Here is a 72089-nt window from a genome sequence, read left to right as displayed (position 1 = left end):
CATAAGCTCCTCTACGTTGATCAAGAATATAGCAGCATCAATAACAATAAAACATCAAGAGCATTCACACATTAACACAGTTTGTATCACGGGGAAAGCATCTCGCTAAAAACCCCACACTATCTGTATATTAATGATTGAGTCATGTAACATTACACAGCATAATACTTCTCACAAGTATCTCCACCTCTGTTACACACAATACAGCTCAGATCTGATCTCCAAATCTCTTCCACTGCTTGCCTGCCTCCACTGCTCAAGAACTGATGAGAATTGCTTCCCAAACTCGATTTTCACCTGCAAAATAGTCACTCACTCTTTGTGGACGTGATCAAAGGCTAAAATGTGGGCCAAATACGTGAGCAAACTCATTGGCATACTCAATCCTTTGATTGTGCAAGATCTGGTGCACAACTATAGTCACAACTGATAGCAATCTGATTCTCTACCACCTATCCCTGTTGAACTGAACATGCACTGACATGCAACTGAGTTAACTGATGTATTCTTTAGTTGTATTATGAGTTAATAATTAGTTTAACAACTCATCATTAGTCTATCTGCAGTTAGACTAACTACAACCAGTTTAACTAAGTTAAACTGAACACAACTCCATCAACTGTACCTCCAGTCCACTAAACTCAACTCACTTGAGTTCTAACTGAAGTCATGCATGCAACAACTCAACTGACTCATAAGAAAAACGAATTTCCTTCTGACAGCTGCATGTGCCACTTCCGTAGCTCAAACTGAAGTGCTCCAAGAGAATAAGATTAAGTTTATAGTCCAAATATTATTGTGAGATAATAATATTTGAATTTTCTATTTTTGACAGCCAGTCTAAAAATAGACTTGATCACTCACACTGTGATCACTCACACTTTCATCAAAAATAGAAGTCCATCTATTTTTCCCAACTTGATCAATCATCCATAAACATAGACATGATCCATATGTCTAAAAATAGACATAGTCTAAAAATAGACTTGCGCCAAAAATAGCCTGCGGGCCCACTTAGTGAAGGCGACTCTTTTCACTAAGCTCCATCATCTTGTTGCAATCTCAACACTCCCTCTCGACAAGATATGGATTATCAGCAACCCCTATCCTGCCTCGGTGGTACTCGAATTTGCTCCTGGTGAGAGCCTTCATCAGAATATCAGCATCCTGATCCTCCGTTGGAATGTACGAAAGTAACATGATCCTTCGCTGCACACAATCTCTGATATGATGGTACCTGATGTCAATATGTTTAGATCTATCATGAAATACAGGATTAGCTGAGAGTTTAATGCAACTCTGGTTATCACAGTAAATCACACTAGGATCCAAATGAGAACCGAGCAAACCAACCCGGATCTTCCTCATCCATATAGCCTCGCATGCAGCCAAACTTGCTGCCATATACTCGGCCTCTGCTGAACTGAGTGCCACGGATCTCTGCTTCCTGCTGTACCAAGAAACTGCTGTCGATCCGATACTGAAGACCCCTCCTGATGTGCTCTTTCTGTCTGTTGGGCTCCCTGCCCAATCTGCATCCGTGAAGCCACATAGCTTCACCTCATCCTCATGTCTGTACCACAAACCATATCCCGATGTGCCTCTCAAGTAGCGCAATACATGCTTGCCCGCCTTCCAGAAGAGCTTGGTAGGCTTAACCATAGCTTGTGAAAGCTGGTTAACTGCATAGCATATATCAGGTCATGTATTGACCAAATACATCAGCGACCCCACCAACTGTCGATAAACAGTGGCATCCACTTCTTCTCCCGAAGTGGCATCCTCCTTCCTCCAACCTCCAGGAAGAGGAGTATCAACAGGCTTGCAGCCATGCATGTTGAACTTCTCCATTATCTCCCGAGCATACTTGCCCTGAGAAACAAACAGTCCACCACTGCGCTGCCATATTTCCAATCCTAGGAAATAGTGAAGGAGGCCCAAGTCCTTCATCTCAAACTCTGTAGCAAGATCCTTCTTGCATGACAGTATCAACAGCTCATCACCCATTAGAATCAAATCATCAACATACAGTACAATGATAAGCAACTTACCCTCCACCACAATCTGGTATAGGTTCTGTCGTGGTGGAAAATGTTGTTTGTGCGGACACAACTGACCTCCCTAGGAGTCTAAACTCTCTAGAGAAAAACAAGACAAAATGGAGCGATCTTTCTCTAAATACACCTTTTAAAATATAAACTGCAAATGTTTAGGCTTACCTTATTCCAAAACACTGTTGTTGTAGTCCGTCCTTGCCGATCCGGATGAGCTCCTCCTTCACATCAATTCCTGCAACCACAAACAATCAAACAATTACCAAGCACTTGCATCTCATATAATAAAACATATATTCAACATGCAGACCAAGGAACACATGAAATAACTCATTAACACAAGCTATTGAGAAAAATGAACCAGTTTGTATTAATAACGAAACAAAGAAACTCTTACAACCTGGCCTTGGTGTTGTGCAAGTTCCTCCCAGGGTCCATCAAGGGTTTTCCTCTACTTTGACAAAGCTCACCCACTTCCAAGTAGAATCAAGCAAAGACAATCTCTCCTCACAAGGTTCTAAATGGGAGTCCTAATTCCTGCAGCATTTACCCAAAGAAAATGTATAGCTTCCACCTCTCCTCCTTCTGGCCCAAGGTCTTTATTTATAGTGCTGTAAAGAGGTTATTCAGGTCCACTATCAATGGGATAATCCCCCTCTTTGGGTGGGATAGCTCCCTTATTGATGGGATAAGTTCCTCCTTAATAGGGATACATGAACCAACTGGAGGCGCATCAATTTCATCAAACCGACCTCTAGAAAGTTCTAGAAGTAACCACAAGTAACTTTTTTAAGATGAAACTTGCGCATTTTGCCTTTTACAGAAGGACGCACCTGTCCCTTAACATACAGAGCGTCCAAAGACGTAGCTTTTGTGAACATTGTGAGCGTCCCCGCAGGTAAGGCTTGAGAGAACCTGCGACCCCAGAGATAAACATATTTTTTACAAGACTTTCTCTCTTCTTTGAGTTTGAGATGGATAACAGAGGCATAAGACTTGCCTAAGAGGGTAGCATGACTGTTGATTGAGCCATACTAACTGTAAATAGTCATGGTGACATTTTTTAGTGTAACAGATTGCCCCCTAAAGTGCGAAGCCTGGAATAGATTAGGGTTTTATAATTCTAGGAAGGGTGAAGCGCTTTATCATTTCAAGGATTGTCTTGTGGATGACCTGGTTGGAACCTGCAATTTTCAACACAAAATACATGTATAAGATTATATCATCACTGAGGTAGGCATTCCCATACTCAGATTCAAAACTTTAACTAATGGACTAACTACTCTGATACAGGAATGATCTTGCAATACATCATTTTTATAGAATTTTGTAGACACAGTATGGACGCAGCCATCTGTTTATGATTAGTCTACATAGATAATGAATACAAAACTCCTTGCAGCCTGGATGGTAGAAACTAGATCCAGGGTCTTCACTTCTACTTCCCGAATTGGTACGATTCTGGTCATGTGATTAAATGATTTGATGTCGAACATGATAGAAACCACTTGATTACCAGTCGATGATGTAAACTGTTAACAAGCGTGAGAGAGACCACCAGTAATGTCAATGGTTCTCAAAGTACCAAGCACAACCCGTGAAATGTGAATAGATGTTTTGATGTCGAACACTTCATGGAATCCTTTGATCGAAAGTCAATGATGTAAACTGACGTCAAAGGCGAGAAACCTGCCATTGATGCATGCAGACTTCAAGGTACTGTCGATTCCTAAGTCATCTTTCTAGATAATGTGTCGATGTCGATAGAAAGCGACCTGTTGCAGGCAAGCCCACAACACGAAATCATTGTTCAAGTTGAAGAAATGTTGCTGTAAGGACTGACTCAGGGATGGTCAAATGGATGACAAGTATTTTGCATATGAAAGTTTTGCTTGCAGACCTCTTGAACACATAACGACACGACAGATGGCTTGGTGACGAATAACTCAAAGTTAATCCCCGGAACCCGGTTAAAGACTTTCAAAGTGGTTTGATCAACTGTGAGGTAAAAGATTTCCCAACCCAGGTGAATGAAAAGTGTCGTGTTCAAGAGTGGTAATAAAGTTTCTTTTGAGACAAAAGGTAACAAACAGGTTCATTCTTCTCTCTTTTCCCCCACCATTTCTGGCAAGTACCTCTTTATTTTTAACAAGCTTGAGGAGGATAACATATGCTTGATTATAAGCTCATCCTTCGGATGAGTCCAACCTAGTTTTGATTCGAACCCTAGGAAGGAGTGGTTCGTTCCTGTTTGTAATTGAACAGGTCCTTTACTGTGAAATGTTTAACGAGCCCAGTATAGGAGAAACTCGGTGTTTTTCAATTTTAGAGAGTCTGAAAAACTTAAGAAGACTCCAAGTTGAACTTTTTCGTACATTTGTGTCCCTCAAGCCCGAAAAAGTATAAAATAATACCTGTGGGAACTGCTTGATCTTGCGACCAAGGAGTACTTTCATAATAGTGTCGTTGACCTGAAAAGTGAAAAGCGATCAAGGACACGTCGTTTTATTTCCTTATCGAGTTTGAAATGACAAAAACCCGGCAATCTTTTCCTGATTTTGCGGTCAGAAAAGAGCTAAAAGGGGACCGTCTTTTAATTCCGTTTTAACGAGTGTAAAAGAAACGCTCGGCGATCTTTTCATGTTTTAGGAGTCAGAAAAGGGCTTAAAAGAGAACTCCAAGGTTTCACTTTTTCGTAAGTTTTAACGAGTTCGAAAAAGGGATAAAAATGTACTCATGTGGCCGTCTTTCAATTTAATTTACGAGCAGGAAAAGACGGAAAGAACTCGGCATTTTCATTTGTTTTACGAGAATGAAAAATAGTAAAATAATCTCGGGATTTTCATGAGTTTAACGAGTCTTGAAAATAACCGAAATTGACTCGAGATAGGTTTCATTTTTACAAAAGCTTGAAACAGATAAAAACTATGCTTCAAAGTAGTTTCATTTTTACGCAAGCTTGAAACAGAGAGAAAACTGTGCGTGATGCCCCCTAAGCATAACTGCTAGAGTGCATGCCCCCCCAGCTTCATTTCATTCAACCAGTTGGATGAAATGAAGGCTGAGTTACGAGATCATTGAAAGACTTGACCCAAAACTGTAAGAAAACTATGCAAAAACTGAAATAACTAACCTAAAAATACAACTTAACATCTATGAGATCTAGTCAATCTCTCGACTCAAGTAGAGGAGGATTTGTTTCATTGTTTAACGAGCTTGACACAGGAAAAGAACTATGCTCGGACTTGTTTCATTGTTTAACGAGCTTGACACAGGAAAAGAACTATGCTCGGACTCGGTTTCATGTTTACGCAAGCTTGAAATGAAAAACTATGCTTGTTATAAGTTCACATGCCCCCAGCAAAATGATGCAAAACGAGGTACATGCCCCCCAAGCTTCATTTCATTCAATGAGGTGGATGGAATGAAGCTTTACTTTCAAGATATTGGAAAGACTTGTGGGAGTTGTTTCATTTTTTAGTGAGGTTGACACAGGAAAAGAACTATCCTCAAAACCCTTGTTTCATTTTTTAAACGAGCTTGACACAAGATAAGGAACTATGCTCATAAATACTCTACAATCTACCTAACAAAACTCTACTCTAAAAACCTTGATTCATTTTTTAACGAGCTTGACGCAAGACAAGGAACTATGCTCATGACTCCTTGTTTCTTTTTTTTAACGAGCTTGACACAAGACAAGGAACTGTGCTCTAAAATCCTTGATTCATTTTTTAATGAGCTTGACACAAGACAAGGAACTATGCTCATGACTACTCTCTACCATCTACCTACTTAACCTACCCTTGTCTCATTTTTTAACGAGCTTGACACAAGACAAGGAACTATGCTCAAAAAGCTCACATGCCCCCAGTATAATGATGCAAAGCGAGGTACATGCCCCCCAGGCTTCATTGCATTCAACCGGCTGGATGAAATGAAGGTTTACTTTCAATATTTAGCTTGAAAAGGGAGTTGTTTCATTTTTAAGGAGGTTGACACAAGAAAAGAACTATCCTCATACCTGATTCATTTTTTAACGGGGTTGACTCAGTAACAGGAACTATCCTCATACCTGATTCATTTTTTAACGAGGTTGACTCAGTAACAGGAACTATCCTCAAAAACCTACTCTCTACAATCTACCTACATATCCTAAAATCTACCTGATTCATTTTTTAATGAGGTTGACTCAGTAAAAGAACTATCCTCATGCTAGCCCGTTTCATTTTTTAACGAGGTTGATACAAGAAAAAACTATCCTCGCACGCACTGATTCATTTTTTAACGAGGTTGACACAGTAAAAGGAACTTTCCTCACACTAGCCTGTTTCATTTTTTAACGAGGTTGGCACAGGAAAAGGAACTGTCCTCGAACACACTGATTCATTTTTTAACAAGGTTGACACAGTAAAAGGAACTTTCCTCGCTAATCCTACTTTCCTATATAACCTACGATCTACCTGATTCATTTTTTAATGAGGTTGACTCAGTAACATGAACTTTCCTCATAACATCCAATTTCATTTTTTAACGAGGTTGAGAGAGGAACAAACTATCCTCGTGCTCACTGATCATGGCTTCCAACTGGAAGAAAGACATGTCAATGGACACACCTTGATCATGGCTTCCAAGAGGTCTTCATCAGAAGGAAGAATAGTTCTCTGGAAGGAACACATGTCAAGGGACTCAAAAGGGATAACATCATGTTCAAGTAATCCCATAGAGCTTTCCATGTCAATTACCAGATCTAAATCAAAGGAAGATGAGCAAACAGTGAGAGGCTCACTTACATCGGTAACTGAAAACATGGGACCAGTTGCCACATAATTAACTCGTGGCGGGGTAGATACCACTTTAGAATCAGGAACATTTAGGGGTGTCATATTATTGGTAGTTGAAACAAGACTAGGGAACGAAAGCTGGTCTACAGTCACAATATTTCCATTGTGAGGGAAAGACATCACGCGAAAGAGTGTCGATACGACAGCTTTCATTGCATAAACATAGTCTCGCCCAAGGAGTAAATTGAAATCCAAGGGACCTTGAACTACCATAAGATCAATACAGACAGTTTTACCTTCCAAGGTAATAGAAAACTTAGGAAGGATCCCTAAAGGTTCACTAATGGTTCTATTAAAATCTTTCAGATTCTGCGTAATAGGCACAAGTTGAGGGGAACCCAAAGCTTTCCAAATAGTTGAGGATAAAATACTAACAGAAGCACCTTCATCTACCTGAGCATGATGTATGTCCCTACCACCAGCCTTGACAATGATTTGGAAAGGGATGGAGGAAGGAAGACGAGGTTCTGTCAGTCTATTCCAATCAAAGGAAAAGACCTCAGTACTTGGAGGGGGTTCCATAGAAACAGGTGAAATGCCCCCCGACGTAGAAGAATCTGATGTAACAAAAAGAACCTGAGCGGTATGAAGTTCACTCTCTAAAGGGAAAGTGGGATCGACCGAATGTGAAGTTGAATCGACCACTTGATCAACTAATGGATCATCAACCTGAGTGATGTGAGTTTCACTCTCCAATGGAAGAGTGTGATTGACTCTATTTGAAGTTAGATCAATCACTCCGTCAGTTGATGGCAGGTTGGGAGAAAGTTTACGGTAACCAGTTGGAAATTCTTGCTGTGGAATAGTAAGTTTTTCCAACAATGTTGAGGCTTCATCCATGTGAGGGCAAATGTGAGTTTGATGACTCCCTTTGCATAACTTACAAGGAAACCTAACTTTACCCTTTTTCCCAGGAACCTGACTATCACTGGTTGATGGATCAACAGAAAGTTGATGAGGTTTTTCTGACCATACTTCCAAGACCTTTGGTATACCAGGACAATTGACAAGGAAGTGGTCACCCTTACAAAGCCTGCAAGGGTATTTGGGTTTACGATGCATGTTGGAGGTTTCCTCAACACAACTAACACTTACAGCCACGGTTGGTTGGTTGACTTCTTTATTATCTTGCTTCTTCTTCTTCTTCTTCTTCTTCTTCTTCCCTTTCTTCTTCTTCTTAGCCTCCTGGTTACTAGCATCAAGGCTTTTACCAGGCGAAGAGGAAGAAATGGAGGAAGAAAAATTAGGCGAAGAAGGTAAAGGGTCAACAGAAGGTTGGTGATGTTGAGATGGTGAACTCTGTTGAGGTGAAGCATCCGGTTGAGGTGGAACAATTGGAGTATTTTGGGCCAACGAAGTTGAAAATAACCATATCGGTAAACCTATTGTAAATCCAGGTAATGACAAAGTAGCCATGTAAGGAGGACCAACATTTCCAAAGTAAGGAAAAGTACTAGGATTCTCATTAGGAGGGGTTCCTAGGTTGATAAATTCCGGAACATTTGCCATTATATTCAACTTCAGTGAATTTTATTAACAATTTATAACTAAAATTAACAATTCACAATTCACACTTAACAATTAAAATTCACAATTCACACCTATGGTCTCTAAAAGTAAAAACAAACAAATTAACACACGCTATCAAATCTAGGAGTCAAACCACACAAAAACAGTAAGCTCTCCGGACCGAAAACACGAGTTGGTGATGAAGCCCAACCTCGCAGAATTCAATACATAAGTGGCGGGTGGAACAGTTACCCCGGCAACCTGCTTAATGAATAGACCGGACCAAGTTCGTCCACTTTAACCCCCCGGAAAATCCAAGTGAGTATAACCGACGTCTGCTCTAGGTACAGTGGGATCTTCCCTCCACCGTCACCTTGGGTAGAATCCTAAAGATTATGGTCACTAAGGCTACCAACGGCCACAAGTACACCTGGGGGAACAGTCTAAACTCCGACAGCATGCAAGGGCAGAGTAGCAAGCTCAATCCCCTTACCGGCTCCTTGACAGTAATCCAAGGTTTACCGATAAGTGACCCCTGGCTCCTCGACAATGGTTAATCCAAGGTTTACCGTTTGTAATACGTACTGTCTGGCGTCGTTCCCAACGAGGGAGGATGGATCCCCTCACTGGTTCGGACACGAGCTCGTGCTTCTCCTTTAAGAGGAGCTTTCCCAGAGTGTAAATGTAACAATTGGATTTGATTCTATCACAAGATCAGCTACTTGTTTGGTTTTACTGTCTTGGAGAGTTAATTACTCTCCTACTCCAAGACACTAGCCTAAGCTATGTTGGTGTTTCAGAGCCCTAGAAATGTAAAAATTACTAGATGAATTTTAATTAAGCGTTGTGTTATTAAGGCTGTTATTACTCAAATGGGTAAATGGAGATGAAACCAATGGTGTTATGACCCGACTCAACTGAATGCAATCGAATATGATAATGTAATCTTTTCAATTCGATGAATCCTAACTAAAGTAAGGAGAGAGTTTCCATTCACTTCCAACAATGCAAAAAATTGATCACTAAGAGAAAATATAACAAATTCTCTAATGCACTAATTTCATCAAGAAAAACTAATGCAAATCAATTCCAAACCATTTTTTTATTTTTTATTTTTGTGTAAATTCAAATCAAAGAAAGCTTATCTAAATCTACGATTGATTTTTCAGAATGTAAACCATGCAATTGTAATCTAAGCACAATTCACTCGAAAAGTATGCAAATGTAATCTATGCACATTTTTCAATAATATTCTGAAAATGAGAATTCTAATTGTGCAAATGTGATCTATGCAAAAGAATTCTCAAACACAAGATGATTCTAATGTGATCTAAGAACCAATCAAGTGCAAATTGAGAAAATTGGGTGAGAGTTCCAAAGATCAAAACATAAAAACACTCAAAGGCGATTAACACTCATACACAATTTAGCCCCCCCCGGCGAATGAGGGGGAATTTTTTTTGCAAAAACAAAAGCAAAAAGATGCAAAATTGTGAAAAGACTGAGACAAACCTCCAAGTAATGATCAAAGGAAATCAAATCAAGAATTTCTCAAGAAAGAGACTCAAAACACCCAATTGATGAAAGCTAAGAGCAGGAACAAGCTTAGGTGAAGATTCTGGACAAGGGACTAATGAATCCGGGCAGAAAAAACTAAGAAAAAACAAAATCTAAGAGCAAAAAAGGAAAAAAATGGAATTTTCTCAAATTTTGGCAGGGGACGCAGGCAACCCGTTAGCACAGGTGCGGGCCCGCTCTGTGCACACAGCAAAAGTGCGTCCAGGGACACACTGTGCAGCACTCAGAGGGTGCGTCCGTCTGAAAAACTCAAGAAAAACCAAAATAAAACTAATCCTAAGCTAACCCACCCAGAGACAGAATCACAGAGCCAAAACCAGAAAAATAAACCAATTTTCTCAAAGCAAAGTTCACATAAAGGAAAAGACTTTTCTCATCAATGGAATCTATCCCCAGTGGAGTCGCCAATTTGTCGTGGCGGAAAATTTCGTTTGTGCGGACACAACTGACCTCCCTAGGAGTCTAAACTCTCTAGCGACAAACAAGACAAAATGGAGCGATCTTTCTCTAAATACACCTTTTAAAATATAAACTGCAAATGTTTAGGCTTACCTTATTCCAAAACGTTGTTGTTGTAGTCCGTCCTTGCCGATCCGGATGAGCTCCTCCTTCACATCAATTCCTGCAACCACAAACAATCAAACAATTACCAAGCACTTGCATCTCATATAATAAAACATATATTCAACATGCAGACCAAGGAACACATGAAATAACTCATTAACACAAGCTATTGAGAAAAATGAACCAGTTTGTATTAATAACGAAACAAAGAAACTCTTACAACCTGGCCTTGGTGTTGTGAAAGTTCCTCCCAGGGTCCATCAAGGGTTTTCCTCTACTTTGACAAAGCTCACCCACTTCCAAGTAGAATCAAGCAAAGACAATCTCTCCTCACAAGGTTCTAAATGGGAGTCCTAATTCCTGCAGCATTTACCCAAAGAAAATGTATAGCTTCCACCTCTCCTCCTTCTGGCCCAAGGTCTTTATTTATAGTGCTGTAAAGAGGTTATTCAGGTCCACTATCAATGGGATAATCCCCCTCTTTGGGTGGGATAGCTCCCTTATTGATGGGATAAGTTCCTCCTTAATAGGGATACATGAACCAACTAGAGGCGCATCCATTTCATCAAACCGACCTCTAGAAAGTTCTAGAAGTAACCACAAATAACTTTTTTAAGATGAAACTTGCGCATTTTGCCTTTACAGAAGGATGCACCTGTCCCTTAACATACAGAGCGTCCAAAGACGCAGCTTTTGTGAACATTGTGAGCGTCCCCGCAGGTAAGGCTTGAGAGAACCTGCGACCCCAGAGATAAACATATTTTTTACAAGACTTTCTCTCTTCTTTGAGTTTGAGATGGATAACAGAGGCATAAGACTTGCCTAAGAGGGTAGCATGACTGTTGATTGAGCCATACTAACTGTAAATAGTCATGGTGACATTTTCTAGTGTAACAGGTTCGGATCCACCTCGCTCTTGGAGAATCCAAGTCTTGTGAAATAGCTGTCTATCCATGTGTACCAAGCACGTGGTGCTTGCTTCAACCCATACAGCGCTCTCTTGAGCCTGCACACATGCGACTCGCTGCTGAAGACTTCAAAGCCTTCGGGTTGCTCAATGTACACCTCCTCCTCAATGACTCCATTGAGGAACGCAGTCTTCACATCCATCTGATGAATGTGCCATCCCATCTGCGCTGAGAGAGCAAGAATCGTCCGTATGGAAGAATACCTTGCGACAGGTGCAAAGGTCTCCTCATAATCGATCCCCTCAATCTGTGAAAAGCCTCGGGCAACAAATCTTGCCTTGTACTTCTCCACACTCCCGTCAGCTGCCTGCTTAACTTTGTAGATCCATCTCGAACCCACCACTGATTTCCCTTCCGGTCTAGGAACAATCTCCCATGCACTGTTTCTGACAATAGAATCATACTCTTCCACCATGGCGTCTACCCATGCGGGATCCTCCACAACTTCCTCGAAAGAGGATGGCTCAGTCACAACACACTTGCTCATAAGAGCCATGTATCCAGTGTACCGATCAGGTGACTGTCTCTGCCTGCGTTGGGTTGTAGGTGGTCCTACAACTTTCTCTGCATCTTGAGCCAGTCGCTCAGCTTCTGTCAAGCGCTTTCGCCCTCTGATGGTTGGCGCTGCATGAGTGGTCTCTTCCACTCCATGAACCTCGTCTTGTGGCTGATCCACGTCCTGAAGCTCATCCTTAGGAACTAATAGCTCCTCATCTGCATGCAAGTGTAGCTCCCTCTCAAGCGAACACTTCATGGCTTTCTCCTCCTGAAATTTTATATCCCGTCGCACAACAGTTTTACCACTGTCTGGAAAATACACATGATAGTTGTGGGGCGTATCAGTGTACCCCACAAATATCCCAACCTCTGCAGTCGGCTCCAACTTCTTTCTGGCATCCTTCGTCACATGCATGTAAACGTTATCACCAAAAATCCTCAAATGAGAAAGATCAGGCTTCTTACCAGAATAAGCCTCCTCGGGTGTACTCATGCCAAGTATCCTATGAGGACAACGGTTCTGCACATAAACTGCTGTATTGCATGCTTCTGCCCACAAGTGAAGGGGTAGGCCCTGATCATGCAACATTGCCCGTGCAGCACCCACAATCGTTCTGTTCTTCCGCTCAGCTACCTCGTTCTGCTGTGGGTTATGGGGAACTATGAGCTCTCTACGAATCCCTTCTGCCTTGCAGAAATCCTTGAACTCGTCCGAGATGTATTCACCACCATTATTGCTCCTAAGAGCCTTCACCTTCTTCCCCGACTCCTTCTCGACCAATGCTTTGAATTCACAGAACTTTGAATATGTCTCGCTCTTCTTCTGCATGAAGAAGATCCAGCACTTACGAGAGAAATCATCAACAAAAATCACATAATACCTGTGTTTTGCTGTCGAAGCAACTGAGAAAGGTCCACACACGTCTGTGTGAATTCTCTCAAGGATCGTCGTGGCGCGACTATCCTTCTCGTGAAAGGTGGCTTTCACAAACTTCCCCAAAGTACACCCCTTGCATTGATCTGACTGCGCAAGTGTGCCTTTAGGAAGCCCTGTAGTGATCTGCTGCAGTATCTTCAAGGCTCCATGGTGAAGGTGACCCAATCTCCTGTGCCACAACTCACCATCATCCCGGCTCACCAATCCTTCTGCCTTGCCTGCCATTGTTGCGCATCCATCTACATGCAACTGATAAAGGTTCCTCACTCGAACCCCTATCTTCCGGGTCTCACCAGTTGTCTTGCTGCGCAGGAAGGCCTTTCCCTCGCTGAAAACAACATCATACCCCTTGTCTTCTAACATCGCCACTGAGATGAGATTCTTCTTCAATCCTGGAACATGCATGACTTCCTTCAATACAAAGGGTTTACCAGACTCCCTCTCAAAGGAAATGGTACCGATACCGGTCGCACTGTATCTACCATCATCGCCCATCTCGATGTGCACTCCAAGATCTTTGTCCTATAGATCAGAGAACAAATCTCTATCTCCCGTCATGTGAAAAGACGCACCACTGTCCAGGAACCACACTGATCCCATCACACTTGAAACCAAGCATGCGATCAATGAAAAATCAAGCTCAAACTGAGAAGCTAAAGCCTCTCCCCCTGCAGATCCAGCAACTTGCTTGTTCTTCTTCTTCTGCGGACAATTTGTGGCATAGTGTCCATGCTGGTGACAGTGAAAACACTTCACTTTGGACATATCCTTCTTCTTGCCTTTCGCACCGGAATGAGAAGCTTTCTTGTTCTTCACCTTCTTTGCTTTGGCAGCCAAAGCGCAATTCTCTTCATCAGATACCTTTGATGAAGATCCATTCTCACCTTTATTGTTACTGAGTTTATCCTTGAGCGCCAGGTCGCTCTTGCTTTGGAATAACATTTGCAATCCATTGAAAGACATTTCAACAACACTACTGCAAATTCGAATTCCACCAGCAACCAACTCAACTGCTTCCGATCTAGAATTCGTGAGAACAAAATATTTCTCGTACAGAGATTGACTGTATGGGCTTTTACCGGATATTTCACCTTCCAAAGGAAGGATGAATCCAGAGGCTACCTGGCCCGATTACAGACTCTGCCTGAAGAAATAGAATGTAAACACTTCCTGAATAGTAGATCTGATGATCAACAGCTCTGATACCATGTAGAAACTTTTTCTACAATTATCTAGCTCGCTCCGATACCATGTAGAAACTTTTTCTACAAATCATCTAGCTCTGATACCATGTAGAAATTTTGAATAATTTAACACATATTCAATGGAGATTATCCTGATCATGTACTATTGCGGAAAACATACACAATACATAAGCTCATCTATGTTGATCAAGAATATAGCAGCATCAATAACAATAAAACATCAAGAGCATTCACACATTAACACAGTTTGTATCACGGGGAAAGCATCTCGCTAAAAACACCACACTATCTGTATATTAATGATTGAGTCATGTAACATTACACAGCATAATACTTCTCACAAGTATCTCCACCTCTGTTACACACAATACAGCTCAGATCTGATCTCCAAATCTCTTCCACTGCTTGCCTGCCTCCACTGCTCAATACCTGCTCAAGAACTGATGAGAATTGCTTCCCAAACTCGATTTTCACCTGCAAAATAGTCACTCACTCTTTGTGGACGTGAGAAAACTCATTGGCATACTCAATCCTTTGATTGTGCAAGATCTGGTGCACAACTATAGTCACAACTGATAGCAATCTGATTCTCTACCACCTGTCCCTGTTGAACTGAACATGCACTGACATGCAACTGAGTTAACTGATGTATTCTTTAGTTGTATTATGAGTTAATAATTAGTTTAACAACTCATCATTAGTCTATCTGCAGTTAGACTAACTACAACCAGTTTAACTAAGTTAAACTGAACACAACTCCATCAACTGTACCTCCAGTCCACTAAACTCAACTCACTTGAGTTCTAACTGAAGTCATGCATGCAACAACTCAACTGACTCATAAGAAAAATGAATTTCCTTCTGACAGCTGCATGTGCCACTTCCGTAGCTCAAGCTTAAGTGCTCCAAGAGAATAAGATTAAGTTTATAGTCCAAATATTATTGTGAGATAATAATATTTGACTTTTCTATTTTTGACAGCCAGTCTAAAAATAGACTTGATCACTCACACTGTGATCACTCACACTTTCATCAAAAATAGAAGTCCATCTATTTTTCCCAACTTGATCAATCATCCATAAACATAGACATGATCCATATGTCTAAAAATAGACATAGTCTAAAAATAGACTTGCGCCAAAAATAGCCTGCGGGCCCACTTAGTGAAGGCGACTCTTTTCACTAAGCTTCATCATCTTGTTGCAATCTCAACATCCATATCTTGTCGAGAGGGAGTGTTGAGATTGCAACAAGATGATGGAGCTTAGTGAAAAGAGTCGCCTTCACTAAGTGGGCCCGCAGGCTATTTTTGGCGCAAGTCTATTTTTAGACTATGTCTATTTTTAGACATATGGATCATGTCTATGTTTATGGATGATTGATCAAGTTGGGAAAAATAGATGGACTTCTATTTTTGATGAAAGTGTGAGTGATCACATTGTGAGTGATCAAAGTCAAAAATAGAAAAGTCAAATATTATTATCTCACAATAATATTTGGACTATAAACTTAATCTTATTCTCTTGGAGCACTTCAGTTTGAGCTACGGAAGTGGCACATGCAGCTGTCAGAAGGAAATTCGTTTTTCTTATGAGTCAGTTGAGTTGTTGCATGCATGACTTCAGTTATAACTCAAGTGAGTTGAGTTTAGTGGACTGGAGGTACAGTTGATGGAGTTGTGTTCAGTTTAACTTAGTTAAACTGGTTGTAGTTAGTCTAACTGCAGATAGACTAATGATGAGTTGTTAAACTAATTATTAACTCATAATACAACTAAAGAATACATCAGTTAACTCAGTTGCATTTCAGTGCATGTTCAGTTCAACAGGGACAGGTGGTAGAGAATCAGATTGCTATCAGTTGTGACTATAGTTGTGCACCAGATCTTGCACAATCAAAGGATTGAGTATGCCAATGAGTTTGCTCACGTATTTGGCCCGCATTTTAGCCTTTGCTCACGTCCAACAAAGAGTGAGTGACTATTTTTCAGGTGAAAATCGAGTTTGGGAAGCAATTCTCATCAGTTCTTGAGCAGGTATTGAGCAGTGGAGGCAGGCAAGCAGTGGAAGAGATTTGGAGATCAGATCTGAGCTGTATTGTGTGTAACAGAGGTGGAGATACTTGTGAGAAGTATTATGCTGTGTAATGTTACATGACTCAATCATTAATATACAGATAGTGTGGGGTTTTTAGCGAGATGCTTTCCCCGGGATACATACTGTGTTAATGTGTGAATGCTCTTGATGTTTTATTGTTATTGATGCTGCTATATTCTTGATCAACTTAAGGAGCTTATGTATTGTGTATGTTTTCCGCAATAGTACATGATCAGGATAATCTCCATTGAATATGTGTTAAATTATTCAAAATTTCTACACTTCTGCACCCTCAGAGGAGGTTTTGATGAATCGATGGATTGAGGTTTATTAATGTTTGCATTTGATGTCTGCTACTGATGTTTCACTTTTGTACTATTAGTAGATGTTAGAACAAGTAGAGATAAATCATTTTTGCTTGAAGCTTATGAGCAGGATCAAGCGTAAATCGTACTTTTATCTCTTGGCCTTTTCTTCTTATATTCTTAAAGTGATATACAGTTTTAGTTATTTATATGTTGTTGCATGAATGTCTGAGTTACCATTTGGCACTTTTGTACGGTGGAGTCATTTATTTATGTTTGATATATGAATAACTTATTATGCGATATGCTGTTCACAACTGTTTTGCCTAACTTTTTATCCAAAGTGGTTCATCATAAATTGATTTCTATTCTTATGATAGTTGAATGATCTTTATTACCAGTTATTGTCTGAAATCTTTTAGATCACACAATAGAAGAGATACACCCCGGGTTAGCATAGATTAGATGTGCTGTTTTTCATTAGATTACAATAGCATAGATTTAGTTTAAAAGTTTGAATTAGATTAGCTTTAAGTATTCCTAGATCAGCAACATCCAACTCTGCACACACACACACCCTTAGATTGGGAAACTGGTCCCATTATCCCCAGTCGGACCCGCTATACCAAACGGATAAGGAGCTGCCAACCAAGGTCCAGACCGGGTGGGTATCCCCCTTGTTGTCGACCCGATTTTCGGGGCTTCAACATATTTGGCGCTAGAAGGAGGGCCTGAACATAGTGTCTGTTGGAATGGTTTTCAATTGTAACATTTGAATCAGGATGGCTGCTCACAAACTTCCCATTTGGAGTTGCATCCATGTTCGTGCCTCTTCCAACACTCCACCTGAAGTGGTAAGACTCTTGTCTCAGGTAAAATTCAATGGTAAGAATAATTCTTCTGCTTTTAATCATGCTCTTCAATTTATTCAAAGAGTTTCAAGTTCGAACGTTCAAAGAATTGATGAAGGCGTTTTATGCAAAAATTTTACTCTTACATTCACGGCGGAAGCTAGAAAATGGTGTAGAACCCTCCTAGTTGCCTCAATTCACAGCTGGGACCAATTCGTCAAGACTTTCATTTGTAAATTTGATTGTTATGACTATGACCAGATATATGATGAAATTGATTATCTACGGAAACAAGATGAATCTGTTAGGGATTTTAATATGCAATTTCATCTTAATTGTCTAAAGTATGATCTTGAAAGTGAACTCATGGATGAAGAATCTTCAGATTATGCTGAGCATTCCCTGCCTCCTATGTCTGATCCAACAGAAATTAGTCCAAGCTTTGTCTCATTTTCTTCTAATATGAATGAGAATTCCAATTTGAATATACAAATCAGCCATGATGAAGAAGGTTCCCAAAGCCTAGGAGACATGCATGCTCTAATGCAAGAAGACAAAAGCAAGGATGTTGGAGGAAAGCCTGCCTTGGAACCAGGAGATAACTTTGATACAAGGTCAGATAATATCATTGCAAGTCAACAAATGCAGATGCCAAGGTTAGAACAGAAAACTAATTCTCTTTCGAAAAGTATCAGTACACAAAGGTATGATCTAAAGCCTGATGTCTATGATGAATCTGATGAACAAAGATTTTTCCACGATGATATTTTCAAATGCATTGTTCCAGAATCGCATTTTTCTCTTTATCCTGATGTTTTTAGTGATGATAATTTTCCCCTCTCAGTATTAAAGATATCTCAAAAAGTACAGAGGATCACTCAAATGAGTCATCATTAGGTTTTCAAGATAAAAAGATAGCTATAGAACATCCTTTGATCATTTTCAAACAAGAACCACTTGACCTTCCTTGTTTGAAAATATTGGATAAAAAAGAGAAATCTAGAGAAACCTATAAAGTCATTTATGATAGCTACTTTGATGATGATGATGTTGATTTATCCCAAGTAACTCAACAAAGCTCAGATAATGAGAGATATTCTAATTAAAGAATCATATCAGTCAATCCTTATTCCAAAGTAAAGGATTATTTGCATGATTTTACTATCCAAGACAATACCCCGATCTATGATTCATATCATGAGGAAACCTCCATGCCTATTCAAAATCATAACTTGTTTTCTGATTCACAAGACGGAATTCGAAATTGCACGGATCCCATAATTCTGGCGAGTTCTTGTAAAAAAGAAGACATTTCAATTCAATCCCAGTTGTGCTATAACATTAGCTGTAAAGATAATCATTACATTCTTTCTCACTTGCACTCATTTTGTACAAAATCGGATTCTGTTTTAAATTTTCGGACTTTTGGTAGATTACTATGGTATACTGAGCACCTTATCAAAGAACATTCGAAAGATGTGCTACCATTTTGGAAAACTAGATTGTGTCAAGGAAGTATAGAACTTTTTCAATTCCAAGATCAATCAATATCAGACTTCCTTAAAAAACTTCTATGTCCTCCAAGACATCATCGACGAAAGAAAGTATTTTTGGAAACTTGCCGGCAATTCGCGTTAATAAATAAATCTCTTGTCAGAAATTTCTATCTATTCCTCATTGATTTATTTAGTGATTTATATGTGGAAACTTTCCTTTTACAAGAAATTGCTAAAAGCTTGACTTTAACGCATAATGGATTACAGGCCATTAAAACTAAAAAATCATATTCGCAACCTGGCTTGTCATCTTTCCTATTACACGATCACCAATCCATAACAGAAATTCATCCCGATTTTTATGATCCAATAGGTATCCAGCTAGACAGAAGATTTCATAAGAGAGAAATTTCAGCCGGAATTCCGACTGAAGTTACACTTTCTTACCCCACATCCAATGTTAACAGTCCAAGAAAAGCTTTGTTCTCAACACCGATGTTTAAAAGGTACATACGTGTAGGAATAAAAATGAAAAGATGGTTCCACTGGAAATATCATTTTACCTAGTTAATTTTTCTGTGTATAATTAGAATAGGAGTAGGAGTAATTTAGCTAGGTTATTAGGTGGATAATTTGGTTTTTAAATATTGGTAGGCAAAATAAGAGAAGAAATTATCCCTATCATGTACATAATCCAAGGGTATAGTTACTTCTCTTTTCATTAAATATCATTCTTCATAATAAAAATTTTTGTGGTTAAGAGCATTTGACATTTACTAAAGACACCATTTCTCTATCAGATTTTGAACTTTTGCTTGTATAAATAGCAAAAAATTTTTAGAAACTTGATCTTTATTATTAATAGATATAGTTAAAAACTTTAAACCAGATATGATACTAGTTTCAACTTCCAAAAAACTTGACGAAAGCAATCTTAGTGAAGAAATTGTTTTATATCAGTACAATGAAAGGTATCAATAACAAAATAAGGATTCCCTGTAGAAACAACCATTTCCAAAAAACTCTATTATTGTCGTCCAGAGCTTTCTTAAGGAAAGCGATGATATCCTCCCTGTTAGAGAAAATCACAGCATTCAGAGAGACAATCCAAGAAACACTATATCTCAAAGAATAAGAGGTCTCATCATGAGCCGGCTTATCATAATCACAGATATTATAAAATTTGCTGACTTTGCCATTACTGTCCACCAAAACAGGGCAACGACTTAAGATTATTGAAATCACAAGACAAGGGGTCTCATCACGAGCCAGCTTGTTCAGCAAAAGTGTAAATCAAGTGAATGACTGTGTCATAATTTGGCTACCAAACCAAGACATTGTTCTTTAAGAATAAAAAAGGAAAAAGTGTCAATCTGGGTTTTTCTTTGAAAGTTGTAGATCACCTTAAACAGGATAAAGGATCATTACTGGGTAATAGGTAACCCTGTCAAGGCTATGGACGCCTACTGGCAGCAGAGGCTCTACCTGCGACAAAGGAGCATATTTAAAAAGCTGCTACACAGGGAAGACTTTATTTTATCTTTACAAGACCAAGTAATGGCTGGTGTAAATGCAAGGACAAGTTGAGGAAACAAACAATTAAAAAAGAAAGAAGTTGAAACAAAATATCATTGACAGTTTGGAGTATAATATGCTTTATCTTTTTATAATAAAGTTTAATTTTCTGAAAAAAAAAATTGTTGTTTCGGAAGTTTGAAAAATTCAATAGAAAATGCAGAGATAACTGGTTCTCCCAAGTGAATCGCCAATTGTTGTGGCTAGCAACAACCCCCCCCTTTTTCATTTAAGTGTTGTCCAAAATACTAAATGAATGGGGACCCTTAGTTAAAATTTAGGGAAAGCAAGAGTTTCCTTTCTTCAAAATAAGGTTATCATCGTAAGCTTAGGAAGATCTTTTGAATATTTTAAAACCTAAGTCTATGATAAGGGAAAAATCTTTAAAAGCCGCGTTACATAAAGTGATAGGAAAACACTTCCATTTGAGTATAATCCCGGTATGCACAAGACCCTCATGCTAAGCAATATATCGCATCGCAATAAAGTAATACTCATAACGGAAAAGCTTCAAGATTTACTGATCTGCGATAACACCGATCGCAAGATCGCATATCGCAGAAAATGAGCTGAAAAGATTTGGCAAGTATAAAACTTCTGCGATCTGCGATGTTGCGATCGCTGCGATGTTATATTCGTGTGTTTGCGCGATCTGCGATGTTTCGTAAGAAAATCATAAAATCACTTCATCACGAATCCTTCGGGCATGCTATCCAAGAAACACCACTTACCATAATCTGACTCAAGATCATGCGCTTTTAATGGTAGTAAAGGGATTAGTTGTCAGCTATTAAATGAAATGTAGACGCGTGCTTTTGTAAAGAATTACTTCACGTAAGGTGGCATATTTGATATATCTGCTGCATTTAAAACTCTCCCATCACCTTTCTTGATCAGTCATTTCCATTTTACTTGTGAGCTGCAGGAACGGAGAGCGAAAGACGACACACAGCTATACGCAGGAAGAAATGGGTAAGAAAAATAGAGCTCAGGGCTCTGAGGTGAAGGAAAAGAAGAAGGAAATGGCACCTTTGTATACAGACACAGCCTGTAACAAAGACGCAGGGATATTGATGTGGGAAAGCATGTACAGAATGCTTGAAGAAGAGAATCCTAGAATAATGAAGGTTACTGCTGTCGTGGGCTCACAACGCTCTTCCAAGCGTCCTTATAAGAGATAGCATGCTCATTTCTTCATCGGATAGTAGAAAGGCCCAAAATTCTACCATATACGGATATGATCAAGTGGATACTTGACAATGCAGACATGGACAACAGGCAATTCAAGATTTAAGGACAAGGGCTCATCGGATCATTCGCTGCACAAGATTTAAAGCTTATGTATCATCTTCCTAAACCGTAGGCGACTTACAATGCACAATTCATTAAGAAATTTGTGGCAGAGAACCCAGACCTATCTGAGACCACCAAAGATTGGTCCAGAAAAGAGGAACCGCTCAAGAAAGACAAAAACGGTATGTACAGCACTGGTTCCCTCACCTCTCCGTATTGTTTTGCTACAGCCATGCTTTGTAGATTATTTGGGATGCCAGATATCAATAAGTTTTCGTCTGAATGGTTACCATTAATAGATGCTGCCACAAATGCCGATATTATGGATTGGGCCAAGATTTTTTCTGATAATCTATACACAACTATTATCAATTACCAGTCTAAAAGATCCTTGTCTCAAAGGATCTATCCTCCTTTTTATGTATCCGCATATGTTATGGATTCTATTTGTTATGTGTCTAAATTTCCCATTATGGGTTGGAAATGGATTACCCAGGACCCATTACCTATCCATGTTTATCATAAGGTACTGTGGGATTCTCAGTTCATCCCACATTTCTACCAGATTTGTCACGGGCTTATCTTACCCCTGTATAGAATGATGTATGATGAGGACCCCCCGAGGTGCTCACCCGAGGCACAGATAGATATCATCCCCATCGCAAGATGTTTCGAGGAAGAATGGTTCACCTATATTAGAGTATTTGGAAGCACCATCCCTCCTCATGTCCTACCCTTGTATATTCCTGACAAACTGCTGGCTCGAGAAATTGCTTATCAAACTTGTTCAGAAGGCGGCCTAACTAAGGACCTAAAAGACAAAAAGAAGGCCATATGGCCTCAGTTTCCTGTAGCTTGTGGGGCCTTTTCATTGTTCGATGTAGGTCACGCGTTCACCGAAGTTGAGAATGTGATGTGTCTACAATTATTTAAATTCCCAGCAAGGCCATTTGACCCTAATGAAGTTGCTCAAGATTTTACCACGAATGTCAAAATAAAGGTATTCGTTGGAAAGAAGGATTTATTTGATGATTTATTTCAGAATAAATGCTCACTCCAGGAAATTTTGCGGGAAGCTCAGTCAAAATTGTTTTCAAATGACCTCCAAAAATTCATGGTATACAGGGAAAGAAGACTGGCCAGTGTTCCTTTAGAAAAGCTACGACTGCCTGCCAGAGAACCGACTCCAAGCGTTAGCCTTAGTGGGAACTCAAGCACTTCCAGATCTAAATCTAACACTGCGCAAGGAGTACCTGAACATTCTAAAGGGTCTGGAAGCGACCAAGGAAAGAACGAAGAGGCAGCTAAAGACACAGCTCAGTCAAGTGAAATGTCGCAACAGCAGGTTATCGCCTCCCTGCCAAGAGATGTCCCCCCTCTCGTCATTAAAACGCCACCCGTCACGACAGAATTAGACAAATAATGGGAAACCTTCAACGAGCTGATCAATCTTGAAGGGCAAGCCCCAAGAACGCCTGTGAGCAATACACAGGTAGCACAAGAAGTGGTTTCGACCATAGTCAGCAGTGTCACAGAAACGGAGCACATTCCTATAACTCCACCTTCTAAGCTTCTACTTAATGTAGAAGAAATTCCTCCACTCGACGTATTCTATAGTCCCCAACATAAAGCAGTTGTAAGAAGACAGAGAAAGAAAAGAAAACTAGAAAATACACTGTCAGAAGATGCTGAAAAATTGGACGTCTTATGGAAAGACCCCAACAATAACCCATCTGAAAATCTCACTAAGTTGTCTCAGATCGCAGGAGCATATGCTTCTGCAACTATTGACAAGGCATCGGAAGTTCAGCAACTGCTGAAAGAACAAGAAGATCAAATACAGCTACTACAACGAAAATTACAACACGCCAATGCTAATATCGAAGCTAACAAACAGCTTGAGAAGTTGCAGGAAGACTTTTAGCAGATGCAAATAGGCTATCAAAGAAGTCTAGACGAGAAAGGAAAACAATTACAAATTTTCCAAGAAATGCATAAAGATGAGCCTAATCTTACAGAATTTATTTCAGAGTCTATTGGCTTAAATGAACAACTACTGCAGCAATAGGAAGAGTTGGGACGTAAGATATCACAGTGGAGTCATTATTGCGAACTGAGCGATAAAATCACCAATCAAGTGGTAGACTTGCGGAGTGACTATGATCAGAGTGACAAACGAGTAACGGAGTACTTGGCTTAGCAGGATGAAGATGAAGGGAAAAGAGTAAGTGCACCCAGAATAAATGAGAATCATAAAGAATTGCTCTTTGATAAATGGGACGATCAAATCAGGCAGGCGGAACAAGCAGCGGAGACAGCGGCCACGCAAGCAAGCATTCTTATCGACTGTGTAAATGAAAATTTGCACAGAGAAAATTTAATCGAAGAGACCACCCCGGGGTATCTACCAAATAAACTATGACTGGAAGCAGAATGGAAGCAGAAGGCGTAGGAGAAGGGAAAAGCGATCCAAGCATTAAACAGGTTAAATTGGGAGTGTTACTGGGCATACTTGGTCAAGCCGCATAGTCAATGGATGACTGTGAAATGCATCATAAATGCGGCCGAAAAAGTAGTGCCAGCTCTCATAGATTCCGTTTTTGCAGCCCAGCTCAAAGCAGAAGTCAGCCAGCTGACTCTCCTCAAGCCCATGATGAACACTTGCAGCTTTAAAGATCGGATTCAGAAATAGACTTATTTAGAATGTTGTTTTTTCTTTAAAATTAGATTAGAAAAAGGACGGTCATTTGAAAACCGCATCCTAAATTTTGTAAACAAACTATTATTAGAATTAGGAAGTAGTATTTTAACCCTTCTCATTGCATTTGGAGAAGGGTCCAGAAATTTGTCAAAAACTTGTCCTCAGAACATGCACTTCTGCACCCTCAGAGGAGGTTTTGATGAATGGATGGATCGAGGTTTATTAATGTTTGCATTTGATGTCTGCTACTGATGTTGCACTTTTGTACTCTTAGTAGATGTTAGAACAAGTAGAGATAAATCATTTTTGCTTGAAGCTTATGAGTAGGATCAGTCATAAATGGTACTTTTATCTCTTGGCCATTTCTGCTTATATTCTTAAAGTGATATACAGTTTTAGTCGTTTATATGTTGTTGCATGAATGTCTGAGTTACCATTTGGCACTTTTGTATGGTGGAGTCATTTATTTATGTTTGATATATGAATAACTTATTATGCGATATGTTGTTAACAACTGTTTTGCCTAACTTTTTATGCAAAGTGGTTCATCATAAATTGATTTCTATTCTTATGATAGCTGAATGATCTTTATTACCAGTTATTGTCTGAAATATTTTTAGATCGCATAATAGAAGAGATACACCTCGGGTTAGCATAAATTAGATGTGCTATTTTTCATTAGATTACAATAGCATAGATTTAGTTTAAAAGTTTGAATTAGATTAGCTTTAAGTATTCCTAGATCAGCAACATCCAACTCTGCACACACACACACACCCTTAGATTGGGAAACTGGTCCCATTATCCCCAGTCGGACCCGCTATACCAAACGGATAAGGAGCTGCCAACCAAGGTCTGGACCGGGTGGGTATCCCCCTTGTTGTCGACCTGATTTTCGGGGCTTCAACATCTCCAAAGATGGGGTATAAATGGATGATGTCCCAAAAAGGGTGGGAGAATTTGGCTTGGTGGGTTAAACCACTTTGGAAGTTAAAAGGGCCAGCTAAAAAAAGACTATTCTTCTGGTGTGTCCTGCTCCAGAAAGTTCCTACTTGGGATTTTCTTCAAAAAAGAGGAAGGATTGGTCCTGGCTAGTGCCCCCTCTGTAAAGATAGTATAGAATCAGTTCATCACCTATTCTTATCCTGCCCTTTTAACTCTAGCCTGTGGACCGAAATGTTAAGGTTGCTCAAAATCCCTTTTAGATGGGAAGGGCAGGGGATACTGGATGCTTGGCAGAAGTGGTGGAATGAAGCTTCAAATCACAGAGAGAGATCCATTCCGCTTCTTGTTACTTGGGGGACATGGCTTGCCAGGAATCAGGTCATTTTCAAGGATTCTATCTTCCCGATTGGAAGATTGGCTGCAGAAGGAGGTGCTATTTATGATAGTATCCTTGTTCTGCAAGCTCCTCCTTCTACCAGGTTGGTTCAACAAGAATCTATTAGATTTTCAATTCCGTGGGCTTATTTTGACAGGGCCTCTGACATTAATGGACGTTGTGGGGTTGGGTTGATTATTCATTTATCAAATGAAAAGACTGTTAAAGCTTTGGTTGGTCTTGGCCAAGTTTCTAATAACTTTGCTTAGTTGAAAGCCCTTCACCTCCTTCTTTGTTGGCTTATCTTGAGGAACGTGCAAGAAGTCCAGATTTTTGGGGATTCTTTGAACACTGTGAGATGGTTTAATTGGTCGCAACACTGCAGAAATTTCATCTTGCTTCCCCTGCTTAAAGAAGCTTCTCATCTAAAATGTCGTTTCACAGAGTTTTCCCTTTGTCACATCTTCAGGGAAAGGAACTTTGAAGCTGATCACCTTTCCAAAGAAGGTGTCAAACAAGATATGGGGTCATGGATAGTTTCGGAAGAGGAAAATGGGGTGGTTTGACCTCTCGAACAACCCATTTTTGCTTAAGCTCTTTTTTTCAGAAAACTGCTTTTATGCTTTGTCCATAGTTTGATTTATTTCATTATTTTTCTCTTCTATGTTTGATGCACCTCTTGAGGTCTTTTGGGTTGTTTTCCTTGTAAAAGGAGGCTCATATCGATGTGATTTCCTTTCACTTTTACCTATTTTCAAGAATCCTTTTCGTGCCTATGCTAGATTCTCTTAAGGCATTGTTTGCCTCGTTGATTCTACAAACCCTCAGTTTCTATCTTCACACATTTCTGTTCTGTGTGATATCCTTTATTGGATCCCGGGAGGTGTGTGTGTACAGGATGGGTCGACTTCCCTGTTTTTTGATGTGCGACTGGTGAGCAGTTTTTCCACATTGTATTGTTTTTTTATGTCATCCTGTTGTGACTGACACGCTAGTTCTTTGCCAACCAGCTGAGACTGTTCCACTGGTTTTGTGTCAACCAGCTGAGACTTAATTCTTCTCCCTATTATAAGGAAAAGAATGAGTCCTTCGGAAATGCTATGCATATGCTCTGTAACTCTCTATTTTTATTAATAGATGGTTCGTTTTTTTCAGTGGAAAAAAAAACGATGCCAAAAAGTGGAAAGCACCAGTATTGCAACAATAATGCTGCAACTCCTGGGCTTCCTACTTTACTCTTATCAACCCGGTAGTTCGTAAAAAACTTGGAAGCGATGGTGCTGTATGCACAAGTACTGGTTCTTACTGCAGGCTGTCACTTGGTCAGTTGGCGCAAGATCACTAGGAGCTCAAGCCAACTTCTATGGGTTCCAGAAGAAGCTCTATATGTGATGAAAGAAAGGTAAGCTTACTCTATAGATGCTACTCTAATTGCAGAAAGGAAAAATACTGAAATGTAAAGTAAACCTAGAAAACCCTACTTAACCAACTAATCCTACTTTTACAGAAAGCACTATGAAACCATGAAATGAATGCCATTACCTACTCAAGGAAGTAAACAACATCTACTCAAGCCATTTCTAGAAGTAAATGAGCAAAAAACATCTTTTTGGATTTTTTATTTTTTATTTATGTGAAATTGACATGCATGTATTTTATTGTGTGTGAAGGTGGAAGCGAATAGGTGGTGTTGAAGGGTGAATTTGGGGTTTGAGGAGATGTAGGATGGCGTATATGGGGCCTAGGAGGTCTTGGGTGGCCTTCTGGAGGCTTTTCCTACACTTGGCCTTCAAAAGAAAGCATATTGGAAAATCTACATGAGGACACAGGGGATCTACAGGAGGTCTACAGGAGGATGCCGAGAGTAGTTTTGAAGGTTTTGAAGGTCTAAGCGTGGGTAGAAAAGGTAGATGAAGGTTGGGATGATGGGTTAGGGTGCCTAGGGTCCACCAAGGATCACTAGGAGAGGGAAATATGATTGGGAGAGAGGAAGAAATCCTATGGAAAAATGCATAAAACTAAGGCAGATTTGAGGTGACCTTTGGGCGACCTGTAGGGCATGGATCAGGGAGAGAATGTGATGGCTGATAGGATGACCTGCTGTGAGAAGAGATGTGCTACAAAATAACTGACATTCAACCAATGAGATCAAGCAAGCAAGGAAATGCGTACATCAAAAACCATAATTTTTCATCAAGCTAGTCTAAATTATGAGCTATGGAAGTAAATGCTGAAAAATGCTACAAAGAGAGAAAGCATGGAAGAAGAATTATTGCAAAGACATAAATGATCATGGTGGAAGAGATCTAAAGCAAAGCATTAACCTTCTAACAAATTGCAAACACTAGAAATCCTATGGAGAAGGAAAATTTGTGTTTTTGGGGCAGAAAGAGGGTCTTTGCCTCAGTTCATGGTCCCAAAGGGAGGAAAAGAGGCCCAGGCACTATTGCTAGCCTTTTGAATCTTCTTTCTATCACTGCTCAACCTACTATCGAAAACACAAATGGAAACAACCTTGTAAATCACCAAAAGCAGCCTATCTTAACCAAGAAAGAAATTCATCTAACAACAACTAATCCATAAATTGAAACAAAGAATATAAATACAAACAAGAGGAGATTGGCTGCTTGGATTGGGCCCTAACCCAAGAGCTTTATCCCTTTGGGGTAACTCAGTGCTATCTCAAAAAGGATCTCATCTTTATTATCAAAATAGTAATAGGATTAAATGAAACTGTCAACAAAAGTAAGCTAAAAGTTGAGCAGAGTTTTACAATAACAAAAGTACAACAAAAATCCAACAAAAATTTGACCCTAGTGAGGCCCTAGGCCTATCTACTTATACAACTGAAACTCCCAATAGCTTCCTTAAAATCAGGGAGGCTTGGCTCCCAAACTCGAGATAAACATAAGTTATCCTCCACTTGCTGGGCTACCTCCTAGTGCATTGATTTGGTTGTTTGTACTCCGAGCTGCATGAAGGGGAATTCAAAGTGGGGAGTAATAAATGAGGGAGATTCCCTCCTATAAATCCTCTCCTTTGTCCACTTTGAATTATTGCTACCAATTTTCCATTAAATCTTTGACTTTTTCTTCAAAATTCAACAAAAAATTGCATTAAACACATATTAGACCTCATGGCATCATAACTAACTCAACTCACTCCATAAGCATAAATATAATAAGAAAACATACAATAAGCTAAGAGAATGGTTGATTTAACTATGTTAGGAGGCAAAATGAGCCCATATAATCACCCATTTATGAGGCTCATCAGCTATGAAAAATCATCACACAAAAATTAAAATCAGAATCAATGATACAGTAAATATATACAAAATAACAACCTCAGATCATGTATTTCATAATGATACAACAGTTGCTTGTTGAAACACTGATTTAAAACCAGGGAATAATAATGTTTTGGATTAAAATGTATTCTTCCCCAGTATAGTTGCCACTATGTTTTTGTTCTGTATTTTGAGGTTGAGGGAGTAAACACATAGGACAACATCAAAACCACTTTGGAAGCTGGGATCTAGCCCTACCAGCTTCGAAGAGGGATCTCTATTTAGTTTAGCTTTGTTTTATGGATAAATTTTAGGCTAGGTATGGTTGTACTTGTTGTTTTTATTTATTGATTTGGTTTATTTGAGTGTTATAATTCCATTGGGCTATGGAGTCTATAAATTAAAACTTGAGTTTATTCATCAATTTTTGAAGGAGTTCTCATAGAGCAAGCTAGGTTGCAGTAAATGGATCTTTTCATAATTTAAATGGATGGTGGAAAAGCAAAAGTGTAAGATTCAGTAGAGAACAAGTAGTAACAAGAATTCTTTGTCCTGACTTCAGTAGAAAACATTAAAATTAACAACAGCAAAAGTAGGGCGCTCTTGACAACAAATCTTATTTATCACAGTTTCTTTTGATTAATTCAGATTTAGAAAACTGGAGGAAATAAATAAAAATGTTTAAATAGATAAAGACAAGAAACACATCACCATTCAAGACACCACATGAATCCTATAAAAGGTCCCTGTATTATTGGTGCTCCAGCACTTCAAAATTAAAATATGTAGCATAAATTCCATTCAGAAAATCAACAACTAATACTTCAAACGGTGAAGTATTTATAATAAAAATTATAATAATGGTTTACAAAAATAGCTGTCAAACCAATAGTGTATTATTAGCCTAATTACAAACTAATATCATCTAATCTTGGAAAAATAATAGGCCACGTAGGCTGTGGAGGAATCCAGTGGCCTTGTTTGGGTGGTTTCTGTTGTTGAGTCACTAAAAATAGAATGTGATGATGAACTGAATCTTGCGCTGGCTGTTGTGCTGGAAAAATCTCTTACTAATCCTGAGTTACCGCTTAGTCCAATAAATCAAGTAACTCTTCCCATCTCTTTTCATATGGCACTGTTAGCTTTGTCACCTTGTGTTAGATTTCATCTACCTCTGTATACCTAGCAAAAGTTGGCTTCACGATAAAGATGTGTTTTACCTTATTCTGCACATGGAAGTCATTTGAAATGGTCTCTAGAAAATATTTTGCTATCATACTCCCTTTGATTCCACTGAACTTGATGCTACTCTTGGCTACCTTTTTAATCTTCTGGATGTAATCATCTTGAGTGATCATCTTGTCATTGATGACATAAATACTGGGCAATCATTTCTGCATCAAGGCTTCAATCCTATTTTTGAATCTATTTACCTACAGCTCCAAGGTCTCACACCTTTCCTCCAACTAGTCAATAATATTTCTCTTAGTCAAGACCTTCTTGACCTCTAGAATGGTGGCAGTTCTGCACTGACTCCCACTTCCTCCATCTCATATCTGGACTTCAAATTTAAGAACTTGATAATATTTGTAGCTTCAGTTGGCATTTCTCCTAGCTTTTTCCTTCCTTGTGCAATGGTCTCAGTGGCCTTCTCTATTAACTCTTTCTGTTCAAATATAATCTGAATGGAAGGATAAATTTCATTCATTGAGTCAAGTATGTTCATCCAAATGGTCTCCTTTGCTTGGGCCAAGGTCTGGCCAATAGATGTGTCTCTCTCTACCTGGCACAGCTTTTCCAGAAGTCTCTGATTTTTGTCCAGTTCAGCAACCTGAGCAGCTTCAGCTTTGGCCTTCTATACTTCCATAGCTTTAAGTTGGCTCTGTAAGGTCTCAATCTCCTTTGATTCGAAGGAAATGTTTTGCAGTGTCTATGCTACTTGTTCAGCACTGGGATTTTGAGTAGAAGTAGAAGGTGTAGTAGTTGTTCCTGTGGAAGGAAGTTGAGAAAGAGGCACATCATCCAAGGGAACAATGGCCATCTTCAAGCTGTCTTCCTTATCCTTTATCAACTTTTCTAACTCTGTTTCCATCTGCCTGATTTATATGTTTTGGTTAATAAGTAGTTTCATCATGTTAGCTTTCTAAGCTTCACCTTCTGCAATGTCCTTGGTCATTGGATCCTATATAGCTAGCAGCTTGAGCTGTTTCCTTAATGCTGCAATTTCCAAGTTTTTTTCTTAATAATTTCTTCAGCAACAATAACATCCTTAGGGTCATACCCTATCTTTATCACCAAGTCTTATAAAGACTTGATCCTGTTGTCTTTGGCCAAGGAGGAGACCTTCTCCATCTTCAATTGTGATTGTAGATTAGCAAACGAAACCTGCAATTTGGATAAAGACATGGCAGTGTTAGTGAGAGTGGAGCATATTATCTCACCTATTTGTTTGTGCATCTCCATTTGATCATTGGGATGTATGTCTTTTATGTTGAACTCAAAGGTGGTGCTCTTTTAGTTGGCTGTTGATTTAGGTTGTGAAGTTTGGGCCTCAAGAAAGGCCATCTGCATTTTTCCATGTTTAGTATCAAATACTGATAGAATTCTACTTTGTGAACTAGAAGCCTACTTCCAGAATTGGTTGTAGTTGTTGTTCTTCAATACCTAATTCCTGAGCTTTATTTCCCTGCACATATTAAACACTTTTTCTCCTTTTCTGTTTGGATAGTGTGTGTTTCCAGCTCGGTCTTCTTATGACATTGTGAAGATGAAGGTTCAGAAGGAGAAGTAGTGAACTTCATGGTTGCTGGTGGAGAATTCGTGAAAATGATGGCTACCTGGTCTTCCATTTCTTTATCTATTTTTGGTTTGTGATTCACCTTGGACCTCTTTCTGTAACTGATTCTATATTCTCTAGCTTCGCCCCCGGTTGTAGATGAAGAACCTTCCTCTCTCTGTGTTTTGTTGTATTTGTCCTAAGGAATAGGAGTCTGTAAAGTGGAAGTGGAAACTAGCTGCTCTTTAGCTTCTTGAAGGGTACTTTCTACCCACTCCAACTGATTTGCATACTGTTCTATCTCTGGCATAGAAGTATGAATATAGGGAGTATTCTTATCGTCCACCTTGAGTTTTGAAATAATTCCACAGGGGTCATAAGGCCATGTGAAGCTCAAATTGAACTTCATATCCTTCAATATCTTATTTGCCTCCTCCCCTGTAGTTCTTATGTGGCAGACAAGTGGGCCTACCTGTGTTTTAATCTTGAACTATGCCTTCTTCTTTGCTACTACAAAGTGGATTTCGTCTGAGTTTAACATTTTCTTGATCTATTCTAAAGCAAATATCCTCATTGGGAGGTACTTGGGAAGCTTGAAGGGGGCCAATTCACATCCATAGATTCCGATCTCTGTATAATTTTGGTACAGGTACCAATCTCTGGTCTTGGCTTGGTCTGATAGATGTAGTATTCATTTGATCTCCTCACTGATCCTGGGCTGCACTATAATGTAGAGAATGTTCATAGCTAGATGAACAAAGTCTTCTGCAAATTGCTTGTAGGTGAATTCTTGTTGTTCCTTCATGATCAGTGAGGTCCAAAAGATCACTCGTTGTTTGTCACCTACATCATCCAGTTTCTGCAATGAAATATTAAACTTGTAAGCTTAATAATATATGAACATGTAAATCAAAACTGAAGTGTAGTTGAACACCTGCTCTGTGGGAAACTTAATGAACTGCTCATGGATATTGTTAGCCAAGAATTGACTGAAATTGAAAATATTAGTGGGCTTGCTGTCTGTGGAAAATGTGGAAAGGGATCCTAAGATAGGCTCATCCACCCACTGATCAGAATGGTGGCCTAGAATATGAGAGAGGATGGAAATAATCTTCTTGGCCTGATCATGAAAAATGGAAGAAAGATAAGGTGGATTCTCCTTGGGCAATTGGGCATTCTCTGGAAGGAAAATTTCAAAAATCCTAGTTCTGGTGACAAAATCCAACTTTTGATAAATCCGGGTGAAGGCTTCTAGGGAGAAAGGAGCAACATTTTCCATAGAAGGGGCCAACATCATTTGGTTAATTGATTTGGATGTGATGGTGAAAAGGATGTCACCTGTAGGTGCAATTATAGCTCTTTGAGCAAGGACATAGCAAGCTTGGCATCTCCTACTGAATTATGGGGCTTGAAAGGTCACAGGAAAGATATAGTGGGGAAGTTTTTACTCCCAGAGTCCTATCTCATATGTTTTTCCAGTGTATTTCTCCTCTAACCAACATTATAACTCAAGGAAATCACAATCACAAAGTGTTTCAGTGATCCAATAATATATGTCTGCCAATGGTGTGTGATCTAGGTCTACAGAAGGCAGATTCAATGGGTTAATGGCCTGGTCCTGGGTCTTAGCTTTAGGAGGCATGGCTGGAGAAGTTTATGAGAAAACTGGATAGACAAAGGAGGCTTACCAAGCTCTAAAACAACAGTCTGTCAGGTGCAGAGAATAAGGAGATTGGGTAATGTTGGGATGCTGGTGGCGAGGACGCTCAGATAGAGACTTAAGAAAGAAATCACGAATGGAAAAAAGAGAATAAGAAGAGAAATATGGTAGTGACGGGCTTTGGATCTTTAAAACACAAAGGCAACATTCTATTGGAAATGGAGCGGAGTCGTTACTGAACGATTATAGGGAAAATTAAATGTGGAACAGGTATCAGGCAGGAAATCATTTAATTGGAGCAATGACTAGGACAGGTGGCAGGCAGAGAGTGGTGGGGGCACAGCAGGAGCGAATGCAAGACAGGCGATTTCCAGAAGGGGTAAAGGTCAGTAAGTGGTATCAACAGGGGGGGTGTGAAATCTTTGGGGTGCGCCACGTAGGGAGTAGGGCCCAACAGAAGAAAATTCCTTCCGGACCCCCCCCATGGTAAAGGGAGAATGCGAGGGTGGACGAAAACGAATGCTAGTCGTGGATGAAGCGGAGGACTGGATCCCGAAGTGTCAAAGGCAATGAAAATTTAACCACAAATGACAAAATTATTTGTCCGGTTGCGCTCACATAATTTTGTTTTCAAACTTAGGATAGGGGAAAAAATAGGGAAATGAAATACTTTATCCCTACGCATATTTATCCTCTAGACTTAGGATAATGGATTAACAATAAACTTTTCGAAATAGATAATGCATAACATTCACTTTTCTCATCTTTCCCTATCCTCAAACCTAGTACAGAATTTATTCATGCTGACATTTAAGCAACCCACCTAATCTACCTACCCTTAGCTAGACTAGCATTTTTTATTTTAATCTCTAGGGTGCACTTAGACTAGCAAACCCATTTTTATTTTCTTTTATGCAGAAAGAAAAACTATCTAACCTATCCCTTATTTCTCCTATTGACCCAGATTAAACAGTTGGGTCAATGTCATTTTCTACCTTACTAATGATTTATCCAGATTAAATTGTTGGATAAACCTTCATTCTCTATCTAATTTTCATAAATTTAAAGAAGTCTAGTCATGATTAATCAATATGCCCAAACTAAAGCAAGTGATTGTGGCATTTTGGAAAAGCTGCACACTACTATATTTTACACAAATGAAGCAAAAATTTGTATGAGTAGTGGCATTTAGACTTGCACACTTTCAATTTTATTATCTTTTTAATTTTATTTCGTACCTTGTGGGGTTTAATCTCCTCTTTTTTCAATATTTTTGTTTTTCTGTTTATTCTTCTTCTTTATACCCTCTTTTCTTTTTTTATTCTATTTTTATTTTTATTTTGAAATAATTGGAAGATGACAAGTATTTACAAAATAAGATTCCTGAGATACATCACTCAACTACCTTGAGATCCTATAAATTATAGGACCCTAACAGAGAGAAGACTGAGAAAAGACCAAGAGAGAAGGATTCCCCTTCAGTCATAGAAGTCTCAACCAAGGAATTCTAGATCCATTCAAAGAAGATAAAGACAAGCTCCAAGGTATATTTCCCACCATTGGAGGAAACACAGGGTACTATTGTACTCTATGGCCTTCATACTTTGAAGTTTGGAAGCACCACTAATTCTCCATCATCCTCAACCACCAAAGAGAATCCAGCTACAACACCTCGTACACCAGAGTCATTTACAGAATATAGGTAGCTAGACATATTCCAAATGTATAAAGAAATTAAATAGAGGAATGAAGACCTCCATGGTAACATTTATGCTCAATTCAGGAAGCACTCTCCCTCGATTCAACACGGGCTCATTTCAGCCTATGACACAGAGAAATGGAGAATGCATATGACATTCTTACGGGCACAAGTACCTCAACCTAGATCAGTAACTGATTTCAAGAAAACTACATTTGAGTTTGAGGCAAAGGATGTCCATCCTTTGGACCAGATGGACATGAATCAGTAAACATGAGAAATGTTTGATTCAATCTTCACATAGATTGCACTTACTGCTTCTAAACCATGACTGTCTTTAAACAATATTCAGTCACAGCTCAAATTGGAGAAAATTTCCTCTCTGGCCAAAGACAGCAGAATTAAATATTTAGAGGAAATGGTGCTCAAAGAAGGTTTTGATCCTGGTAATTCAAAGGCTATGGAAGAGATTATTAAGAAAAACAATGTTGAAATATCATCCCTGAAGAAGCAATTGAAACTGTCGGCCACCGAAGATTAAGGAAATGGAGGCAGAGATGGATAGGTTGATCAAATAGAAAGAACAGAGTTCTCAACTTGCTATGGTTCCTCTTGATGCAATTCCTATTGCATCACTACTTCAAATAGGCATTCCTACAGTAGGAACATCCTCCTCTACAACACCTCTTTCTTCGTCAACTGCAAATGATTCAATTAAATTAGCTCAATCAATGGAAAACATGTCGATACAAGGAGAAGAAATTAAAAAACCAAGAGAAGATGTAAAAATCCTACAAGAACAAAGCACTAGATATGAGAATTCTCTCTTGATAGAGATGTAGAGATCCCAGACTCTTTCCTAGATATTGCAGCAGATGGAAAAGTAGACTGCCATGGGTAATACCCTAGCATAGGTTAAGGAGAACATTTGGAAAAGGATAGATGTGTTGGAAATACTGAGTTGTGGGGGGGGGGGGCGGAATCAGTATACCTTTTTAATTGTTCCTTTTATCACCAAAACATATATATATGGAACACAGAAAATAGATAGCTGGAATAAATGCTTTCATTAACAAAAACAGTGCAATGAAATAAATACAATATATAATTGGTTGCAATCAGTTGCCAAGCTCCAACTTGGACATTTGTGAGGCTCCAACCTCCAGAGCACCAACTCTGTTTTGCCAAGGCAATAAATAGTTCTGCACTTAGGAGCACCAACTCCCAAGGATTTCAATCCTTTTAGTTCTGATGCTCCAACCCCGTGGGCTCCAACCCAAATCTGGTATAAACTATTTTGCTATAGTTCTCTGCTCCCAAGCCTGCTGAGCTTCTACTTCACTCCTGTTCTCCTGCTTCTCCTACTTCTCCTGCTTCTCCTACCTCTGCCTGAGCTTTGGCTTCCTCTCACTCTGATTATACACACAGAGCCTCATTTCCTTGTTTTCCCTATTTTATGTATCCCTAATGCCTCTGACTATTCGTTTTCGCTTTCCACTGGCTCTTCGGCTTCCTCAACGCTCGCTTTATCTCCCTCTGCACTGGCTTGTCCTTTGGCTTCCCTCTTCTTCATTGCTTTGGCTTTTCGGTTTCCTCTACGTTGGCTTCTCGGTCACTGTAGCTTCATCTGTCTCTTCGTGCTCACCAACACTCCTGGGACACGTCGATTCAACGGTGAGGACCAAATACACAGAGAAAAACTGATGCCTGTTAAAACTGTAACATAGCTCCTTTTATCAATAATCATAGACATACACGAGACTTTATCGTTTTACAGAGAGACTGTACCAGCAGAGTGGACCCACATGCCATGTCACAGTCACAATCGAAGTTGGATTTTGTTCAGGCCTCCTAAACTATCAGGTGCATTTTATATGCATCTTTGGCCTTAAAACTCCGCACAATACAAAAATTTGAATACACAGAATTATATGAAAAAACACGACTGAACTGCTTAAGGGCGCACTTGAAATTTAATTCACCCATATCTATAATTGTATCGGGTCTGATATGTAATCACAGTCAGAAGTTGCGCTGATGGCCAATGGCTGATTCACCTACTGATTAAGCCAACTAGTAATGTTGCATCAGGTCTGCAACATTCAACACAATCAACACTTGTAGGAGGGTAGCCCTTTGGGTATTGCGATATGTGATTACCGATACGGCGGATGCGATATGATATTAAATCATATTTCAGTGTTTCAACAAGTCCGCATGTATTGCAGTTATACGATATTTATATATATATTGCAAATTTGCATGTTTTAATGTGCCAAGGCTTAGAGCCCGAAAATCTGCAATACACTAAAAACATGCTTTGGAACACTTTTGGCGGACTTCACTGTTTATGCACCCGAACTTATATGTTCCATTGGGTCTGCACATATATGTTGTTGTTGGGGGTTTGGGGTGATGGCACATAACCGAACCGTCGATTATCATATCGCCGATATATATATATATATATATATATATATATATATATATATATATATATATATATATATATATATATATAGATATATACTTCTTCGCTCTGATGGTGTATTCCACTATAACTAAGTCTTCCACCTCCGATAGTGTATTTGGATGCATATACACTATATTTCTCCCGATAGCTCCCTATAGTGTATTCTTTGGCATTCTTTGCCATAATTTGCTCCAATAGCTCCCGATAGCTCTGTTTTCTTCCTCTGATGGCTCCGATAGCTCCCGATAGTGTATTCTGTGGCATATTGCTCCCGATAGCTCTGTTTGCTCCTCTGATGGCTCTGTTTGCTTCCTCTGGCTCCTCGAATATTGCCATATTGACATCAATGACAATCTATGTCAACAATCTCTCCCTTTGTTATTGATGGCAATATTCTTCTGCTCTCCTCCTTTGACATCAATGGCAAAGGAATGCATACGAACTTCCTCTGTCGAACTGCCCCCCCTGTAGAACTGCTCCCCCTATCCTGCAACCTCTTTATGAATGAACTTGGGTGATGCTTAAAAGATAACCCCCATCTTTTGACGAAGATGTTCAAATGCCTCTCGAGGAAGAGATTTTGTGAAAATATCAACTATTTTCTCCTTAGTACTGATATATTCCAAGACGATTTTTTGTTCAGCTACTTGCTCACGAAGGAAATGATACTTGATTGGTATGTGTTTGGTCTTTGAGTGCATCACTGGATTTTTGCTAAGACTGATAGAACTTGTGTTATTACAATAGATGGTAATCGGTTGATCTGTACCTATGTTGACATCTTTTAGATCTTCCTTCATCCATATTATTTGAGTACAACAGTCTACTGCAGCTATATAGTCGGCGTCGGCTGTGGATAATGATATGGATGTTTGTTTTTTGTTGAGACAAGCTACTAAATAGCCTCCCAGAAAGAATTCATTTCCACTCGTACTTTGTCGATCATCTACACTTCCGGCCCAATCAGCATCGGTGTATGCAGTTACAGTCAGTGTTGAGCTCTTAGGGTACCAAAGACCGAAATCAAGAGTTCCTTTCAGATATCTGAGAATTATTTTTACAGCTAACAAATGGGATTATTTAGGGGCAGATTGAAATCTTCCCACCATTCCTACTGCCTGCATAATGTCGGGTCTTGTAGCAGTTAAGTACAGAAGGGCTCCAATTATTGACCTGTAATGAGTTGCACCTATTGGAGGGGAGTCATCATTTTTTCTCAATTTGCAATTTGTGGTCATAGGTGTGCTCATGGGTGCACAATCTTCCATTCCATATCTCTTAAGCATGTCTTTAAGATATTTGGCTTGAGATATAAAAAATCCTGCTCTGGTTTGAGATACTTGTAGTCCAAGGAAGTGAGATAACTCTCCTATCATTGACGTCTCGAATTTTCTTGGCATGTTTTGATAAAATTCGTGGCTCATTTCATCATTATTGCTAGCAAAAATCATATCATCAACATAAACAAGTGTGACTAGTAACTTACCTTCATCCATCTTTATGTGGATATTACTTCCTACCACTCCCTTCTTGAAGCCTTGTTGTTGTAGGTAGTGATCCAATATTGCATACCAAGATCTAGGAGCTTGTTTCAACCCATATAATGCCTTTTTCAGCTTACAGACTAAGTCTTTTCCTTCCGTTAGATCAAACCCTTCTGGTTGCTCCATGTATACTTCTTCCTTGAGTTCCCCATTCGGAAATGCTGATTTTACATCCATTTGATAGATTTTGAATCCTTTTGAGCAAGCAAATGCCAAGAACATCCTGATAGCTTCCATAGGAGCTACTGGTGCAAATGTTTCTTCAAAGTCAATTCCTTCAATTTGTGAATAGCCTTTGCAAACAAGCCTTACCTTGTTTCTGATAACTTGTCCATCTTCATTCATTTTATTTTTGAATACCCACTTGGTTCCTATTATGTTTGTCTTTTGGACGAGGTACCAGCTCCCATGTCTCGTTCTTCTCAATTTGAGACATTTCTTCTTCCATGGCTTTTACCCAATGAGGATCCTTGCTTGTGCAAATGTTTTTGGTTCTATCATGGATAGAAGAGCAATACCGTTTCTCTTTGGTATAATTATCATCCTTCTTCGAGTTTGCATCCCTTCATCTCTATTGCCAATAATATGCTCTTCTGGATGATATTTCTGGAGAAACTCCATCTTTGAAGGGGTATGAGGTTGTTATTTTTCCTCTTCTTCTTCTTCCTAATCTATTTCTTCTTCTTCAGATTCTTCTTCTTCAATAAGAGGAGGATCTTCATGTTCTTCAATTTCCTTTTCTGGAGGGTCTTCATCAATCTTTACATCAATGCTTTCCACTATTTTCCTTAGTCGAAAATTGTAGCACTTGTAGGCTTTTCTCCGTGTAGAGTATCCAAGGAATATCCCTTCATCAACTCGAGAATCAAACTTTCCTGGTGAGCCATCATTGATTTTTATGAAGCACTTGCTTCCAAAGATCTTGAAGTACTTTACTGAAGCAAGTCTTCCTTTCCATAATTCATAAGGAGTTTTTTCACAATTTGGTCTTAATTGAGTTCGATTCAAGGTATAGACAACTGTCCCAACTGCTTCTCTCCAGAATTTTGGCTACAAGTCTGCTACTAATAACATTGTTCTTGCCATTTCTTGAACTTTTTGGTTTCTTCTTTCAACTACCCAATTTTGCTGGGGTGTTCTGGCAGCAGAGAACTCTCTTTTAATTCCATGTATATTACAGAACTCATTAAATTCTTTTGATGTGAATTCTCCCCCTCTATCTATTCTAACGCACTTAATTTTTCAGTCTTTTTCATTTTCTACAAGAGCTTTTAGATTCTTAAAACACTCAAATGTTTCAGATTTATATTTTATAAAATATATCCACATCATTCTAGTATAGTCATCAACAAATACATCAAAGTACCTTTCTCCTTGGAGTGCCTGATTTCTAGTTGGTCCACATAAATTAGCATGGATGATCTCCAAGGGCTTTGATGTAGAGAGCTCCTTGGTCTTGTGGCTGGTTCTGGTTTCCTTTCCATGTTGACATGGACAACATACTCCTTGATTTGGTTTGAATAGCCTTGGGATGTCTCGTACAGCTTTAATCATGCTGATATGGATCATATTTTTGAAGCTTGTATGTCCAAGTCGCTTGTACCACAACCAAATTTCATCTGTCTGACTCAGGTAGCATTTATTTTCTTGAATCTTGTTCAGAATGTAAATGTTTTCTGGTGTTCTAACCCCTTTGGCCACAAGTTCCCCTGAGGAAGAGTTCCTTATTTCACAGTCTTTAGTGCTAAAGACAACATTATGTCCTTGATCACAGATTTGGCTGACACTCAGGAGGTTGTGTTTGAGCCCATCTACTAGCAAAGCATCTTGAAATTTTCCTTTTCCATTGATAATAGTAACAGTTCCTTTTCCCACAATTCTGGCATATCCGCTTCCAAAGGAGACATTTCCTTCCTTTTTGCTCAATGAGACGAACTTCCTTTTGTCCCATGTCATGTGTCTAGAGCACCCACTATCCACAAACCATTGATTTTCATTATTTTGAGCATATACAGCCAGACCACATTTATCCGTGTTGGGATTCTCACTACTCACTTTTCCTCCTTTGAGTGGGTAGTTTTGTTCATAGTGTCCATTATTGTAGCATAATGAGCAAATCAGATCAAAATTGGTCAAGGGATCAAACGAATTGAAGGTTTTGATTTGTCCCTACCTTTTGGGGGCATATGGTTTGATTATTTGATCCTTTAGCTTTGGTGTCTCACTCTTGCAAGCCATGTAATGTCTTGCTTGATGACCAAAGTTTTTACAATGAAAAAAAGTCCAAGAAAGATAGTTTTGTACTTGTTGTAGTAGCCACGGTTTGAGTCAATTTCCTTCCTTGGAATTACTCCCGCTTAATTCTTTGGATTTGAGATGGGCCTTTGATGGAATACAGGTTTGTATTTGCTGTAGTATCCATGATTCGAATCCACATTCTTCTTTGGAGCTATTCTCTCTTCATTCTTTGGATCTGGGATGCGCCTTTGATGACATACTTTTTCTTCTTTTGGGTTGCTGGAAAGTGCATCGGCATAGCTTCTCACACTATTCTTAGTGCTTGATGCTTCTCCTTTAAAACCTATTCCAGACTTGTCATGTTGAGGTTTTTGACCTTTTAGGATAGTCTCAAGTATTTGAGAGCTTTTCCAACCCTTTTTAACTTGCTCCAATTCCTTCCTAAGAGATACAATTTCGGCTTCACGTTCTTCACAAGTCTCTTCTTTTTATTTTAGCTTTGTTTCCAAGAGATATTCTCTTCTTCTTGTTTCCTCGTTTTCTACCTTGAGAGAAATGATTTTATTCTACAGTTTCTCATTTTCTTCAATGGCACTTATTAACAGTTCATCTACATTTCCTTCTAGCCATGAGTCATCATCATTTGTGAATGCCATGAATAATGTTTCTTGGCTTTCATCATGGTCACTTTCCTCATCTGATTTCTTTTTGATGACTACAAACTCATCCCCATCAGACTCATCTTGCTTAGAGAAGAAGTTCATCGTATTGAACCCTTTCTTTTTGTGTACCATTCTTTTAGAATTTCCTTCATCATCACTATCATGTTTATGAGGACATTTTGCAGCATAATGACTTATTTTTCCACATTTGAAATAGATAAGAGGGTACTTACCGTTTAGCTTAGATCCTTTCTTCAGCTTTCGTACAAATTGAGCCAATTCGGATTCCACATCGGACTCATCACTACAGTGATTTCTTTCTTTCCCCTTCTTTGATTTTGAAGCCTTGAATGCTGCATCTTTGGAGTTTGGGCCACCTTTCCTTGTCTCATAGGCAGTGAGGATCCCATGGAGTTCATCCATCTTGAGAGTATCTAGATCCTTTATTTCTTCTATGGCACTTATTTTTAGAGTCAAATCTCTCTGGAAGAGATCTCAAGATCTTTTGAACAATGGTACTTTCTTCAATGTTTTCATCCAAACCTTTAAGAGCGTTAACCACTTTAGCTACTCAGAGAAAGTATGCTGCAATATCTTCTTCATCTTCCATTTTCAGACTTTCAAATTGCCTTCTATGAGTTTGAAGCTTTGCCTCCTTGACTTTTGAGTCCCCATTATATAAGCCAATTAGCTTATCCCACATTTCTTTGGTAGAGTTATAGTTCATGACTTTAGTAAACTCAAAATCAGTGATTCCGCTAGTGATGGATTTCAAGGCTTTTGCATTTGCAATGTAAGCTTTCCTCTTGTCTTGATCTGTTGGAAGAGTGGAAGGAATTGGGCACTCATTTAGAACCGAATGCCAGACTTCAGGTCCGAGGGACATTAAGTAGTAGGTCATTCTCTTTTTCCAGAAACCAAAATTAGTGCCATCGTACAGAGGAGGTCTTCCTGATGCTTCGTGATTTCTCATTGTGGTTGTGGATCCTTCTTCAAGTTGTTAGGCTAGTATGAAGAAGCCTGCTCAGATACCAATTGTTGGAAATACTGAGAGGTTGGGGGTGAATCAGTATTCCTTTTTAATTGTTCTTTTTTATCACCAAAACATATATATATATATATATATGGAACACAGAAAATAGATAGTTGGAATAAATGCTTTTATTAACACAAAAAACGCAATGAAATAAATACAATATATAACTGGTTGCAATCAGTTGCCAAGCTCCAACTTGGAATTTTGTGAGGCTCCAACCTCCGGAGCACCAACTCTGTTTTTCCAAGGAAATAAATAGTTATGCACTTAGGAGCACCAACTCCCAAGGATTTCAATCCTTAAAGTTCTAAGGCTCCAACCACGTGGACTCCAACCCAAATCTGGTATAAACTGTTTTGCTGTAGTTCTCTACTCCCAAGCCCGCTAAGCTTCTGCTTCACTCCTGTTCTCCTACTTCTCCTGCTTCTCATGCCTCTCCTGCCTCTGCTTGAACTTCGGCTTCCTCTTACTCTGATTATACACATAGACCCTCCTTTCCTTGTTTTTCCTGTTTTATGTATCCTCTGACTGTTCATTTCTGCTTTCCACTAGCTCTTCGGCTTCCTCAATGCTCGCTTCAGCTCCCTCTGCACTGGCTTGTCCTTTGGCTTCCCTCTTCTTCATTGCTTTCGCTTTTCGGTTTCCTATGCGCTAGCTTCTTGATCACTGTAGCTTCCTCTGTCTCTTCATGCTCACCAACACTCTTAGGACACGTCGATTCAATGACAAGGACCAAATACACAGAGAAAAACTACTGCCTGTTAAAACTGTAACAGAGCTTCTTTTATCAAAAATCATAGAAATACACAGGACTTTATCATTTTATAGAGATACTGTACCAACAGTTCAAACCCACATGCCACGTCATAATCGCAATCGCAGTCGGCTTTTGTTTAGGCCTCCTAAACTATTGGGTGCATTTTATATGCATCTTTGGCCTTAAAACCCCATGCAATGCAAAAATTTGAATACACAAAATTATATGAAAAAACACGACTGAATCGCTTAAGGGCGGACTTCCAATTTAATTCACCCATATCTATAACCGTATTAGGTCCGATGTGTAATCGCAATCAACAGTCGCGCCAATGGCCGATGGCCGATTCACCTGCGGATGCGATATTATATTAAGCCAACTAGTAATGTTGCATCGGGTCTGCAACATTCATCGCAATCGGCGCTTCCAGGAGGATAGCCCTTTGGGTATTGCGATATGCGATTACCGATACAGCGGATGCAATATGATATTAAATCATATTTCATTGTTTCAACGGGTCCGCATGTATTGCAGTTATAAGATATTTATATATATATTGCAAATTTGCATGTTTTAATGCGCCAAGGCTTAGAGCCCGAAAATCTGAAATACACTAAAAACATGCTTCGGAACACTTTTGGCGGACTTCACTATTTATGAACCCGAACTTATATGTTCCGTCAGGTCCGCACATATATGTCGTTGTCGGGAGTTTAGGGTGATGGCACATAACCAAACCGCTGATTATCATATCGCTGATATATATATACTTCTTCGCTCCGATGGTGTATTCCACTATAACTAGGTCTTCCGCCTCCGATAGTGTATGTGCAATATAACTAAGTCTTCTACCTCCGACAGTGTATTTTCAATATAACTAAGTCTTCCGCCTCCGATAGTGTATTTGCAATATAACTAAGTCTTCCGCCTCCGATAGTGTATTTGCATGCATATACACTATATTTCTCCCGATAGCTCCTGATAATGTATTCTTTGGCATTATTTGCCATACTTTGCTTCGATAGCTCCCAATAGCTCTGTTTTCTTCCTCCGATGGCTCTGATAGCTCTGGATAGTGTATTCTGTGGCATATTGCTCCCAATAGCTCTATTTTCTCCTCAGATGGCTCTGTTTGCTTCTCTGATGGCTCTGTTTGCTTCTCTGATGGCTCTGTTTGCTTCCTCTGGCTCCTCGAATATTGTCATATTGACATCAATGACATTCTATGTCAACAAGATAAAGCCATGGTAGAAATATGGGAGTCTATTCAAATTATTTTTTAGCAAATGGAATTAATTCAGAGATCTAGTGAAGCTATTGAAAAAATCAAAGTGTAGTTGGGTGATAAACCCAATGAAGCTACAGAGCTCATCAAGTTCCTCAATTCCAAAAACAAGAAGGAACTAGAAGAACTGGAGATTGATGATAGAACTGAAACCATACTAGAGGTCAAAAAGGTGTTGACCAAGAGAAATTTGATCAGGTAGCTAGAAGAAAAGTGTCAAGTTCTGGGCATTGATGTACAAAGGTTCTTCAATAAGCTGGAAGCCCTCTACAAAAAGGACTTCCCAGCTTATTAGTAATAAATGACAAGCTCAGCACAAGGTCATATTACAATTACAAATTGTTGACCAGGGCTAAAGAAACTTATAAATTTGTAGGAGGGAGAATAAGTGTGATAGGAAAAGTGTTTTAGAAGCATTGGCATATGATTTGGACATTCAGTATGAAATCAAGCATATCTTTATTTCCAACCCAACTTTTGCCAAATACACTGAAGTGGATGAGGCCCATGGGAAGTTACTCAGGACATCTATCCCCAGTGAACAACGTTGGGATAAATTATGTGAGTTACTGGAGTAAGAAGATGACTTGGTTTTACAACTCAGCATCAACAACACAATAGGATTCGAAGGGCTAGATATTTAACAATTCCGCAAATCAAGTGCGAGCACTTTAGATAGTTCCAATTTTCCTAATTATTTTTAACAATTAGATAGATTCAGTTTAGGAATTCCTAAATACAACCTAATCAGTTTTGACAGGATATTTTGTAAATAACTTATAAATACTTCTCTTTTTGAAGTATCAAGGGTTGATTTTTGCGTTTCAGAAAGCTATTGTATTATTTTCATTTGATGGGATAATCAGTAATAAAAAGAACATTCTTCACAGGATTCATGTGTCAGAGTATTTGGTGAAGTGCTTCTCTCACTGTTTATGTGTTATTTCTTTGTTTCCATGCTTATGTTTTCTTAAACCTGAATTATTTTACAGAAAGTTGATGAACAAAATTTGTTTAAAAATACACTCAGATTTTGGTTATGGATAATTTAAATGTTTTCTTCAGATATCATGTTAAAGGATTCTTAATTTCTCTTTAACTTCAATTGAACTTATATCTTTTCTTCTATCACACTTCATTTAAACATAAAGGATCCAGTTAGTTCAACTAGCTTTCCCTGTGAAACTCCTTTGAAAATTTGAAACATATCTACGTTAAGTTGTAGACTCCATAGCCCAATGGAAGTTTCAGGCATTTAATCAACCAATCAATTTTAAAATCAAACTCTGAACTCTCATAACTATCCTAATATCTAAATACAACAAAGTTAAATCTGATAGAGAGATCCTTGTCTGAAGCTGATAGGGCTAGATCCCAGCTTCCAAAGTGGTTTTGTGGTTACCTCTATGGTTCTCTTTTGTAACCTCGAAAAATTATAGAGTGCTAATAATATTGATGAAGCAAAATCCAAACCCGAGATAGGATTTCCACATTTTTCCTGACCGTAGGATGGTTGAGCCAAATATCTCTTCAGCCATTCACTCTCGTGCCATATTCCAAGCATGAACCTGGGATCTCATAGAACACATCAATAAAAACACCATCGAGGGCTTCCAGAGGCCATCCACCTCAACCCATCAAACAATGGTTCCACCTCATGATCGGGCATCACAAAACCATCCTCAGATCAGTCTCTATCCAAGCCTTCTAGGGCTTTGGAGTGTTCTTCTAACCAAGGCTCCAAGACTAGTAACTCGACCCATAGCTTTTATCGGGCTCCAAAGAATTTGTCCAACTAAGGCTCTAGGACTAGTAACTCAACCCAGCAAGGGCTCTAAAGTGTTTTTCCAAAAGGACCTGAAGGAAAGAGGGAGGATCCCTAAGCAGTTGAGGGAACAACATGAGAGGTGAGGGAGAGTTACGAAGGGATAATCGGAGTTTGGGAATAATGAAGATGGTTTAAGCGAAATAAATGCTTCAGATAGGAGGAAACATAGGTGCAAAATCCTTAAAAAAATTGCAAGAGCAAGACAAGGCAAAGAGCATAATTGAAATGAAATTTGAAATTGAGAGTTGGGTACCTTTATAAAACCAGAGAGCCCAAATTGGCATGGAATCTATCACATAACAACTTTCATATAAGATAAACTCCTCTATCTAGAGAAAGGAGGGATGGGAACACACAAAGTGGTAGAGGGGCCCTAATTTCAATAGAGAGAAAAATAAAGTTGTCGTGAAGGTCCCCAAAATTTTCCATAAGATCCACTTGAGATACCGCCTGCAAGCTTATGAAGAATAGCTCTCGAATCCCCTTTGAGTAATATAAAATTTTCCTGTCGAAACCATGTGGGAAAAGCTCCAGAGATGTAAATCTTAAATTACCAGACCACACTTATTGTGTAACACAGAACATGAATCCCTTGTTAATGACAAATTTCTCTACTCCTTTGGCGAATATATGGCATCCAAAAAGGCACATCAGACTCTCATACAAACACCAAAGGTCGAAATCCTGCATATTGATCAACCTCCCTCACTCCATGGATGTAGCCTCAAGGCCAAAAAATTAACACTCACAGAAATCATATCAACCTTGAATACAATGAACTTCCCCCCCCTGGAGCTTTCACAGATCCTGGTACAATGGATGAAAAATAAATGAGTTGTCGTCTTGCTGTTGAGATTGCTACATGCAAGTATTAAATGGACGCGTTGCTTGCATGACCACCACCATCCAACTCATCCATGGAAATAGACCCACACCACATAACCACTAGTTTATAATTCACAATGTTGAGGGAATGGAAGGACTTATAAACGAAATTCATAAAGTCCACCAAAAAAATGGATTTTTGAGTGTGCATATGATTCAGATTTAAACAGGGACACAAAAAATTACAAAGATAACCATAAACATAGAGATGCAGCGGAAATAATACTTCATTTCATTAATGTAAAATACTGAAATATGCTTACAAACAGAAATGGAAATACACCAGCTAGGGCGATGGTAGCTTATCTCTGAGAAGAGATGTGGCAACTACATGCCTTCGAAATCAACTACAATGAGGCTCAAGGGCCTTTTTATTATTGAACAATAAGAGCAAACCCTAAACGACGAAAACCCTAACCTGAGGAGATGTAACACCAAAAGTTTATGGGCCCCGTTGGGGTGAGTTGGACAACCAACTTCCCAAGGTCGTTACTTGGTCATATTATCTCCGTTTGATGCGCATGATAATGCATTGGAAAGATCTCTCCGAGGACTACGATAGAAAAGATGATTTTAGACAAAAAAACGCTCGCGGTAGATTTCCAAAAAAACGTCATTTAGGGCCTCAAAACGGCTCTGAAACTTTAGGACCCGAAAAATTGCTAAAAATAGTAAAATGTGCTACAATTAAGGAAACTGAAAAACTAAAAGAAGCAATGGTGGGGATCCAAGTGGAATTGGTGGGTGGCCACCAATATCCACCTTGATTAGCATACCCATGTACTCTTTTGTTGAAGCAAAGAAAAGAGACCTAGATAGGGCTCTTCATGGAATAGTTTTCTGTAGAATTTTCTCTACAAATTAGCTAGCTCACTGATATCATGTAGAAATTTCACCTGCAGATCAAACTGATATATGCAATGTACTAAAGCATAATACTAGATCTACATCTACCATAAACTTTGCGAAAGCTAATCAACCATGAGCAACGTCAAGCATGAACACATATAACTGATAAGAAGGAATCAATCACACATAACACAGAGGAATTTATCCGGGAAAAGCACCGGCCTAAAACCCCATCTCTGTATTATCAATCAAGTGGAGTCCACGAAAAATTTTCTTTTCTTCAAATCCTTTGTCCGCGTAATGTTGTGAGTTGGAAAAAGAGAATAAATTCCCTATGACATATCCAGTTAAAATGAGAGAGAGAGAGAGAGATTAAATGGGTAAACAAAGACTTTGAAAGTTGAGGGTTATAAAGGGGATGTACACAAACTCTAACATCCTGTCAACCTCGTGAGTTGTCCATATTTCCATTGGATAACTGTGTATGAGAAAATTGATAGTTAGGTTTTAAGTTTCAATAAAGTTATTTAACAATTTGAATAAAAAAATAATTTAACAATGATGCAATTAAAGTTTCAAGAAAGTTATTTAACAATTTCCCAAAGCCTTCTTTTCATCTCCGTATTCCACGTCTCCACCCACCCAAACTTCCAATTCTACATACGTATTCTATTTTACATGTGATTGAAGACTACCCATAAAGATTCTTCCGAAGTTTTTCCATCTCTCGTTCGTGCAAGACCACCACCCACCCTATTCTCATAATACACTCTCAGGTATTTCAAGATCTACCCATAAAAATTGCAACTCTCAGGTGATTCAAGATAGGTAAGAAAATGGAGTTCCAAGCCTACCTATATAGCAGCGTTCACATACAAAAATCGCATTAACAAAAGGAGAAATATTTTCCAAATATTTTGGAGATCTTCAGGTCACTAATTTTCCAAAAATAAGAGTGCACATCAATAAAATCCATAAATATTCTTTTTTCATTGGAATGAACGAGACTACGACATTTAAGCAATGATGGTGAATATCCATTTTTTTGCAAAAGTAAGAAAAAATTACCGCGTTTCAATAAAATCATTGATGCGCTACTGGCCTAAAATTAGTCACCAATGTGCTGAAAATTAATGCAATCGCACAAAATTAATCAAAAACATTCTCAACGCAATCACATAAAATTAATCAAAACACATTCTCATAAATCTTTGGAGATCTTCCCATTGGCTAATTTCTAAAATAGAAGATCCCATGGGAATAAATTAAATCTTCAATTTTTGTTAAAATAATTTTATTTCTTTCTTTCTTGAATAAATGAAACGTCATTTAAACAAGGATGTTGAATACTGATCTTCTTGTCAAATTAAAAAAAGAAATTACAATTTTTGGTCAAAGTAATCACAAAATATTGGTTGTACAGGAGCGCACTAGCATAAAATTAATCAGAAGTCAATCTCTCCACCTGTGACTAAACTAGACAATCTTTTAAACATTGAAGTCAATATGACCTAAATAAATTAAAAAAATCTGATACTCCGTAAAATAAATCGAAAATCTCGTAATTTTAGTTAAAAAACTCATTGCCACGGACTACAACGTTTAAATTTAAAATACGGTACTTAAAATAAAAATAATTTAAATTAAATTAAAAAAAAAACTTCAAAATCATCTTCAAAGTGTATTTTAGTAAATTTCTATGTTTCTTTTTTATATTTTGTCACCCCAACATTAATTCTATGAATAACTTGTTTTATTTTCATTAAGATAATATATGAATATATACCAGGAGAAGGATATTATTGGTTTTATATTCCAATGTATTTTTATCTTCCAATTTATTTTAATTTTTTCTATTTACAATATTGACATAGGATTCTTAATGTTAAATATTAGGTGTTCAACATTCTTTCCCTTAATCTAAAGTGATGTTGGTGAGTCCAAGCATTATTCAGAATTTTAGAATCTTTCAAAATTTTGCCTTCCAAGTGCTTTGGTGAAGATGTCTGCAATCTCCACATTTGTGGAACAATGTCGTAGGTGGATTGTTATGGCCTCAACATAATGTTGAATCAGATGGTATTTTGTATTGATATTCTTTTTTTGATCATGGAACTTTAGGTTCTTGGGAAACTTTATTGTAAAAGTGTTGTCAATCAAAAGAGGAGTTGAATGTATTTGTTTTTCCTTCAAATATTCTAGAATTTTCCTAAGCTACACAATTTGTTGGCTTTATGATGCATGTGTTGTACTTGATGGCAACCCTCTTATAGAAGATCATCTCACTTGTATACATTCAGATGAATCCACAGAAGAGATATCAGATATGACAGAATACATGGATGTAGGACAGTACAAAGGGATCAGATGACAGTTCACAAGTAAGCTTTGCCATCAAGTCCAAAGGGGGAGATTGTTGGCATTATGGCTAAAGTGTTGTCCTTGATGGCAACTCATACAGGTGATGGATCATAGTACAACCAGTCAGTAGCAGAGATTGATGATTAGCTCACAATAATGAAGAAAATAAGTACGCAGGTACACAGTACAAAAGGTGCAGACCCGCAGTAATATCATAGATAAAGTGCGTACATACCCACAGGTACACCATGTAAAAGGTGCGGAGCCTAGTTCATGCAATGAAAAAGTATTCTCACGTGGGAATCCAATGGTGGACCATAGTATTTAGCCCGACGTATTTGATCCTATGGTTTGGTCAGTGGTATTGTTTTATATTATTATTATTATTATTGAGCCCCATGTTTGTGGGCCCCTTGTATTGATTATCTATGGTATTGACTCATGGCTTTAGCAAGAGCTTGCCTATATAAAGCAAAGGAGATCATTTGGCTAGACACGGGTGAAATTAGAAGATCTTGAGAGAAGCTAGATCTGAAATTCTTGTAATCGGTTTGTGAGAGAGAGTTGAATCAATGTCAAGGAGAAACATGAGAATTACAAGTCGGATCTACTAATGGGTTGATATCTCCTCGGCGCATGATCAGATCTGCAGATCTGATAGTTTGGGTTATCTTTGAAGTCTGAAAATTGTCTATACCCGCAGGACCGCAAGTGCAGCGAAAGAAAAGTGCGGAGATACGCAAGCACAGAAGCGTTGTAGGTGCGCAGATACGCAGGCACAGAAGCGTTGTAGGTGCGCAGGTTCGCAGGCCCAGAATTACAGAAGATGCGGAGGGGCGCAGGCATTCCATTGGACACAGAGAGGAGGTGCGCAGGAAGTCTGTGAGACACAGTGCGTGGGTGCGCAGGAAAGCAGTTGGAAACAGTGCGAATGTACGCAGGTGTTCTATGGGTGAAGCTGCGGACTTTTCATGAAACCTATTTAGCTGCCCCTGTTTATTATTGTTGTGTTCTGGGTTTTTGAAGTGATGTCTGGTATTATGTTCTGATAACAGCAGTGATTGATTGAATGATTATGATTAGCTTCAGTATTGATAGATGAATGGATCAGGTTCATAATGACTTATCCTTATATGATCTGGTGGACTAGATCTGGTTGATAACTCTTATTGTATATGTATTGATCTGGTGATTGGGTGATTCAGAAGGTTGCTTGATTATGAGCTTCAATGTTGTTGTTGGGTCCAGTATGAAAATTGGATGAAATGTGGCCTTTCAGATTATGTGTTGTGCTTCAGTGTATCCAGTCTGAAAATTGATGAAACGTGGTACCTGGAGGAGAGAAGATTGTAGGTCAGCACCTACGTACTAGTATCTAAGCTAGTACAAGAGCTAAAGGAAATATTTGGAGCATTGTAGCAGGTAGCAGCCTGCGTACTAGTAAATGGATCGGCTAGTACAAGAGCAAAGGGGGTTGTAGCTCTCGTACTGGTATAAGACTACACCAGTACAAATATTGTAAAAGGATTTTCTTATTAAGAAGAAGATTGAGATGACTTGCAGCAGGTGGTTTTCTCTCACATTGGGTTTCCACCTTATATCATGTTGTTCATGTGTGTGCCTTATGTGTGATGATCTACTCTATGTCACTGCATCTGTTAACTGATAATATGGTTGTTAATGTTCTAATGCACTCATTGAAGATCAATTAACTTAATCATAAGAAGTTGTGGAAGTAGAATATATGAATCAGAGTTTGGAAATGAAAAAGTTTTATTGACTTGATAATACTGATTCACCCCCCCTCTCAGTATTATTTCCAACACAATTTCCTTCGTTGCTTCAAGTGCTGCCACATATTTTGCTTCATTTGTGGAATTTTTTGGAACTGATTGTTTGCGTGACCTTCAGGAGATAACTCTTGATCCAAGACTCATAACATAACCTAAACTAGATACTCCAGTTTCTTTATCTCCATCGAAATTTGAATCAGAGTATCCAATCATGTTGAAATCATCCACCTGTGTATACTTGAGTCCAAAGTCTTGAGTTCCCTTCAAGTACTTTAGAACTCTTTTTGCAACAGACTAGTGACCCTCACAAGGGATTTTCATAAACATGGAGATGACTCCAACATCAAATGAAATGTTGGGTTTGGTAGTAGTCAGGTAGTTGAGAATTCCTATGAGTTGTCTGTACTTTATTGCGTCCTACAATTCTTTTCCTTCATGAGATGTGAGCTTTAAGTTTCGTTCCATTGGAGTAGTTAAAGGATTGCACTTAACCGTGCCAAACATGTTCAACAAATCTCCAATGTAATTCTTATGAGAGACGAATATAAATTTCATATGTTGAGTTACTTCAATAACAAGATAGTAGTGGACATAGCCCAAATATGTCATTTCAAAACATTTCCTCGGTTCTTTATTTATGGATGAATGTAGCTCTCATTGTTCCCTGTCATCAGAAGATCATATACATACACCACAAGATATACAATTGTTTTTCCAACTTTATTGACAAACAAAGTTCCATCATCAAGATCATAATGTTTGAAATTGAGTTTCAGAAGATTCTCAGTCAATTTCTCGTACCAAGATCACGGTGCTTGCTTGAGGCCATACAAATATTTTAAAATCTTGCATACTTTATGTTCCAGACCTTTCACAACTAATCCTTCTGGTTGGGACATAAAAGCATTCTCTTTCAAATATCCATTCAAGAAATCACTTTTTACATCCATTTGATGGACTTTCCAACCATTTTGAGCTGCCAAGGCAAAGAGTGTCTCGATGGTAGCCCATTTTGCAGTGGGGGAAAAAGTCTCCTCATAATGAACCCCTCCCTTCTATGCAAAACCTTTTTCCACAGGCCTAGCTTTGTGCTTGTCAAGAGAGCCACCTACTTTATACTTGTTTTTGAAGACCCACTTGCAGCCAATTAGTTTGGTTCCCAACAGAGGACCAACCAGCTTCCTGGTGTCATTCTTTATCAAAGCATCATATTATTTCTACATCAATTCTTTCCAATCATCATGAGAAGCGACTTATTTGAAGGAAGTTGGTTGGAAATTTGTCAGCAAATCCAATTCACAACCATAAGAAAAATCCATATCAGTAGATGAATTAGAATTGTCTACATCACCTCCATTCTGTCTGGTTGAGCTTCTTGTTCCTCTCTTTCCAACCTCATGAGTACAAACACACTCAAGTGCCTTTGTCAGCCATTTTGGAGGAACTTTCTGAGATGGCCCAAGATGCTCCATTGACTAAGATGGAGCTAAATCAAGATTTAGTCTCCCAACTCTGTCAATCACATCACTCATACTATCATCAATGGCTAGAGATTCATGCAGGGGAGAGATTGCTTCAGAAGAAGATTCCAAAAATTGATTCTTTATATTAATCCCCCCTTCAAGGTGTGGAATCTCATTATAAAACTCTTGAAAAGAATTTGCATGGCCGAATCTATCCAAAAGATCAAGCTGTCGCTCAACAACATTTTCAGTCTTGGAAGATTCAAGAAAGATCACATCTCTAGATATTATAAACTTGTTATTCACTTCATCATAGAAACAATATGCTTTGGATGTATTTGAGTACTCCAAGAAGATACATTTGTGATTCCTTGCACCAGTTTTGTTTCTCTGTTCCTTCGATATCAAGGCATAACAAGTCAAAACAAAAACACTGAGATGCCTCACCGAAAGAATATGGCCATACCACATTTCATAGGGAGTCTTGTTTTTGATAGATTAAATGGACACCTATTTTTTATATAAACAACACATAGAACTGCATCAATGCAAAATGTTAGTTTATCATTCTTGAAAAATACCATGGAACGTACCATATTTAAGATTGTCCTACTCATTCTTTCAGCTATTCATTTTGTTGGGGATTATAAGGCAAGGTTGTTTGATTTTTGATCCCATGTTGGCGAAGATAATTTTCAAATTCATTTGATGTATATTCTTCTCCATTATTAGTACGAATATATCCAAAATGAGATTTTGCATAATTTTCAATGCATGCATTGATCTGAATTAGATCCATGAAAATTATCGAAGTGCCATGACTGTATCAAATCAGGATAGACTTCAAAATTTATGAACAAAGAGCTATCAGGAAGACCTCTGGATAGTGGTAGTTTGTAGCCAGCAAGGAACGACGAGGACCTCAGTCAAAGTGCGCTGACCGAGGCCCATGGAGACTGCGTAGGAGGAAAACTAGCAGTTAGGAAGCCCGGATCGTGAAACGGAGGCCATTTCTGATGCACGATTAGCGATGAAACCCCTCAAGAAGGAAAGGCCCTGAGTGCTCGGTCGCATGGGAATCTGGGAAACCGTAGGGAAAGCGTTAAGGAGAAAGGCAGGTCCTACTCTCCAAAACCGGTAGAATATCAGAGGCATATTGGGTGATAAGCAAATTTAGGCAGAGAACGAGCGATTCCGTTCATCGCACAATGCGTGTCCGGCGGATGAGAGAGAAAACTACCTCTCATCGCAGGCTAACGGTTTGTTATCACAAAATCACTACTGAGGGCTGCAACCAAGCAAGATTTCATGTAACTCTTTCAAACCTAACTTTAGATCAAAGATTAGCCTCTTTGATCAGAGAGGGCTCTCTCACAAACTCTTGATAAAATCCTTCAAACACTAGATGGCTAACTCTTTATTTAATCATGAAAGCAAAGCTAGTTGGAAACACATCAAACTGGTTCTCATTGGGCTATGGAGTCTATTATATTAAGTAAACAAGGAAAACATGGTCATCTCATGGAAATCAAGGCTCTTTGCATTACATGTCAAACATACTCCACCAAAATATAGCTTGCTGAATACACAGGAAGTCAAAGCATATGATTATGAATTCTGAGTGATTGTATTACAACAAGACTATAAAAGAACATAAAGTATAAAACACCATCATTATATTTGAACATGACAATCCATCGAGAATCTTGAGAAGAGAATAACACTATTTTACTATTACTGTCAAAAAAGGTCTTACAATGGCCCAAAACAACTCTGTTTTTCTATAAAATATCCAACCCCTATTACATGCTACATTGATCCCTATATAGGCAAGCAAACTAAACCACCTCGAGCTTCCTCCTCCAGCATGAGGGGAGCCTCGAAGGTGGCTATTAACTATTCCTACATGCTATTTAATTAATGTATTTATTACAAAGTGCTGAAATGTAATTGCACACAATCCTAATCAAACTAAAACATTAATTCCTTTCTCCTCGTATGCTTGATGCTTTTCTGGCTCTTGACACATGTCCTTTTGCTGCTTGAGTTGAGATGACTGAAGGAAAGTACACTAAATAAGTTGGCCTTGGATTCCAGTCACGTAGATGGCTTCATTAATTAACTAAAGAAGGTGCTCTGTTTTCACGGCTTCTGTCTCCCAACATTCTCCTAAAGTGTAGCAACATGTTCCCAAGTCTTTTAATAATCCCAGGTATGGAATGCTGACATGTTTTTGAATGTGCTGTAGATGGTATTGATAAACAGATATCTCTCTTCCACAACTCCCGCTCACAGTATCACACTAACAGTTCTGCGCTATAAAATTATCACCTACAGCAGTTTCGTAGCGCGCTACAAAACTGCTGTGTGATTTAGAAAACACAGCCTTCTTTACTGGTTTCTGCTAACACTGCGCTTATGGCTGCATTGGTTGATGATGCAATTGCTAATCGAAGCTTATAAAGACTGTTTTGTTCCACACCTCTTAGCTGGAATTTTATTTGCCATGTTACGGGACGAAAGCTTCCATCATTTTCAATCCTGCATGTGTGTGCAAAGCACCAATCTCTTCTCCAGTCACTAGTCCCAACTGTATATATCAAATCGTTGTCTTTGAAGATTTCAGAATATCTTTCCCAAAAGCCATATTGCCGGAATCTTTCAGGATGATTGAGAAATAGTTTGTTGATGTGGCAAGGCTTGGGATCTGGAATGAAAAATTCTGCAGCAGTGCGATCTGGTAAACCTATCTCCCATATAGTAGGGCCATCTCTTGAGGGCTCATAGATCAAAATTCCAGCATCTATCCTACAACCTGAATATATGTTAATCAAGCCTTCTTTCATATAGTCAACAAGAACACCCGGCACCCAACCATAGAGATTGTAGGTACCAAGGCAAACATTTTCTATAGAGAAAAGCCCATTCTCCTCAGCTTGACTCCAAAATTGGTAGCTCTTACTCTCTTTTTGCCAAGAGCCCTTTTCTCCAGGTGTGGACAATCCCAGAAAAACAAAACGAGCAGGGTGAACATCCTCAACAGCATATTTATCATGTACTAACAGTTGTCCAGTAATATATCCTCGTTCTGGTCTCTTTCTAAATAATGGAGATTCAGGCCACCCATAAGGCCAACTTTGTACCTCCTTTATCATCTGTAACTTTGCATCTTGCCACAAGGAGAATGGGCGAGCCTCTCTTGATGAAGAATTAAGATAAATGAAGACTGGGCCAAAAACCTTTTGCCATGCTTTTCCAGAACGAGACTTAGGACATAGCTCTTCACCCGCATAATGAGCACTATGAAACATTGCAAGCGATGTTGGCCCAACATGGGATGTCAAGTTTTGTTTTATTGGACCTCCATTACAAAATTCATCGCTAGGAGTGATGACCCAGAACCCAACCATGGGATCAAAGTTGATCCATCCATGGACTCTGTTCTCCCTATTGTCACATGAGTACTGGTACTTATCATCTACCTCGCCTTGAAGGCTAGGGTTCCCAGAATTTGAGAGAAAAACTGCTTCAGGATATGTAAGTATATTGCATCTATTTGGTATCCGATCATCCGAGGATGACATCAATCTTTGTTTGTTATCAGCAATTGCCATGAAGTGAAATTTTGTCTTTCCTCAATTTGAATGTAACACAAGTTTGATTGAGATTGAAATCTGGCCACCCTGTTGGACGCTCATATATCGCATAGGTGTAAAACCCACTGCTCCCTCGAAGCAAAACAAACCTTTTGTCTATATTTAATGGCACCATCTTCCAACTGCTTGAAGGATTGTATGGCCTGAGGAAAGAGACTTCAACCTTATCCTTGTTAGCCTCGACCACTTTAAAAAATATCGCACTTGGCACATCAAACGTATCCTTCCCTCCTGGCTCGTTCCAATTGAGATCCCAGTATCCTCTGTTCGTTTCTTTGTTGAAAATTTCGAGCAAATTGTCAAGCCCTCCATAACGTATGCCTGTAATTATCCCCGCTGGTTTTGATATGGTGACTCGCACAATTCCATTATCTAATGCAATGTGAGCACCCTGATGCACAAAATACACATCGCCCTCCTAACACTTCCGCTACAGAGTGCAGAACTAATAGCATACTTATCAAAAGTGTGATAAATGTAATCTAATGTAGCGCAAATCTTCTGAGAGCCATGGTTCTTGAAATATTTACAATCTCCCTCTGAATTTAACTTGTGCTTTGGTAATTCTTTAAACTCCAAAACTTCTATGGAGCTTGAGAAGTTTCTTGGTCGCCAGCTGGAGCATGTAACCGGCACGTTACCACATTTGTAGAAGACAATATCTAAATAATACCATCCACCTTGACAAAGGAAATTCTTCTATTTCGAGCTCTGCCATGTGCTTCCTTGTCTTTACGACAACGATTTCTCCTCTCTTTCTAGGAATGGCATCATCCTTCTTTTGTTTTTGTTTAATGCGCACTTATCTTTTAACGGCACCAGTTAATCTAATACCAGCTCTTGTGCCACTAATAATGGCGGTCTTGTAGCAATCAAACTATTATAAAACTACTTGACACCTGGCATTGATCACCGCATTTCAAAAGAGCACTTTCATGTCTTCAATATGTGCATTAATAATGAACCAACGTGCATTAAGGAGGTGCTGTGTATCTCAGTTTAAAAAAAAAACGTGATCCCCTGCAAAAATAAACACAACGCTGCCTATTTGTAACACTGGCTGTAATTTCGTATATTCTGCAAGCAGCATAGAATCTACAGGAGCAGAACGACCAATATGAAGAAGAACCCTTAATACAACATTGGATGCGTTGGGTTTGTCATGCCTCAGCTTCCATAATAGCTTCGGAAACAAATTGACCATTTCTCTTAGAAACACTAGAAGAAGACTTATCTCGTACATCATGAAAAAAACATGTTTTCAATTGATGAGAGGTATAAGAGCTTCATTGTCGAGCTTGAGTTACACTCTGCAAATGCTCGTGTAAAAGCCTTCAATAGCCTTTCTTTCCAGTCTACGAATACATTCAGTATGAGATTTGGAATGAAAGGAACTAAAGAAACAACGTGCTTTTCAAACAACCGCTTTGAGTCTGCTGGCAGCATCTGGCCCTCTAATGAATTCTCCATGAATTAAAGAACTCTTTCATTAGGAAGACAATTAATGACAACCCAATTTGTAATCTCCAAAGCGATCTCACAAATACCAGTATTTAAGGTGACAAATCATTCTTCAACCATTATGTGAACATTGAAATGATAGACTAAGAGGAAACAGAATAATCAACCGGTGTATTAGAAAAGGCAGCAAAGCCTTGAGCCACTTCTCCATTACCACCTTGATTTATATTGCTGATGTAGTTCCAGTTAATAATTCACTTTAATCATTCGCTTCCATCCTTCTCATGCATTTGAATACAAGGTTTAACCCCTGAAGTCTAGGCCTTCAATGAAAACTCGAACAAATCCCCAGTTTCGTAGCACGCTACGAAACCACTCAAACAGGTAGCGCTGCGAAACTACTGAAAAGAATTCAGGCGCTGCGAAAACACCCACTCTTTAAGCCAGGCTAAAAATTTTTAACTACAGCATTTTCAGTGATAACAGTGGCTCCACTAGGGATAGTGTGCCCTTGTGGCGCACTAAGAACATGCAGCTCCAGTGCCTTATCCATTTTGACAAACTGAAATTTGCTTGACAAGCATGACTGCAGGAGAATGAAAGCTACATCTACTAAAAAATGCTCAGTTGACCTTGAGCTTATTTGCAATTACTTACCTACCTACCCTAACCATTTCAACTTCTTCAGCTCAATCAATATGAAACTTCCAATGCAGCCAATCATTAGCCTCATCTGATATTTGATTTCTTTGACTGTCCTGGAGTTCAGGGCCAATGTGATAGTGTGATGACCGCTGCCACTGAAATTGTCTCTGACTGTATCGGATTTCAGATCCAATGTGATAGTGTAAAGACCACTGCCACTGAAATAGTCTCTGATCTTCATAAGAAAACTGAAACACTGGAGAGTAAAACTCTTCCATGTAATCAGCTATAGGGTCCCAGAACACATGATCAGCTTGTCCTTCCTTGAAACTTTCCAGCTGTGCAAACTGATCTTCAATCACAGTGTTCAGTTCCTCAATCATGAAAGAGAATGGAAGCAGCATAGTCTCCTTGCGCTCTGTCACAGGAAACTTTTGAGAATAATAATCATGATCATGAAAATTGTATGCCTGAATTTTTCCTTCTAAACCTTCAATTTCTTTCTCAATATCTTTGGCAAATTCATCAAAAAATTTCACCTTATCCTCTGACTTACAGTCAAAGGATTTCAGATATGAGGATAAGGACAAAGAAAAAGATTCATTTGTTTCTTCTTTATTGTGATCACTATTCCATTGTTTAAAACCTTCAACTGAGGGAGAGTCTGCCACCTCCTCTGTCCTATCTGTCCATTCCTCCAAAAACATAAGCCAAAGGTCTTGAAATGACTTAATGGATTCCGCAGGCAAGCATTCAACCCACTGTTTGCACTTCCCTTGAAGTGAATCATAGAATAACATAATGCAAACATCCTCATGTTTAACTCTAAGAAGCTGTGTAAATTCACAAAAATCTGATATATGATTCAAGGTTAAACTTAAATCTTCACCGTTGAATTTTGGACCATTCCTTAGAAAGTATGCATCCCGGGGAAAATGATTTGGGAAACCATGAATTCCTGAGAAATCAATGCATGCATACCTTGAACAAAGATGAGCAGCTTCTGGGTCTTTCATAACTCCAGTGGAATCACCATGAATATATAAACCTTGAATTCTTCAACAATGGAGTCGCCAAGGTAGTTTTGCAGCCTTGAAAATCATTTGAACTCCTGCTACCTTCAGAAATTCAATCTTAAGCTCCCGGCAGACGCACCAAAATGTTATCACAAAATCACTACTGAGGGCTGCAACCAAGCAAGATTTCATGTAACTCTTTCAAACCTAACTTTAGATCAAAGATTAGCCTCTTTGATCAGAGAGGGCTCTCTCACAAACTCTTGATAAAATCCTTCAAACACTAGATGGCTAACTCTTTATTTAATCATGAAAGCAAAGCTGGTTGGAAACACATCAAACTGGTTCTCATTGGGCTATGGAGTCTATTATATTAAGTAAACAAGGAAAACATGGTCATCTCATGGAAATCAAGGCTCTTTGCATTACATGTCAAACATACTCCACCAAAATATAGCTTGCTGAATACACAGGAAGTCAGAGCATATGATTATGAATTCTGAGTGATTGTATTACAACAAGACTATAAAAGAACATAAAGTATAAAACACCATCATTATATTTGAACATGACAATCCATCGAGAATCTTGAGAAGAGAATAACACTGTTTTACTATTACTGTCAAAAAAGGTCTTACAATGGCCCAAAACAACTCTGTTTTTCTATAAAATATCCAACCCCTATTACATCCTACATTGATCCCTATATAGGCAAGCAAACTAAACCACCTCGAGCTTCCTCCTCCAGCATGAGGGGAGCCTCGAAGGTGGCTATTAACTATTCCTACATGCTATTTAATTAATGTATTTATTACAAAGTGCTGAAATGTAATTGCACACAATCCTAATCAAACTAAAACATTAATTCCTTTCTCCTCGTATGCTTGATGCTTTTCTGGCTCTTGACACATGTCCCTTTGCTGCTTGAGTTGAGATGACTAAAGGAAAGTACACTAAATAAGTTGGCCTCGGATTCCAGTCACGTAGATGGCTTCATTAATTAACTAAAGAAGGTGCTCTGTTTTCACGTCTTCTGTCTCCCAACCTTCTCCTAAAGTGTAGCAACATGTTCCCAAGTCTTTTAATAATCCCAAGTATGGAATGCTGACATGTTTTTGAATGTGCTGTAGATGGTATTGATAAACAGATATCTCTCTTCCACAACTCCCGCTCACAGTATCACACTAACAGTTCTGCGCTTTAAAATTATCACCTACAGCAGTTTCGTAGCGCGCTACGAAACTGCTGTGTGATTTAGAAAACACAGCCTTCTTTACTGGTTTCTGCTAACACTGCGCTTATGGCTGCATTGGTTGATGATGCAATTGCTAATCGAAGCTTATAAAGACTGTTTTGTTCCACACCTCTTAGCTGGAATTTTATTTGCCATGTTACGGGACGAAAGCTTCCATCATTTTCAATCCTGCATGTGTGTGCAAAGCACCAATCTCTTCTCCAGTCACTAGTCCCAACTGTATATATCAAATCGTTGTCTTTGAAGATTTCAGAATATCTTTCCCAAAAGCCATATTGTCGGAATCTTTCAGGATGATTGAGAAATAGTTTGTTGATGTGCCAAGGCTTGGGATCTGGAATGAAAAATTCTGCAGCAGTGCGATCTGGTAAACCTATCTCCCATATAGTAGGGCCATCTCTTGAGGGCTCATAGATCAAAATTCCAGCATCTATCCTACAACCTGAATATATGTTAATCAAGCCTTCTTTCATATAGTCACCAAGAACACCCGGCACCCAACCATAGAGATTGTAGGTACCAAGGCAAACATTTTCTATAGAGAAAAGCCCATTCTCCTCAGCTTGACTCCAAAATTGGTAGCTCTTACTCTCTTTTTGCCAAGAGCCCTTTTCTCCAGGTGTGGACAATCCCAGAAAAACAAAACGAGCAGGGTGAACATCCTCAACAGCATATTTATCATGTACTAATAGTTGTCCAGTAATATATCCTCGTTCTGGTCTCTTTCTAAATAATGGAGATTCGGGCCACCCATAAGGCCAACTTTGTACCTCCTTTATCATCTGTAACTTTGCATCTTGCCACAAGGAGAATGGGTGAGCCTCTCTTGATGAAGAATTAAGATAAATGAAGACTGGGCCAAAAACCTTTTGCCACGCTTCTCCAGAACGAGACTTAGGACATAGCTCTTCACCCGCATAATGAGCACTATGAAACATTGCAAGCGATGTTGGCCCAACATGGGATGTCAAGTTTTGTTTTATTGGACCTCCATTACAAAATTCATCGCTAGGAGTGATGACCCAGAACCCAACCATGGGATCAAAGCTGATCCATCCATGGACTCTGTTCTCCCTATTGTCACATGAGTACTGGTACTTATCATCTACCTCGCCTTGAAGGCTAGGGTTCCCAGAATTTGAGAGAAAAACTGCTTCAGGATATGTAAGTATATTGCATCTGTTTGGTATCCGATCATCCGGGGATGACATCAATCTTTGTTTGTTATCAGCAATTGCCATGAAGTGAAATCTGTCTTTCCTCAATTTGAATGTAACACAAGTTTGATTGAGATTGAAATCTGGCCACCCCGTTGGACGCTCATATATCGCATAGGTGTAAAACCCACTGCTCCCTCGAAGCAAAACAAACCTTTTGTCTATATTTAATGGCACCATCTTCCAACTGCTTGAAGGATTGTATGGCCTGAGGAAAGAGACTTCAACCTTATCCTTGTTAGCCTCGACCACTTTAAAAAATATCGCACTTGGCACATCAAACGTATCCTTCCCTCCTGGCTCGTTCCAATTGAGATCCCAGTATCCTCTGTTCGTTTCTTTGTTGAAAATTTCGAGCAAATTGTCAAGCCCTCCATAACGTATGCCTGTAATTATCCCCGCTGGTTTTGATATGGTGACTCGCACAATTCCATTATCTAATGCAATGTGAGCACCCTGATCCACAAAATACACATCGCCCTCCTAACACTTCCGCTACAGAGTGCAGAACTAATAGCATACTTATCAAAAGTGTGATAAATGTAATCTAATGTAGCGCAAATCTTCTGAGAGCCATGGTTCTTGAAATATTTACAATCTCCCTCTGAATTTAACTTGTGCTTTGGTAATTCTTTAAACTCCAAAACTTCTGTGGAGCTTGAGAAGTTTCTTGGTCGCCAGCTGGAGCATGTAACCGGCACGTTACCACGTTTGTAGAAGACAATATCTAAATAATACCATCCACCTTGACAAAGGAAATTCTTCTATTTCGAGCTCTGCCATGTGCTTCCTTGTCTTTACGACAACGATTTCTCCTCTCTTTCTAGGAATGGCATCATCCTTCTTTTGTTTTTGTTTAATGCGCACTTATCTTTTAACGGCACCAGTTAATCTAATACCAGCTCTTGTGCCACTAATAATGGCGGTCTTGTAGCAATCAAACTATTATAAAACTACTTGACACCTGGCATTGATCACCGCATTTCAAAAGAGCACTTTCATGTCTACAATATGTGCATTAATAATGAACCAACGTGCATTAAGGAGGTGTTGTGTATCTCAGTTTAAAAAAAAAAACGTGATCCCCTGCAAAAATAAACACAACGCTGCCTATTTGTAACACTGGCTGTAATTTCGTATATTCTGCAAGCAGCATAGAATCTACAGGAGCAGAACGACCAATATGAAGAAGAACCCTTAATACAGCATTGGATGCGTTGGGTTTGTCATGCCTCAGCTTCCATAATAGCTTCGGAAACAAATTGACCATTTCTCTTAGAAACACTAGAAGAAGACTTATCTCGTACATCATGAAAAAAACATGTTTTCAATTGACGAGAGGTATAAGAGCTTCATTGTCGAACTTGAGTTACACTCTGCAAATGCTCGTGTAAAAGCCTTCAATAGCCTTTCTTTCCAGTCTACGAATACATTCAGTATGAGATTTGGAATGAAAGGAACTAAAGAAACAACATGCTTTTCAAACAACCGCTTTGAGTCTGCTGGCAGCATCTGGCCCTCTAATGAATTCTCCATGAATTAAAGAACTCTTTCATTAGGAAGACAATTAATGACAACCCAATTTGTAATCTCCAAAGCGATCTCACAAATACCAGTATTTAAGGTGACAAATCATTCTTCAACCATTATGTGAACATTGAAATGATAGACTAAGAGGAAACAGAATAATCAACCGGTGTATTAGAAAAGGCAGCAAAGCCTTGAGCCACTTCTCCATTACCACCTTGATTTATATTGGTGATGTAGTTCCAGTTAATAATTCACTTTAGTCATTCGCTTCCATCATGCATTTGAATACAAGGTTTAACCCCTGAAGTCTGGGCCTTCAATGAAAACTCGAACAAATCCCCAGTTTCGTAGCACGCTACGAAACCACTCAAACAGGTAGCGCTGCGAAACTGCTGAAAAGAATTCAGGCGCTGCGAAAACACCCACTCTTTAAGCCAGGCTAAAAATTTTTAACTACAGCATTTTCAGTGATAACACGGTCAAGCAAGTCAACCGCGCGATAAGAGAGAACACCGTAGGATCTGGGGGCTCCAGATCGGACGGTGGAGATTGCGCCTGATGGGAAACCGGATTTGATGGGGGAATTAAGTCGCAACATATAAAAGTCTGAAGTCCGACTTGACCATTGAGTTGGCAGATGAGTCATTCCACAGTGTAACTGAAATACCGAACCGTTGAGGAAGAGCTGGCGCAATTTGTGAGAGGACAAGTGGCCACCTCCCTGTGAGACGTTGGCGATGACGCAAAGGCAAGAAACTCTAAGCGAACAATAGCAGGAAATCCGAAGGGGCGGAAGAGGAAGCGAACAATCAAGGAAAAATTGGCTTTAAGCCATGAACAAACAGAGAACAGAACAAGGAAGAACCAGAGAAGGGAATAGTGAAAAGAGACAAAAGAGACAGTGAAGCAAGAAGAAGAAAACAGAGTGCCGAGCTGACCTAAGGCAGCATCAAGCAGACAGAAGGCTTGAGAAGTTCAAGCAATTCCGTGTGAGGATATCTGTTGGGAAATGAGTACCAAGTTGAACTCATCCCATTCAGACCAATTGAGGTCAAGATTTGGTAAGGAAAGAGTCTGTTCACTCTGGTGGCTTGGGGAATCCAAGAACCACCCTACCAAATATTATCCATTTCAGGAGACTCAAATTGAGCTCCTCACTGTAAATCTCTGCTTTAAAGACACAATGAAAGAAGGCCACCACTGAAGCTGGACCGGAGACATAGCTTTGGAGAATAGGGTGAACTCCTTATTAATGTGTTGTGTTCTTGTATTTTCTTACTGTGTTTCTCTTACTGTTTTCCATTTTCCAGTGTCTATGTATTTTGCAATCTGATCGATCCGTTGCCTAAGATAACATAGACACACACCAGCACATGAGTCTGTATTACCTTCATTCATTAATTATTTAACTGAGATCACTCACGAGTGATTTTCAGATCATGCATGAATGTTCATGAATGTTTCAAAAGCTTAAAATTTGTTCTTCAATAAATAAACCCAACACATTTTGGTGTAGTCATCAATGAATGTCATCATATATTTATTACGATTTGCAGAAGGAACATGCATTGAGTCACATAAATCATAATGAATGAGTTCAAGTTTTATATGTGCTCTGGAATGAGAATAATGAAAATATTGTTTGTTGTGCTTTCCGAAGATACAAGCATCACATTGCTTAAGCTTCCTAGGAATAGTTGGCAAACCAGTAATACCATTTTTCTTCAACAAATGAAGGTTGTCATAGTTTTAATGTCCAAATATAGCATGCCATAAAAGACTTGATTGAAATATACCTTCATCATAGTGAGAATTGTATGAAATTTTTTGTGCACGAATAAAGGTTCCTTTCAGCTTCAAAAGTATTTCTTCTTCTATCCCAATCATGACAAGTGAGTGATCTAATGCTTTTCTGACCTAAACTTTGCATTTAAATATGTGAATGGAGTGTCCTTGATGGTGGATGTGGACCAAAGAAAACAAGTTTCTCCTCAACTCCAGGAGGTATAGAAAATCATGTGGAAGAAAGTATGGAAGACCAAGCGGTTTGAGTTTGATGATGCCAAGCCCCGATGGCTTGAGTTTTGACTTGTCTGTAATTATACTGCTTCATCAACATTATCTGTGAATTCTTCAAAGAAATCTCTTCTGAAAGTCATGTGGAAAGTTGCTCCTGAATCAAGCAACCAAGCATCTTTCCATGAAGCAAATGAAGCATTGAATGTCTTCATTTACTCCAATGTTGCAATGTGCCACAACATAACGAGGGGGTTCATGTTCTTTTCCTTTCCCTTTGTCAGCTGTTTTACCTTTTCCTTAATTTCTTTCCTGCTGAATTATGTCCCAAGGAAACTTACATGTGGAAGAATCATATCCATCTCCATTGCATCCTATGCAATGAATATCAGACTTTCTCCTTGGAAATGTCTTCCCCCCTTACCTCTAAAAGTATTCCTTCCTCTTCCTCTTCGGCCACCTCTTCCTCTAGAAGAACCTTGGGCATGATTCTTCTCTTTTTATGCAAGGAACACAACTTCTTCAGTAGCCCGAGGAATTGTCTTCTTCCGAAAAGCCTTCTCTCTCTTAGAAAACTTATTCTCAAGGGAGTCAAAGGTATTCTCCTTAAGATTTCCACTTGCTTGCAATGACTCAAGATAATGTGAATAGGTAGGATATAATTCCTTGACATAAGCTATGAGAGGAGTATCTATTTCAATGCAAGTGGTTTTTATGTCATGAATAATGGATCTTATTTTTTATGCTAAGGCAAGAGGGTCATAAATTTTCAATTCAAGATTGAACAAATTAATCATCAATTGAACAACTTCAAGTTCAGAGTGTGAGTCATATGATTCCTTCAACTTCTTTAAGGCTTCAAAGGCATTTGAAAATGGCAAAATATGGTGACTCACCTCTTCACTTACAAACATTGCAATCAAGGGATAAGCCTTGTTGTTCTTGTTTTCCCAAATGGAAAGGTCATTATTTGAGGTAGGTTTTTCAGGTGCATTGTCTCCTTCTCCTTCACAAATTGCTTTCCAAAGTTCATTAAAAATGAAAGTGTGCTTTATTTTCCTGGACCAATGTATTCAGTTAGAGATTAACTCACAATTCCACGAAGTCATCACAGAGATAATTCAACAGGTAATTCAACAACGCATTGAATGCAGAGAATGGTTTGTCTAAATGTAGAGATTTGACATAGAACATAGGGAAAGAAACTAAAAGGAGTTATGATGTGGAAAACTAATTTTGGGGGCCTTCTCTAATACCATGTTACACAGGAGTAACTCCACGAATAACTTGTTTGATTTTCATTAAGATAGTATATGATAATATACAAGAAGAGGGAGACTATTTGGTTTCATGTCCCAATGTCTCTTAGTCTTTCAACTTCTCTTTTTTTTTTTTTTTCTATTTACAATATTTACATAGGATTCCTAATCCCAAAGATTAGGTGTTCAACCTAATTTTTTTTTTTTTTTTTTTTCATATTTTGGGTTTCACAATTTTATTTAATTATGAGGTGGAAAGGATATAAATTTAATGTTATATTTTAGAATATCTGTTGAGATTTATCTCCAAAGTAATTAGGATATTTTTTCCTTTTAATTAAATTGATCAATTAAAAAAATGTAGTCTAAATAAGTAAGTTTTTTTTTAGTATATGGTATTGAAAGGCCATGGTATTGACCCATGGTATTGTAACAAAGCTTATTTACATATTAAGAATATCCATAGTAAAGTGAGGATAAGTATTCTAGATAGATGTTTATTTAAATGTATAAATATTTAACATATATATTAATTTTTTTTATAATCAATAATAGTAATAATAATGATGATGTTATAATTTAGTTAGTTTTTATGATAATTTTCTTTTTCATGTTGGTGAGATGCATAATGAAATACGTGTTTAGATGCTTATTATGGATGGATGACTATCTATGGTTATGAACTATTTAATTTCTATGGTTGTGCTTGTTTGTAAAATTTCATTTACTGATCTTTAAGGGGATGGACTTATAAAATAATTGTCTATCAAATTCCAACTATGCTTGCTTCAAATGATGTCAAATGCTTATAACCCTTTACAATTAAATTTTATAATTAAACATCTATATAAAAACATGTCATATATTTTGATAAATGATGTGGAATGTAACAATGTTTTTAAAAAAGACAATTATGATAAAAATAAATATAAATTTGTATTTTCATTTATTTTTCATTTTATTAAAATAAGACAAAGCACAAATATAATTTAGGATCAATAAGGATAATTTTAATGAAAAGTGCTATATAGTAGCTAGTACCTACCCCTTAATTTAAATATAGCTAAATTCAAGTTAGAATTAAGGTTTAAAATCCAATCAATTTAGGTTTTACTGCTTGGTAAATTGAGATATTTTGTTAATTATAATTCTGCATGTGGCTGTGGAGAATCCAATCCTACCAAGTAACAATAATAATGTCTTAATTGCAGTGATAATTTTTTTGTTGACAAGGTTGTATTCACATTTTATGTGTAAAGTATAGATAGATATATTTTAAAAGGTAATTGTTCTTTCCATATATGTGAAAGATTGATTAAATATATTCTTAAAAATATATAAATATAAAAAATGAAGTTGCATTATTTATTTAGCTATTTATTATTTGAATTGATAATGCATTTGAATTTATTGTTAATATCTTTTTCCTCAAAATATTCAGTAGACTTATATAATATTTTTTTAGTAAAATTATATAAATTTTTTTAATATAATTTAATTGCTTTTGTAATGTTTAAAGTTGGAAGTCTCTAAATACCAATAATGTGGCTCTGGAACAATCATATATAATTGCGATAAATTTTCCAAATAATGTGATTGTGGTATAGCGGATCTTTCTTCTTATTCTTTTGCTCTCCCTGAGAAGTTTTATTTGTTCAAATCCTTTGTCCATGAAATGCTATGAGTTGGAATAATTTGGTTTTCTCTTTGAAGTTGGAATAAACTAACGAGGTAGCACTCACATAAATAAGAAAATCACATTAACGATCTTTACGAGATGTGGTCCCTTAATTTTCCATTTTCCTCTTTGAATAAAGGAGATAATCGAATCTTTCCAATATCTTCGGGTCTCTTATTTATTAAATCCAAAAACACTTGTTTTCGGTTCGAAGTTTGAATAAACGAGACAGCTGTCAGATTTACAAAATGATGGTAAACGCGCAGCTTTCCATAGAAGTAAGAAAAGAATGTGACATTTCGATAAAATTATTTGGGTAAAATTAAAGAAAAATCATTCTCACAAATATTCTCCAAATCCATTGGCTGTTTTCTTTTATACAAAAAAAAAAAAACTAAAGGGATTGTACTCGGAGATTGTTTATTTGTTTATTCAATCTTGGAGTCTGTTCGAAGATTGAATAAACAAATAAGCAATCATGCTGAATGTCGATTTTTTTATTCTTAAAAAAACAAAAACGAATTTTGATAAAAGTAATTACAAAGTATTGGTTGCACAAGGCCGCACTAACATAAAATTAATCACATTCTAAAATGAAATGTTTTTTCTATTTCCACTTTTCCAGAAGAACAAAAAATGCATACCCTTTCCTCCCACACTTCCTTTGGCCTTTTCGAGTGCCCTGTTTCACAACGGAGTTGATGAGAATTAGTCCTTAACTGAGCAATAAGAATTTTGGCTATCCAAGAGATATTGGCCTCTATGTATGCTTTTGGTTGATGATTATGAGTGGGATTAAACACTTCAATATAGTAATTTTTCTTTCTTCCTAGCTCCTTATCCCAAGTATGTTTGTGGAACTTTTCCATAACAAAAGCTTTTATCTCTTTGTTGTTTATGGGACACGCGTTTAAGCAAATACCTCATTTATTAAAACCATTTGTTATTTTGTTGCATCCAAGTTTTTTTGCTCTTGCACAATCTATTAAAAAGAACCTTAGGCCATCTATTCTCTTCCATTTGCTCAATTTTTTTTAAATACCTTATGACTCGTACCATAGCAATTGCTTCAATAGGAGCAGTCCCTATTTCACTTAACAAGATATCATAAGGAACTGCACTTTTAATATTAAATTTGTTTGTAATCAAACACTTCTAAATTTTCTCAATTTGTCTCCACTGCATGTGGGAGGTACTGCTAGCCCATAGTTCACAACCATAGAGAATCACAGGAATGACTAGAAGCCCCAAAAGAGTTTGAACGGTCTTACAGTCCCATAACTCTGCGTCTCTACACCTATTTTGAAAAGCATAAAAGGCTTTCCAACTCCCCAAAGTTCTTTTTTTTCTACAACCTTTCCAGCTTAGATTTTTGTTGAATTCAATTCCAAAGTATTTGTAATCCACAACTTCTTCCAGAATGTTGCCTTCAAAGTAGAACTTATGCTGGTTATGTTTTCTTTTCTTAGAGAAGACCACGACTTTCGTTTTGCTGAATGTCGATTTTTTTACTGTTAAAAAAACAAAACATAATTTTTGATAAAAATAATCACAAAATATTGGTTGCACAAGACAGCGCTAACATAAAATTAATCAAAAGGCTATCTCACTAACGAGAGTCTCTTTTAAACATTGTCGTCAATATCACCAAAACGTGAAATGTCAGACTTCGCTAAAATAAATCTTAAAAATTTGATAAATAGAAAAGTCCATAAAATTAGTTAAAAATTTCTCATATCCCGTGACTAAAACCAGAAAGTCTCATTTAAAGTCAATCAATGATGTTTAAATGTAAAATACGGCACTTAAAATAAAATAAATTAAAAAATGCAGACATTTCATAAATTTAAAACTTTAAAATCATCTCCACAGAATATTTTAGTAATGTAGGACTAAAACGAGAAACTCTTATTTAAAGTCAATCAATGACGTTCAATGTAAAATTAAATTAAAAACTTCAAAA

The 72089-nt window shown here is 38.3% G+C and overlaps 1 protein-coding gene and 1 pseudogene across 1 annotated transcript; both read right to left on the bottom strand.

The window, feature by feature from the left end:
* Window positions 1-35859: 35859 nt before the first annotated feature.
* On the bottom strand, window positions 35860-59519 carry LOC149185311 (rhamnogalacturonate lyase B-like; annotated as a pseudogene).
* A 2906-nt stretch (window positions 59520-62425) lies between these two features.
* LOC149185310 (putative rhamnogalacturonate lyase B) lies at window positions 62426-64913 on the bottom strand. The gene is made up of 2 exons (XM_089415618.1): window positions 64722-64913; window positions 62426-64126 (listed from the first exon to the last, which is right to left on the bottom strand). Exons 1-2 carry the CDS (start codon window positions 64911-64913, stop codon window positions 62426-62428), a joined length of 1893 nt encoding a protein of 630 aa, XP_089271744.1.
* Between the last annotated feature and the right edge of the window lie 7176 nt (window positions 64914-72089).

Source organism: Pinus tabuliformis, chromosome 3_2, assembly GCF_031772625.1.
Source record: "Pinus tabuliformis cultivar Carrire ecotype Pingquan chromosome 3_2, CPIR1, whole genome shotgun sequence".
Lineage (NCBI taxonomy): Eukaryota > Viridiplantae > Streptophyta > Pinopsida > Pinales > Pinaceae > Pinus > Pinus tabuliformis.
Note: the sequence above shows the minus strand (reverse complement) of the source record. Positions and strands in the feature narration are given on the sequence as shown.

Bases quoted from the DNA above. Each gene is read 5' to 3' on its own strand.
- LOC149185310 (XM_089415618.1), bottom strand. From the start codon at position 64,913: ATGGTCAATTTGTTTCCGAAGCTATTATGGAAGCTGAGGCATGACAAA. The intron at 64,127-64,721 runs GTTTTTTTTTTT...CGGAAGTGTTAG, and splicing joins TTATTTTTGCAGGGGATCAC to GAGGGCGATGTGTATTTTGT.